This window comes from Capricornis sumatraensis, chromosome 17 (assembly GCF_032405125.1).
Source record: "Capricornis sumatraensis isolate serow.1 chromosome 17, serow.2, whole genome shotgun sequence".
Classification (NCBI taxonomy): Eukaryota; Metazoa; Chordata; class Mammalia; order Artiodactyla; family Bovidae; genus Capricornis; species Capricornis sumatraensis.
The window spans coordinates 36,313,288-36,385,376 of NC_091085.1; the positions used below are offsets into that span (position 1 = coordinate 36,313,288).

Below are 72,089 nucleotides of genomic sequence, written 5' to 3' on the forward strand. Positions count from 1 at the left end.
GCTCTTGGAATAGTGTCTTGGGACTGGCTGTTAGGTCGCAGAGCTTTAGGCTCTGCCTGAAGTGCCACAGCAGCAGGGGACAGGCTGAAAGTTAGCTCACCAGGTTAGAGCTCAGATTACTTCCTCAGGTGACCCAGTTGGCTTTGCTAGCTTTGTGGCACAAATTGGATCTCTAGTCCCAGCCAGCTGTCACAAAGCTGCCAATAGCCAAAGGATGTCTGGGGTCTTATACAGCCTGAGGATCCTGCACAGTTTAGCCCAGAGAACATCATGGCTATAACAGGCAGGATCAGGATTAGAACCCAGTGTCCTAGTTCAAAAAAGCACTTTCACTTCGGAGGTGAGATTTCTGGAGTCTAAGCATGGCTAAGTAAGGCTTACTAGAGAACTTTCATTTGCTGGGATACTACTGTTTGGGCAACTGTTTTTGCTTTCCTTCTTTCCTACCTCTATTAGATGGGTAAGGTTTTCTGGGCTATTTTTCTCCTGGTCCTCTTGTCCTCCCATCACCCTATACTGGTTTGGAAGTTATGATGTTTCATTTCTTTTAGTGATTTCCATTAATTAAAAAAAAAATACTATGGGATTTTCCAAACACATATAAATAGAGTGAATACTATAAATTTCCCAATGTACCTATTGCCTAGCTTCATCAGGTATAAATAAACTGCCAATTTTGCTCCACCTTTGATTATTTTGAAGAAATCCTAGAGAATACATCAATTCATCTACACATATGTTACTATGTATCTCTAAAAGATAGGGACTCTTTTAAAAATATATACATAATCACAATGGTAGTACCACACCTAAAAACATTAAAAATAATCCTTTTATATTCTCAAATATATATATATTGGATTTATATATATCCAGTCAGTGTTCACTCTTTCTCCATGGCCTTCATTTGTCTTCCTTTTTTCCTTTTTTTGGCAGTTCGCAGTACTCTTGCCTGGAAAATCCCATGGACGGAGGAGCCTGGTAGGCTCCAGTCCACGGGGTCTCACAGAGTCGGACACAACTGAAGTGACTTAGCAGCAGCAGCAGCAGTTGTTTGGGTCAGTATCTAAATAAGATACTGCAATTCTTCAGTAAGTGTTTAAGTCTCTCTCTCCTTTCTCTCTGTTGCCCTTCTTTCTCTCTGTTTTTATCTTGTAATTTGCTCTTTGTTTTTCCCAAGTGTGAGTTTATTTCAAAATTATGAAGATTTATATATTATTTTTTATTACATATAATAAAGCAATCTTTAGCTTAAAGCAAAAACTTTCACACTTAAAGTTTTTATTTTAAAAAGGTTTTTAAAATGTAGACACTTAAAAACCACCAAAAAGGCTGAATATATCTTGCAGCATAGGCTTATCCTTAAATATTCACATCCCAAATGCTGTTTAGAAAAGATTTTAAAACTGGCTAAAAATCATTTACAATTGGCAATGATTAAAATCTCCTTGTCTCTGGAAGAGTAGATTAATGACACATAATGAATTTACTGTCACAAGCATTTAACAGTTTAATCAGCATGTAGTTTTTATCAGTATACAAAATGGTCTTAGATGGTCAGTGCAGTTGTTCTGGAGTGAATACTGGGTCAGGAAAAGTGCACTCCACCAAAAGGAAAACATCAAAAAAAAAGCAAAAAAAAAAAAAACCCAGAACATCAACTTTCAAATGGTCTTTTCAAAGTTTCCTTCTTACCAAAGAGCTTTCAGCTCTGGAGAGAAGAACAGCACTTAATTAGTGCAACTCTTGCATATGGGATGTATGGCACACTGTACCAGGTCATCAACAGGAACTGCAATATGCAGAATAATATAGCCAGCCCCTTCTTATGCCACCAAAAACCAGTGCACAGTGTAAGCACCAAACACGAAAGTATAATAATTGTTGAAAGCAGTCTCTTTGTTTCAAAAATTTTCTTCAGTTGTTTCATGGGTCCCATTAAAAAGCATGTACTGGCTAAGGCAGCAGTATATCCAAAGGTATAAAACACTTCAAAAAGCTTTATGCCTCCAGGGAGCCACAGCAATCCAGTTCCAAGGATGGAGAAGATGCCACTGACAACGCATATCTCAAACCACTTCAGCCTGGTGTTGAAACTAAGGGAAAAGGCATCAAGGACCTGCATGGTCAGGCCCTGCTCCTTGTTGTCCTGGACACTCAGGACCCACAGCAGCTTCTCCATGGCCCGCTCTTGGGCCACAGCAGCGGCAGCTGCCCTGCCTGCCCCACCTGCCCCTCTCGCCCACTGAGAATCTTGTAATTTGTTTTTTAAGTGAAGAAACTTTTTCTTTTTACCTACTAAGTTTCCCACAGTCTGTTTTGCTGACTGCATCCTTTTTTTTTTTTAAGAAAACATATTTCACTGTCTCTTATGTTTCCTGTGAAATTATAGTTAGATCTAAAGTCTGGAGCAGATTCAGGGCTTTGTTTATTTATATGTGTGGTGTTTGTTGGCAAGATAGCTTCATGGATGGAGCCACACACGTGTATCAGGAGATATATAATATTTAATTATAACATTACCAGATATTGCTGCTCACTACCCTAGAACCAGTTAATTAGAGGATACATATGATGATATATTTTTCTTTTTCCTTTTTTATTAGCTGGGATTTTTTTTTTTTGTAGAAAAAACATTTCCCCCATCAAATACTGAGTTACACTGAAATTCAGATAATATGGGAAAGATAGGATAAGTTCTTAATTCTGTCTATTAATCACATTTTAAATTAGCTAGCTAGTTCTAGCTTCCTCTAAAGGTGATCAATAAAATTGAGAGTCTGTATTTGTGGGTGGGGAGGGGAAGAATCTCATTGAACAAATGGATTCAAACATAAACTGTAAGCAAATAAATAAAATGGTGTGGTTTAAACCAATAATTTTGGAGTCGTTTGTAACAGGGCAGAACATAACTGCAGCAGACCCCTTTCATTTAAAGAGAAAGTTTTGTGAATAAAGGTGTTCACTAAAGCATCTATCATTATCCTTTTTGCTGCACCCATGAGCTAGCATGCCATCCTTGATGGGCAGGTGGCATTGCCATTAGTTTTAGAAATCACTCCCCATCTGTGCCCATCCAGGTTGCCGGATCAATCCATGTTTCCCTCATGTCTTGTTTGGCATTACTGCCTCATGGATCATGTACTACATTTGCCTCTCAAGAGGTAGCCCCTTGCCCATAGCCAGGTTATCTGGTCTCTGCCATTGCTTCTAATTCACTAGTGACTCATTTATTTCAAATCAGATGTCCAGGAGGCTCTTTTCCTGAAGTTAGAACTTTAAGCAGAACTGGTCAGTCTCTTTCGGTCACAAAAAAAGCCATATTTAATTTGCAGGATACTTTTGACATTACTAGAACTGTATTCCTGTCCAAACGACAATGATTTGTGTGCAATTTCATTTGAGTATGAGGCACTGACATACAGCTTTCTTAATAATCAGTCTCTGTCTGGGAGCCTATGGACTGATGGTAGGGCTAAACAGAATATTCTTACAGTAATCTTTTTTTTACAGTAAAATTTTAATGGCTATGTCTAGAAACTTCTTGAGTATCCAGATCTCCAACATTCTGTAATGAAGACACAACTAGATTTGTTTACTAGCTAAGTGAATCTCACCCACCAGCTTTCAAGCTTGGCCGATTCTTTTCTGCAAAGTACTTTAAAGGCATCTCATCTAACTCTCACAAAATCTCTAGGAAATGGGATTCATAATTATAGATAACAATACACCAGCACTTTTCAGGTCACCTGCAAATAGCAAAGCTGTAAAAGTTAAATCAAAATGTGCTAGGGGTTTGCCCCACTGACTCTGGACTGAGTATAGATCATTCTCATCATCAAGGTATGTTGGAACCCTAACTAGGCACTAGGGGGGCTACTAAAAAGGTATAAAACAGAACCTGTAACTTTGGTGGTCAATGAATGACACATACTTGCTGACTGCTCTGTGGACACTCCCATGGTTTTGTTGTGTATAAATTCCCCACAAGTGAAGGGGGAGAAAAAAAAAAGCTAATCCTAGGCAGAGGAGCTAGGTAAAGAGAAGCAGAAGAAGGAAACCAAAGAAAAAAGAAGGTTTTTTGACATAATAAGACTTATCCGTAGACCACAGTATATACAACTCAGGCCAGAAGGAAATATAGTAGATTTACATTGCTTCTTTCTGTGTGTTTTATTGTAGTACCATAAGACTGTAGCAAGAAAGGAAGAACAACAAGAAAAACACTGAAACACCATAACAACAATGTTCTGATAGGCAGCTCATCCCCCTCATGGTGATGTTTTCTTTGATCAAGTTGCTAATGTTATGATTGAGAGGGAGGGTGGTTGTGGGGTGGGGTAGTGAGTATACCCAGGAATAGTTCTTAGAAATCCTTGATCAGGTTCAGTAGCATCTTGCTAAACACCTCCAGCCTGGTAATTTATATACAGTCTTATGCAAAAACACAGAGACACTCTTCTGCCCTGGTCTGCTAGCAAAGAGAAGGCAGCTTATACCTGCAGAGAAAGCTCACGTTACAAAAGACTTCATTACTTTTACAAAATATGCACCCAAGGACATTTACTAGTGTTTTGAGAGCTATTATCATAAATAATTAAAACTAAACTATTCTTCTCTAAATAAATGTATAAAGTACATTGGGTGATTCCAAGCACTAAGCTTTCTCAATATACTGCTTTGTAGACTTACAATGCAAAAACCCACCCAGGCCATTAAATTCACTTTCCTGATTTTTCCAGAGAGATTTTATAAAGCAAATTTAGATGAGGCACAAGAACTCAGGGCCTAGAACTCATACTTTCTAGTTGGTCCTTTTATCCTATGGTAATTATTTACAAGGAAGTGAAAATGTTTATAGACAGCTTTGCAGAAAGGACTCTCACAGTACTATTTTACACAAATACTCTGATGCACAATTCAAAAAGCCCGTGTGTCAAGCAACATGACATTTCTTAAGCATCACTGCTGTCTTGGAAGCCATTGTAATTTGCATTGAGGAGTTTCCTTCTGCAGTCTTTTCTACTCAAAGAAATAAAATGAACAGATATCACAAATCCACACTATGACTGAAAGGATTTCCTATGCTCATGAAACTAACATGCACTCTGATCTGTTGCTTAAACAGTAAACTGGATATTTAATAACTGCTTGACTTGCTCCTACATTAGTCCTTGAGAAGACTGAGGTTGCCTTGAGAGTGAAAAGCTGTTTTAGGGTTTATTTCTATAGGCAGGATTCTCCATATTTGGTTGGTCAACTTCCAAGCTTATCCTGATTTGAGTCTTCTGAAGATGAGTAGCTTTCTGGGGTTCTGAGATATCCCAGAAACCCTGAGGTCCTCTAGAGTTACTCTAACCCAGTTAAATTCTCAAATCTGAACTTTAATTCAAAAGCAGCTTGCAAAGAATCTAACTGAGGTTTTTATTCCCGGGGTCTCTTTAAGCCAAACTAGAGCTCTTCTTCCTCCATCCCTCTTCAATCTTTACACTTGGCAGAAACCTGCTGAAGAACTCAGGCTCTGTATTTTGCAGCTCTATTACCTAAAGACTGTAAGCACTCATGTTGCCTCCAAATCAAAAAAATTCATGCCAGATTTTAGGAAAACTCATGTCATATAAACATCATTTTCATAAGTTAAATTAATAACTACAGGATAAGCAAAGACATTAGAGAAGATTGATATAGTACAGAAAGTGAAAGAGTTTCTCATTCTTGTTCGACTCTTTGTGACCCCATGGACTGTAGCCCACAAGGGTCCTCTGTCCATGGAATTCTCTAGGTAAGAAAACTGGAGTGGGTTGTCATTTCCTTCTCCAGGGATCTTCCCGACCCAGGGACTGAACCCAGTTCTCCTGCACTGCAGGCAGATTCTTTACCATTTGAGCCATCAGGTGTGGACTTCATTTTATATATCCTGAAGCTCAGTATCAGTAATCAGAGACAGTATAGAAAAATGAAGCACAAGCTTCATTTTGCCCAAACTCTTAAACCCATCCTCTCTCAGTTTTTTCATGAAAGTTGCAGTTATTGTGGTCTTTTGACTTGCCCTGTTTCCTTCCACTTCAACCATGTCACCCACCACCAGCCTGAGCAGGATCATAGTAGTTTAGGATATTCAAACACACATGTTGAGTCCACCCTCTGGTCTTGATTTCTACTTACTCTTTCTCCTTCCCTACAAAATTCGAGTGAAATACATAACCCTGAAGACATATTTGGATTAACTGTATTAAAATGGCTCAATAAAAACATCACATTTCAGACTTCCCTGGTGGTCCAGTGGTTAAGAATCTGCCTGCCGATGCAGGGGACGTGGGTTTGCCACAGGGCTACTAAGCCCATGCACCACAACTACTGACGCTTGCAAGCCCTAGAGCCTGTGCTCCACTGTGAAAACCACACACACTGAATCGAGAGAGCAGCCCCCACTCACCACAACTAGAGAAAGCCCACGTGCAGCAACAAAGATCCAGCACAGCCAAAAATAAGTGAACACAGTTTTTAAAAAGATCAATTTAAGAAGTGTCACATTGGACAGATTTGTATTCCATCGCATGTAAGATGTTCTATTATTCATTCCATCATGGATTGTACATACTAAGAGGAGCATCATCAAAAGGTGACCAACCAGAAGAAGGCAAACTCACCAGGGTACATAATGAGAAGCTGAGGAGTAGGGGTAGTGAGATTTTAGAGGCACTAAAAAGCCTTCTCAATCCAAACTGTCTTCTATTATTGGTTCCTATCACAGACTGTTTCCATCACGGTGTTTGAAAAAAGTCACCTTCCCTTCCCTTTGGGCTAAATAAGGTTAGAAAAATATGTGGCACCCCCCCCCCCACCACCCCGCCATCACTCCCCAGTCCACTCTCAGGGTAGACAGCACTAACCCACTATGATTTTCTGTTCTGCTAAATGCAAAAGTGTCACTCAGAGAGCCACTACCAACTGTTGGTGTTAGCCTTCTAGAAGAAGCTGCTTGCTATTCTGAGATTAAGGCTTTGAAGTCTTAAAAACTAAATGAAATGTCAGACATAATGTCATTCTTGGGCATAAAAACTGTAAATCTCAAGTGTTTGTATTAACAGATTATAAGACCTGCAAAAATGGGAAAGTATTTGGCAGTGAAGAAAGAACGGAAATGTCGGGATATGGTTGGGGGCAAGGAGTAGCTCTCTGTAAAATATTCTGAAAACGGGAAGATTAGTCTGCAATATGAATAATCACTCTCTCCACTGTCTGTCTGCTACAGATGAAGTTTTCATAAAGCAGTAATTTTTCAGAATGAAAACATTAAGATTTTCAATCCATTTGTTACTCAGTTTTACTTAATCAGAGACTAAGATATAATGTGTTTTTATAAATACTTAAAAGACAGAATGGAGAGATCAAGAAATTATTTTCAATAGTAAGTTTCCCATTCTCACCTCTCCTGTCAAGTTTGTAAGTGCAAAAGTGAAGAAAACTGTTGAAGGACAAGTTTAGAAGGCAGAAAAGTGTGACACAAGGTGAACACATAAAGCCTGGTGAAAATAGAAGTCAAAGAATCTTAGTATAATTACAGCAGCAGGAGCCTTTACTATCGGGGGACTGGGGGAGGCTGAATCTTCCAGTGTTTAAAGTTGGAAATCTGCAATTTGGGGGACTGCTTCTGGATTCTGCGTGGGGGCAGGGAACTGGAACTTGTCCTTACGTCAAGTGTTTTAGTAACAAGGTCAGTTAGACCCACCTGGATTAATCCATCTGGGCTGCTGTAACAAAACAGCACAGACATGCTCCTTGACCAAATTTTAGACTCCTTGTTATCTCTTCTGGACTCATTGTCAACTATGGCCTCCAACTTTGCTGTACAGCTTAAATGTATCAAGAATCCTGTTAAGTCAGTGTAGAGAGAATTTCCCACCCGTGATAACAGATCACCATAGCCTGCCTTTGGCAAGAAACCTGTTAAGTCAATTTAACAACAATCCCCCTAACTCTTGATGCCTCCTCATTAATTTTCTACCCAGGGACTCATCCCCTCAACCCCCCGCCCACTCCTTGGCTATAAATCTCTACTCATTCTTACTGCATTTAGAGTTGAGCCCAGTCTCTCTCCCCTACTGCCATAGTCTTGATCACCTATCAAAACAGTCCTGAATAAAGTCTTTCTTACTGTTTTAACAGGTGTAGGACAACTTTTTCTTTAACACTTATGGTGCTACAACTTAGATGTGATCAAATTCATCATCAGACCCTTGGGCTGGAAGTTCTTCCTGGCTCTTCGTTTCAAATGGTGATTTATTCTCTGACTCCTGGGCTGGAAATTTGTTTCCTAGCTCCTTCTGAAGCCTCTTTGTTCTCTCTGTTTGATTCCTGCTTCCCCCACAGAACTTCTCAGTTGACTGAAACTACTTGCTAACTACATGCTCCACCATTACTGGATTAACTGTCCACTTCCTTTCTTGTTGGCATGATATTATGAAGGATAATTTGCAACTAAGGATCTCTCTGAACTGACTCATCTAAGACTTCTCCCTTTCCATTATTTCTCTTCCTTTTACCACTTTCCCTTTCCCTTCATTCTTTGAATCTTTCGATGAATCCACCTTCAAACAATGCCTCCTTCACTCCTCTACCTAGCCCTGTTCAGTTCAGTTCAGTTCAGTTGCTCAGTCGTGTCCGACTCTTTGCGACCCCATGAATCGCAGCACGCCAGGCCTCCCTGTTCATCACGATCTCCCAGAGTTCACTCAGACTCACGTCCATCGAGTCTGTGATGCCATCTAGCCATCTCATTCTTGGTCGTCCCCTTCTCCTCCTGCCCCCAGCATCAGAGTCTTTTCCAATGAGTCAACTCTTTGCATGAGGTGGCCAAAGTACTGGAGTTGCAGCTTTAGCATCATTCCTTCCAAAGAAATCCCAGGGTTGATCTCCTTCAGAATGGACTGGTTGGATCTCCTTGCAGTCCAAGGGACTCTCAAGAGTCTTCTCCAACACCACAGTTCAAAAGCATCCATTCTTCGGCGCTCAGCCTTCTTCACAGTCCAACTCTCACATCCATACATGACCACAGGAAAAACCATAGCCTTGACTAGACGGACCTTAGTCGACAAAGTAATGTCTCTGCTTTTGAATATGCTATCTAGGTTGGTCATAACTTTTCTTCCAAGGAGTAAGAGTCTTTTAATTTCATGGCTGCAATCACCATCTGCAGTGATTTTGGAGCCCCAAAAAATAAAGTCTGACACCGTTTCCACTGTTTCCCCATCTATTTCCCATGAAGTGATGGGGCCGGATGCCATGATCTTCGTTTTCTGAATGTTGAGCTTTAAGTCAACTTTTTCACTCTCCTCTTTCACTTTCATCAAGAGGCTTTTTAGTTCCTCTTCACTTTCTGCCATAATGGTGGTGTCATCTGCATATCTGAGGTTATTGATATTTCTCCCAGCAATCTTGATTCCAGCTTGTGTTTCTTCCAGTCCAGCATTTCTCATGATGTACTCTGCATAGAAGTTAAATAAGCAGGGTGACAATATACAGCCTTGATGTACTCCTTTTCCTATTTGGAACCAGTCTGTTGTTCCATGTCCTGTTCTAACTGTTGCTTCCTGACCTGCATACAGATTTCTCAAGAGGGAGGTTAGGTGGTCTGGTATTCCCATTTCTTTCAGAATTTTCTACAGTTTCTTGTGATCCACACAGTCAAAGGCTTTGGCATAGTCAATAAAGCAGAATTAGAAGTTTTTCTGGAACTCTCTTGCTTTTTTGATGATCCAGCGGATGTTGGCAATTTGATCTCTGGTTCCTCTGCCTTTTCTAAAACCAGCTTGAACATCAGGGAGTTCACGGTTCATGTATTGCTGAAGCCTAGCTTGGAGAATTTTGAGCATTACTTTACTAGCATGTGAAATGAGTGCAATTGAGTGCAATGAGTACCTAGCCCTGTTAGAACTTCTCTTTCCTGTCTAGGCCCTCAACTCCCTATAGTCAGTAGAATTTTAAGCCTCTGGCCCCTATGAGGGCTCTCAAGGGACTCAGGGATCCCCAGAAGCAACTACCTGAGGAAGAAAAGAATAATAATAATTTTAAAAAAGGCTAATTTTAAACAGATTGGATACTATATCCACTCAGATGAGCCTTGGAAACATTTAGACAACTGACTGAATATTCCCTCAGTCTCTCACCTAAAATTCATTCCACAGCTTTTTTTGTTGTTGTTTTTTTTTATTGAAGGATAATTGCTTTACAGAATTTTGTTTTCTGCCAAACCTCAACAAGAATCAGCCATAGGTATACATATATCCCCTCTCTTTTGAACTTTCCTACCATCTCACTCCCCATCCCAACCCTCTAGATTGATACAGAGCCCCTGTATGAGTTTCCTTAGCCATACAGCAAATTCCCATTGGCTCTCTATTTTACATATGGTAATGTAAGTTTCCATGTTACTCTTTGCTTACATCTCTCCCTCTCCTCCCCTCTCCCCATGTCCATAAGTCTGTTCTCTATGTCTGTTTCTCCATTGCTGCCCTGTCAATAAGTTTTTCCGGTACCATTCTTCTAGATTCCGTATGTGTGCATTAGAATATGATATTTATCTTTCTCTTTCTGACTCACTTCACTCTGTATAATAGGTTCTAGGTCCATCCTCCTCATCAGAACTGACTCAAATGTGTTCCTTTTTATGGCTGAGTAATATTCCATTGTGTATATGTACCATCTGTCGATGGACATCTAGGTTACTTCCATGTTCTACCTATTGTAAACAGTGCTACAATGAACAACGGGATACATGTGTCTTTTTCAATTTTGGTTTCCTCAGGGTATAGGCCTAGGAGTGGGATTGCTGGGTCATATGGTGCTTTTATTCCTAGTTTTTAAAGGAATCTCCATACCATCTTCCACAGTGGCTGTATCAATTTAAATTCCCACCAACAGTGCAAAAGTGTGTTCCCTTTTCTCCACACCCTCTCTAGCATTTACTGTTTGTAGACTTCTTGATGATGGCTATTCTGACTAGTGTGAAGTGATATCTCCTTGTGGTTTTGATTTGCATTTCTCTAATAATGAGTGATGTTGAGCATCTTTTCATGTGTTTGTTAGCCATCTGTATGTCTTCTCTGGAGGAATGTCGGTTTAGGTCTTTTTCCCAGGTTTTGATTGGGTTGTTTGTTTTTCTGGCATGGAGTTGTATGAGCTGCTTGTATATTTTGGAAATTAATCCTTTATCAGTTGTTTCATTTGCTATTATTTTCCCCCATTCTGAGGGTTGTCTTTTCACTTTGCTTATAGTTTCCTTTGCTATGCAAAAGGTTTTAAGTTTAATCAGGTCCCACTTGTTTACTTTTGCTTTTATTTCCATTATTCTAGGAGGTGGGTCATAGGGGATCTTGCTTTGATTTATGTCATCGAGCGTTCTGCCTATGTTTTCCCCTAAGAGGTTTATAGTTTCTGGTCTTAATTTAGGTCTTTAATCCATTTTGAGTTTATCTTTGTGTATAGCATAAGGAACGCCTATAATTTCATTCTTTTACATGTAGCTGTCCAGTTTTCCCAGCACCATTTATTGAAGAAGCTATCTTTGCCCCATTGTATATTCTTGCCTCTTTTGTCAAAACTAAGGTACCCATAGGTGCATGGGTTTATTTCTCGGCTTTTTATCTTGCTCCCTTGGTCTATATTTCTGTTTTTGGGCCAGTACCATACTGTCTTGATGACTGTAGTTTTGTAGTGTAATCTGAAGTTAGAAGGTTGATTCCTTCAGCTCCATTCTTCTTTCTCAAGACTGCTTTGGCTTTTCGGGGTCTTCTGTGTTTCCATATGAATTGTGAAATTTTTTGTGCTACTTCAGGACTTTCCCTGTGGCTCAGCTGTATAGAATCTGCCTGCAATGCAGAAGACCTGGGTTCGATCCCTGGGTTGGGAAGATCCCCTGGAGAAGGGCATGGCAACCCACTCCAGTATTCTGGCCTAGACAATTCCATGACTGTACAGTCCATGGGGTTGCAAAGAGTCGGACATGACTTAGCAACTTTCACTTTCACTCTGTGCTAGTTCTGTGGAAAATGCCATTGGTAATTTGATAGGGATCGCATTAAATCTATAGATTGCATTTGGTAGTATAGTCATTTTCACAATGTTGTTTCTTCCCACCCAGAAACATGGAATATCTCTCCATCTGTTTATGTCATCTTTGATTTCTTTCATCAGTGTCTTATGATTTTCTGTGTACAGTTCTTATATCTCCTCAGGTAAGTTTATTCCTAGATATTTTATTCCTTTTGTTGCAATGGTATATGGGATTGATTCCTTAATTTCTCTTTCTGATTTGTCATTGTTAGTATATACAAATACAAGTGATTTCTGTGTATTGATTTTGTATCCTGAGACTTTGCTAAATTCACTGATCAGCTCTGGTAACTTTCTGATAGTATCTTTAGGGTTTTCTATGTACAATATCATGTCATTTGCAAACAGTGAGGGTTTAACTTTTTCTTTTCCAATCTGGATTTCTTTCTTTTTCTTCTCTGACTTCTAGAGCTAGGACTTCTAGAACTATGTTGAATAACAGTGGTGAAGGGGGACACTCTTTGTCTTGTTCCTGATCTTAGGGGGAAAGCTTTCAGTTTGTCACCATTGAGAATATTTGTCATAGGCTTATCATATATGGCCTTTACCATGTTGAGGTAGGATCCTTCTATGCCCATTTTTGGAAGGTTTTTAATCATAAATGAGTGCTGAATTTTGTCAAAGGCTTTATCTGCATCTATAGAGATGATCATATGGTTTTTATCTTTCAATTTGTTAATATGGTGTATCACATTGATATTTGCATATATTGAAGAAGCCTTGCATTCCTGGAATAAACCCAACTTGATCATGGTGTATGAGCTTTTTGATATGTTGCTGAATTCTGTTTGCTAAAATTTTGTTGAGAATTTTTGCATCTATGTTTATCCGTGATATTGGCCTGAGGTTTTCTTTTTTTGTGTTGTCTTTGTCTGGTTTTGGTATCAGGGTGATGGTGACCTCGTAGAATGAGTTTGGAAGTGTTCCTTCCTCTGCAATTTTTTGAAAGAGTTTTAGAAGGATAGGTATTAATGTTTCTCTAAATGTTTGATAGAATTTTCTTGTGAAGTCATCTAGTCCAGGGCTTTTATTTCTTGGGAGATTTTTGATCACAGCTTCAATTTCAGTGCTTGTAATTGGGTTGTTCATAATTTCTATTTCCTCCTGGTTCAGTCTTGGAAGATTGAACTTTTCTAAGAATCTGTCCATTTTTTCCAGGTTGTCCATTTTACTGCCATATAGTTGTTCATAATAGTCTCTTATATTCCTTTGTATTTCTGCATTGTCTCTTGTAACCTCTCCTTTTTCATTTCTAATTTTGTTGATTTGATTCTTTTCTCTTTTTTTCTTGATGAGTCTGGCTAAAGGTTTGTCAATTTTGTTTATCTTCTCAAAGAACCAGCTTTTAGTTTTATTCATCTTTACTATTGTTTTCATTTCTTTTTCATTCATTTCTGCTCAGATCTTTATGATTTCTTTCCTTCTATTAATTTTGGGTTTTTTTGTTCTTATTTTCCAGTTGTTTTAGGTGTAAAGTTAGGTTGTCTGTTTGATGTTTTTCTTGTTTCTTGAGGTAGGATTGTATTGCTCTAAATTCCCTCTTTGGACTGCTTTGGCTGTATCCCAAAGATTTTGAGTTGTCGTGTTTTCATTGTCATTTGTTTCTAGAAATTTTTTAATTTCCCTTTTGATTTCTTCAGTAACCTGTTGGTTATTTAGAAACGTGTTGTTTAATCTCCATGTGTTTGTGTTTCTTACAGTTTTTTTCTTGTAATTGATATCTAGTCTTATAGCATTGTGGTTAGAGAAGATGCCTGATACAATTTCAATTTTCTTAAATTTACTGAGGTTTGATTTGTGACCCAATATATGGTCTATCCTGGAGAATGTTCCATGTGCACTTGAGAAGAAGGTGTATTCTTCTGCATTTGGACAGAATGTCCTGAAGATATCAATGAGATCCATCTCATCAAATGTATCATTTAAGACTTGTTTCCTTATTAATTTTGTTTTGATGATCTGTCCATTAGTGTGAGTGGGGTGTTAAAGTCTCTACTATTATTGTGTTACTGTCAATTTCTCCTTTTATGTCTGTTAGTGTTTGTCATGTACTGAGTACGTGAAGTGAAGTCGCGTCGCTCATTCATGTCCGACTCTTTGCGATCCCATGGACTGTAGCCTATCAGGCTCCATCCATGGGATTTTCCAGGCAAGAATACTGGAGTGGGTTGCCATTTCCTTCTCCAGAGGATCTTCCTGACCCAGGGATTGAACCCGGGTCTTCCGCATTGCAGGCAGACGCTTTATATGGCTTCCTCTTGGATTGATCCCTTGATCATTATGTAATGTCCTTCCTTATCTCTTGTAGTCTTCTTTAGTTTAAGGTCTATTTTGTCTGATATGAGGATTGCTACTCCAGCTTTCTTTTGCTTCCCATGTGCATGGAATATATATTTCCATCCTCTCACTTTCAGTCTATATGTGTCTTTAGGTCTGAGGTGGATTTCTTGTAGACAACATATATATGGATCTTGTTTTTGTATCCATTCAGCCAGTCTGTGTCTTATGGTTGGAGCATTTAATCCATTTACATTTAAAGTAATTATTGATATATATGTCTATTGCCATTTTCTTAATTGTTTGGAGTTGATTTTGTATATCTTTTTTCTTCTCTTGTATTTCTTGACTATATAAGTCCTTTTAACATTTGTTGTAAAGCTGCTTTGGTGGTACTGAATTCTCTTAACTTTTGCTTGTCTGAAAAGCTTTTTATTTCTCCGTCAATTTGGAGTGAGATCCTTGCCGGGTACAGTAATCTTGGTTGTAGATTTTTCACTTTAAATATATCCTGCCATTCCCTTCTGGTCTTCAGAGTTTCTGCTGAAAGATCAGCTGTTAAATGTATTGGGTTTCCCTTTTATGTTATTTTTTGCTTCTCCCTTGCTGCTTTTAATATTCTTTCTTTGTGTTTAATGTTTGTTAGTTGGATTAGTATGTGTCTTAGTGTGTTTCTCCTTGGGTTTATCCTGTATGGGACTCTTTATGCCTCTTGGACTTGATTGACTATTTCCTTTTCCATGTTGGGGAAAATTTCAACTATAATCTCTTCAAAAATCTTCTCATAGCCTTTCTTTTTTTTCTTCTTTTTCTGGACCTCTATAATTCAAATGTTGGTCCATTTGATATTGTCCCAGAGGTCTCTGAGACTATCCTCAGTTCTTTTCATTCTTTTTACTTTATTCTGCTCTTCAGAAGTTATTTTCACCATTTTATCTTCCAGTTCACTGATTCGTTCTTCTGCTTCAGATATTCTGCTACTGATTCCTTCTAGAGTATTTTTAACTTCAGTTAATTGTGTTGTCTGTCTCTGTATGTTTATTCTTTAATTCTTCTAAGTCTTTGTTAATTGATTCTTGCATTTTCTCAATTTTGTTTTCAAGGTTTTTGATCATCTTTACTGTCATTATTCTGAGTTCTTTTTCAGTTTGCCTATTTCTTCTTCTTTTATTTGGACTTCTGTGTTTCTAGTTCGTTCCTTCATTTGTGTAGTATTTCTCTGCCTTTTCATTATCTGTTTTTTTAACTTATTATGTTTGAGGTCTCCTTTTCCCAGGCTTCAAGTTTGAACCCTTTCTTCCTTTTGGTTTCTTCCCTCCTAAGGTTGGTCCAGTGGTTTGTGTAAGCTTTGTATAGGGTGAGATTTGTGCTGAGTTTTTGTTGGTTTCTCCTCTGATGGGCAAGGCTGAGTGAGGTGGTACTCCTGTCTGTTGATGATTGGGTTAGTATTTTTGTTTTGTTTGTTGTTTAGATGAGGCAGCCTGCACAGGGTGCTACTGGTGGTTGGGTGATGGCAGGTCTTGCATTCAAGTGGTGTCCTTTGTGTGAGTTCTCACTGTTTGATACTCCCTAGGGTTAGTTCTAGTCCAGGGTCTTGGAGTCAGTGCTCCCACCCCAAAGACTCAGGGCTTGATCTCTGGTCAGCAATGAAGATTCTACAAGTGGTTTGTCATGGCATTAAGTGAGATTAAAACAAATGTCCAAAAACAAGAAACCAAAGATGGACTTCAAACAAATGGCAGTTACAAAATCAGGCAAATAATAATTAAAATAAAGGAATATACGCATATACATATATACCCATGAGCAAAGTCAAAACAGTCCAAGAAAAATAAAGTACAATAGATTGACTTGGCAAACAAAAGAAATAAAAAATTATATTTACCAGTTAAGAACAAAACCAACTAAAGCACAAAGTGGAAAACAAAACTAAAGCAGGGTGCCAAGTGGGGAATAAAGCAATGAAAACAAAACTAACAAATATCTTGAGAGGAAAGGAAAGAAAGAAAGAAAAGATATGGAAAGTTAAATAGAGGTAGATGAAGATTTACATACGCTAAAGATTAACTGCAAGGGGAAAAGAACAGTAGGAAAGCAAACCAAAGAATAACTGTAGAAAAAATATAATAGGTTACAAAATTAAAAATTAAAATTATAAAAAAGAGAAGGAAAAAAAAAACAAAAAACAAAAATGGAAGAAGGAAAAAAATGGAAAACTCTCCAGAAATGCAAAAGCCCAATGCAGAGGCAGAGATTTATAACAACAATAAAAAACATGACTGAGAAAGAAAAGCTCAAAAGCTTAAATAGATTTCATAGTGCCAATAAAATCAACAACTACAACAGAGAGGGGGGAAAAAAGGGGAAAAAAATTTTTTTTAATCTAAAAGAATCTACGGAACAAGTCAAAACATAAGAATAATAAACGTTTTTCTTGAGTCACTGCTGTTAGAGTCCTTTCCCTCTCTGGGAATCACAGTCCACCTCACCTCCCTAGGATGCCCTCCAACACTGTGCTGATCTCTGTTTCTGCTATGGGGGCAGCTCAGATTCTAATCTGGTCCTACTCCTGTGTTCTTGCCTCCAACGCCCACAGCTATCAGAACTAGTGTGTTTTCTTTTGCGGGAGCTTACCTTTTATATATTTCATAGACACAGAGTTTGCCTAGTTGATTGTGTGGATTTAATCTGTAGCTTGTACAGCTGGTGGGAGGGTTTGGGGTCTTATTCCTTAGCCACACTGCCCCTGGGTTTCAATTGTGGTTTTATTTCCATCTCTGTATGTGGGTCATCCACTGGGGTTTGCTCCCGAGGCTGCCCTGGAGGACTTGGGTTTGTCCCTGTGAGGGCCAGGTGTGGAGGTGGTACAGCTGCTTGGGTTGCAGGGGTTCTGGCAGCACCAGGTACTCAGGGGAGTTGGTGGCTAGGGCAGCAGGAAATACAGTGCTCTAGAAGGGTATGGCAACCAGTATTGGCCAATATGCTCCAGTATTCTTGCCTGGAGAAACCCCCTCCCTGACAGAGAAACATGGCAGGCCACAGTCTACAGGGTCACAAAGAGTCAGACACGACTGAAGTGAGCCTGCGCACATAGATGCGAGATATTTTTTGCCTGTGGCAGCTCTGCCCCAGTGAGAGTTGAGCATGAAGGTGGCACAGCTGCTTGGCTTGCAGGGATCCTGGCCGCACCAAGTGTACAGAGACACAGACTGCCTCTGCCGCAGGAGTTATGGCCCTACAGAGTCTTTTTTCAAGCCTCTGGTAGCTGGCAATCAGAAGGCCTCTTTGGCCAGTCTTTCTCCCTAGCTCTGTCCGTTTGGGCACTTAGAGGGCTGCCTTACGTGGGGTCCTTCTCTGTTGTTCTGTGTGTCAGGCACATAGAGGGGCCCCCCCTGGCTGGGGTTCTCCTCTGTAGATGAGTGTGTCAGGCACTTCAACGGGCACCCTGGATGGGATCCTACTCCGTAGTTCAGTGCATCAGGCATTTGATAGACCAGCCTCTCTATTGTTCATCTGCCAATGCTGGAATGTTGGGGGAGAGAGGCTATGGTGATGGCTCCACCCCCTACACGTGACTCAGCAGTATCACCTTGCTTCCATGACTGCTCGGCTTTTCTCCACAGGCATTTCCCACCACAATCTCCTGCACATCCCCTCAATCCATCTCTCCACAGTCAACAGCAGCCCTCGCCCAGGGATTGCTCCACAATCTCTAAACTCCAGTTCCCAGCCCCTGCGCCTTTCAGGGGAATGTGTCCCTGTCCGGGGTATGTATGGCTGTGGCAAGGACCGTCTGATTCTCATTCCATTCAGGCTGCCACAGATCAGCTGTTTCAGCCTTCAGTGTTTCTCCTCTGACTCAGACAATTGCCCTGCTTCGCGGATCAGATCCCTGCTTCAGTTCCCTCACCTGCCGAGGGCAGGTCCAGCCGTACTCACACTCCTGTTTCTCCCCCACATTCCTTTGTCCTACCAAGTTTTGCATTGGTCTGTATATTCTTTTCCGCTGGTGAGGTACTCCTGTCCTCTCTCAGCTGGTGTTCTGCATGTACTTCTGTGTCTGAAGGTGTATTCTTGATGTATCCATGGAGAGAGATGTTCTCCATGTCCACCTACTCCTCTGCCATCTTGTTCTCTCTCTACAGCCTCCTTAAGATTACACATCAGAGCAAAAGAAAGTCTTAACGCTTCCTCCACAAATATTGGTAAAATCCTTTAGCTCTCTATTGAGTAAGTAATCTCACCTTGTCCTGTTTGCCAGAAACACAATTCAGATAAAAATATAAAGTGGAGCAACTATTTCATGTAAATTGGTGAGTTCACATTACTGTGTTTATCAGACTCATCACTAACATTTCAGAATGGGAGCTATTTGGTCTCATGTCTGTATATTTGTATATGTTTATGTATGTACATATGTCATGAATACATGATATTTTTCTACTTCCAGATGGTATTACCAAATTATTTTACACAATCTCATAAAGTAGCTCTCAAATTGGTTTAAAGACCTTAAATAAAATATTCTTAAAACTCTAAGAAATATAGAAACGAACCCAAATGTTTTTGAAATTCATGTGACCTGCCTGAGTAAATTTTTGACTAGTCTGGTATCATAAAAATGACTATGTCATAGTGTTAGCATTAAGCATACTTTTTTATTTTACTTGGGTTTACTAGTCAAAGAAGGTAATAGTATATCTATTAAATGTTTAAGACTATAAAAATTATAAGAACTAATGGACAAGATGCAATATAAATAAATTTTGTGATATCCATTATCCATTACTTTATGCATATCAAGCACAGCAATAAAACAAAAGAACCCATGTATTTAACCTTTATAGGTTTTGCATTTGTGATACATGCCTAACATGCATATGCTATAAAAATAGTTAAGAAGGAAATAACTTGAGATAATGATTAACTTTGTTTAATAACATATCTGCCTGAAAATATTTTCCAAAGTCTTTCTGGTAACATGTAAACTTTGAGTTATGCTAAGTTAAGTAACAGATATGTGTTAAATATCTAGACCATTTCTAAGTAAGATAAACTACTGAAACATTCATTACTAAGCACAAGGTTACATACTTTTGGCTTTTTATTTTATATGGAACACAGAAGCTAAACATATTTGGATTTGTTAATAAACATGCTTTTTTTGGCCACATCGAAAAGTTGTGCTATGAGGAAGCATATACCTATAAAAACTGTAAGATGGAGTGATGGTTAGTTTTATGTATCAACTTGACTGGGCTAAGGAATATCAGATGGCTGGTAAAACATTATTTCTTTGTGTGTCTGTGAGGGTGTCTCTGGAAGAAACTAGCCATTGCTTCAGTAGACTGAGCAAAGAAGATGACCCTAACTAATGCTGGTGGGCATCATCTAAATCAACACGGGTCTGAATAGAACAAACAGGTACAGCTCTTTTTACCTGAGCTGAGACATCCAATTTCTCCTCCTCCTGGACATCAGAGCTCCTACTTCTTGTACTTTTGGAATCAGATTGGGACTTACACTGTCAGGCCATAGATTCTCAGGCCTTTAGACGCAGACTGAATTATATCAACCTTGCCTGGCTCTCCAACTTGGAGATAGCTGACTGTGGGACTTCTTGGTTTCTGTAATTGTGTGAGCCATTTCCTATAACAAATTTCTCTTATCTCTATATATCCTATTGGTTGTTTCTCTGGAAAGCCCTAACTCATACAGATTACATATTCATTAAATTCACTAGTCTACAGAATGGTGGTATGTGACAGACAATCATAACTGCCTACTTCCTAATTTCCCTATATTGAGAAAAGGTTACAGCCTCTTCAATAAGTGGTGCTGGGAAATCTGGACAGCTACATGTAAAAGAATGAAATTAGAATACTATCTAATACCATACACAAAAATAAACTCAAAGTGAATTAAAGACTTAAATGAAAGATAGGACACTTTAAAACTCTTAGAGGAAAACATAGAAAAAAACGCTCTCTGACATAAATCACCATAAGATCTTTCTTGACGCACTTCCTAAGATAATAAAAGTAATAATAAACAATTGTGACCTAATTAAACTGAAAAGTTTTTGCACAGCAAAGGAAACCATAAACAAGATGAAAAGGCGACCATCAGAATGTGAGAAAATATTTGCAAACAAGCAACAGACAAAGGATTAGTCTCCAAAATATACAGACAGCTTATGAAGTTATATATCAAAAATACAAACAATCAAAACAAAAATGGGCAGAAGACCTAAACAGACATTTCTCCAAAGAAGACATATAGATGGCCAACAAACGCATGAAAAGATGCTCAGTATCACTAATTATTAGAGAAATGCAAATCAAAACCACAATGAGGTGTCACTTTACACCAGCCAGAATGGCCACTGTCAAAAAATCTATAAACAATAAACGCTGGAGAGGATGTGGAGAAAAGGGTTCTTTCTTACACTGCTGGTAGAAATGTAAATTGGTACAGCCACTGCAGAGAACAGAATGGAGATTCACTAAAAAACTAAACAGAGAACTAACATATGACCCCGCAATCCCACCACTGGGCATATACCCTGAGAAAACTGTAACTCAAAAAGACACATGTACCCCATAGTTTATTTCAGCTCTATTTTCAATAGCCAGGACATGGAAGCAGCCTAGATGTCCACTGACAGATGAATGGATAAAGAAGATGTGGTACGTGTATACAATGGAATATTACTCAGCCACAAAAAGGAACGAAACGGAGTCAGCTGAGGTAATGTGGATGAACCCAGAGCCTGTTATACAGAGTGAAGTATGTCAGGAAGAGAAAAACAATACTGTGCACCAGCAAATACATATGGAATCTAGAAAAACGGCACTGATGAACCTATTTGTAGGGAAGGAACAGAGGCCCAGTGTAGGGAATGGACTTGTGGACACAGGTGGGGAAGGCGTGGAGGGGGACGAATTGAGAGGGCAGCACCGACATAAATACACTCCCATGTGTGAAATAGACAGCTAGAGGGAAGCTGCTGTATAGCAGAGGGAGCTCAGCTCCACGCTCTGAAGGCCTAGGGGGTGGGATGGGATCATGGGAGGGAGACTCAAAGTGGGGGGTATGTGCATCATATGGCTGAGTCACAATGTTGGCATATTCTTTTTTTGGCCTGACAGCATGTGGGATCTTAGTTCTCTGACCCAGGGATGGAACCCATACTCCCTGCACGGTAAGTGCAGAGTCTTAACCACTGGACTGCCAGGGAAGTCTGATTCATGATGCTGTACAGGCAGAAACTAACACAACATTGTAAAGCAATTACATTTCGTTTTTAAAAAATCAATTTTAGGGAATTCCCTGGTGGTCCAGTGGTCAGGACTCCATGCTTCCATTGCCAGGGCCTGGTCGGAGAGCTAAGATCCCACATGCTGCACAGCATGGCCAAAAATAAATAAAGAAAGAAATTTTTTTAAATGTCATTAATGGCTAAGAATCATCATATGTAAATAAAACTACTACAAATAATAACGAAGAAGAGAAATAACTTTGCCTGAAAAGAAGGAAATGTAGGAGGTAGTTTTGTTAAGGGAAGAAGAGTAATTTTGTCCTAAATTAAATGACTGGTTGCTCCAATATGAGAAAAGGAAAAGTATAAGACAAAAACTGAATGAATATAAAGTTTTTCTGTGGAAAGTCTGCAGAAAAGGAAATCTTATCTCATGTGGTCAAAGCAGACTCAGATTGGATGTGTTATTTATAAGTTTCTTAATGAACTTTGATATCAAAAGAATACTGATGCAAAAATAGAATTTGACTTTCTGCTAAAAATGGTAAGTTTTTTTTAGATTGTTTTTCTGCTCTTAATAAGAGATCGTAAATCTTTTTCTTTACCTTTTGCATGATATGCTTTGGAAAACAAGATTTTGTGTCATATCAGAATTTTCCTGTGCTTTATATAAATGTTTATCACACCCTTGATTATTTATGAAGAGCAAGTCTTCTCAGTTTTTAAAAGAGCCAATAAGGTTTTTTACAATCATGTGACCTCCTATAGTTATTTTTGAATTATTTTGTCACTTTGTTTAAATAGGTAGCTCAGTTTCATTTCACAGTGATTTATGATCTTATTTAATCAAATGTTCAAACTTTTTGAAATTTTTGACAATTTTGCCTTCCCTAAATCAAATTCTAGATAAAATTTTGATATTGAACTGACTTTGAGATTTCTCAGAGGGCTTCTGGAAATCTTCAAAGCTTTGTTCTTTTACCTTGTAAAAAGAGAGATATTAAAAATTAATTAGATTTATCTGTATGTTGAATGACATGAAAATCATTGTCAAGTAAGAAGAGATGCTTAACCTTCCATAGATTATGTTTGCATGGGTAAATGTCATTGATATAAATATTTTTAAAATTGTGCAAAGTTTACAGAAATTTGTCAGTACCCTTGTTGTCCATATGTCCAGTATAATGTTATCAGTCATAATTTCAGTTATTATTTTTAAATGTTGCATGCCACGGAAATAACCAAATTCCCTCAAATGAACTCCCATCAGATCTTTAACAATGGTCATTTTAAGTCTTTTATCATTCACAAGTAGTTATTCTTTTACTGTGATAACTTTCTTAAAAGTGTTTGCAAGCAACTACAGGCCAGAGTGCTTCATCATCAACAAAAAGAGACGAACTCAGAGACTCAGGGGAAAGAATATAACAGGCACTCTGGGATACAGGCCAAAAGTCACCAAAATGGCATTGCTTAAATAACTTTGAGACCATACCAGTGAAATGAGTAAGAATTTCCAGAACTCTAGTTGAGAAGCTACAGGTTCATAAAACTGCTAACTCAAGATTAAGCAGAAGAAAAATTAATTACATGAGACTGAATGAGCTGATTAACGATAATTATGGCTTTGTCTTTGGAACTTTGCTAGTTCTTTAATATTCTATGTTCTGATAGTACCCTTTTCCTTTTTAACCCACAACAATTTAATAATTATATTTTTATAAACACAAACTGAACACATTTTTTCCTTCCCGGTCTGGCTTCTCCAGAATTAAGAAATTCTCATAGAGTATTAATTATTTGCATAAATTCAGTAAGAATCTGTCCTTTTTGTAACACAGCATAACTGGAAAAATTAGTTATATAACCAAGCTTTGGCTAGAATATCATTTTTAGAATGTTGTACCTAGAATCAGATATGACCAGATAAAACCAGATAGTTTAAAAAAAACTAAGATTGACTTTATGGAGCCAGTGCTTATGAAGCCTTCCTGGAAAAACCAGCCTGGTACTTGCTTACAGGATTCCTAGTCTTACAGGTAAATGAATAAAGTCACTTCCTGGGAGGCCCAGGAAACCTAGGATATTTTTAGGGGCCTCAAGAAGAGAGGAAATCACCCAAATCTACAGGCATTTCATGTGAAGTATGGTAGTATGCTTTTGGCTTGGCTTCCTAGTTTCAAGAGGTTTCTAAGTCTTTTGAGATTCCCTACTAAAAGTTCCAGCAAAATAGACTTTAAAAAAAGCCTATGTGGTCAAATACATTGTTGCTGAACTTATGTAAATTATTGAGCCAAATATAATGAAATCAGATTTATTTTATAAACAAGAATCAAAAAGGAAGGTGACTATATAAAGAAACTTCATGTTTCATAAACTACAGGAAGTAGGTACACTCCACAAATTATAGGAAAACTGTAGCACACCCTTGTGGGTTATCAGATTCTGGTCCAATTCATTGTCTATGAGGTTTTGTTCTCTATCTGTAAATTAAACTAGGTTATGCTCTCCTGCACTTTTTGTTAGTCCTTACTAAATTATCAATTTTTCTCATTTCCTCTAATATCTGGCTACAACTCTTCAAAATAATGTTTTCAACTTTTCTCACACTCTCCTGCCTTAGAGCTACTGAGAATTAGAATCTGACTGTCCAGGTCTTTATCTGAATTCTGGGTCATCTTGTACCTAAAGAAGTCCTGCTCGCTAAAGCTGGACATTGAACACCCTCTGTGCCCAGAGCTGCTGCTGTGTGGGCCACTTCGAAAGTTCACTGGAAGACTTACATCTTCCATGCTCTGCTTCAGAAAATAACCACAATTGTGACAAAGGAACCTGGTGGGCTATCGTCCATAGGGTTGCAAAGAGTCGGACATGATTGAAGTGGCTGAGCATGTGACACTGATGTCTGTCAGAGACATTCAAACTACAAGCCAGGAAATCGATCATTATCACTTCTGTCCTCGTTCCACCATCTTAGGATGTTTCAAGGCCAACATCTAGAAATCTTCTCAATTGGCTGCCAAGTCTCAACAGATGGTTCAGCTAGTCCCTGAACAAAAAGCGACTGACAAGCAATGGACTTAAATTATCTGAGGGAAGAAAAAAATGTGTCTTCTTTCCTTGAATGAGAAGAGGAACTGACAAAACATTCTTTGACCAAACTGTAGACATGCTCGTCTGAGCCCTCTTTACGACTATGCCTTGGCCCCCATCTTTCCTGGGCCTGCAGAGCTCAATTGTAGGAAAAATCCTGCTCAGTCAGTTTAGAGAGAATCACCTACTCTTGATGTCTGATCAGAATCCCCAAACCCTACTCTTAACACCTAAACACTCTGTCTTCAGTAAGAATGCTGGTAAGTCAGTTCAACAAGAATCCCCCACCTTTGATGGTAATTTTCCTATCTTTCTGTGATTTTCCATCCATTGACCCCTCTCACTCTTGCTACTTGGCTATAAATCTGCACTTCTCTTTGCTGTATTCAGAGTTGAGCCTTATCTGTTTTCATTATCACCAGTCTTGACAACCTACTGCAACAGTCTTCTTTGTTGTTTTAATAGATGTCTGAATAATTTTCCTGGTAACAGTACTTCAGGTTCCCACCCTGAGACTCCGAACATGGACACACGGTCCCTTTCTGCCACCCATAGGACCACATGCTGTGTCCGCCTGGGGAACAGGGGATTGAAAACAGGTATCTGTGCCAGGAAGTTCAAGGTACCTGCATCAGGGATGAGGGGAAAGCAAAAATTCCTCATTTCTCTGATCAGAGGGCAAGTTAGAGACCTCACTGGCAGATACACTTGGAAGACAATTGTGTCCAGCAGAATGAACATCTCACAAGGGTCACCAGCAGCACAGGCAAAAGAAAGGCATTTGAACAGAAAACAAAATTGAGCAATTATTCTGGAGTACATGAGAGAATTCCCTGAGAAATCTCCAGAAAGAGCAGAGGGAAGACTTAAAAGGACTACATTTCAGCAAACAGATAACAACAATTTAGTTATAAAAAGGAAATGTAACTTCATTTTGAAGTTACACATTGCTGAGACAAAAACGTATGGATTGTGCGTTTCAGAAATCATAAACAACTATGATTATCATTCCTATTCCAACGTGCAAGGAAAAAAATTTATGCTATTCACCACTTTAAGAAGCAGAATGGAAATGATTTCTTGGATGTAATATCAAACACACAGGTAATAAAAGGAAAAAGAGACAAATTGGAGTTCATCAAAATTGAAAACCTTTGTGCATCAAAAAGTTTAAAAGAAGAACCCACAGAATGGGGAAAAAAATTGCAAATCACTATTTGGTAAGGGATTAATACCCAGAGTATATAAAGGTATATAAGGTAAATAAAGGTGTGAATAGTAGTTATTGTTTGATGGGTTTATCAGTATGGGATGATGAAAAAGTTCTGGAGATGGATAATGATGATGTGAATATTCTTTAAATGGGTAAAATCGTAAACTTTGTGTATATTTTATTAAAATAAAAAAAGAATAGCCTAACTACCAAAAAACCTGAATTTATTAAACCAATAAATTAGGAGATAATTATTGGACTATAAAAGGATTTGTCAATTTTCAAATTATTTCCTTTAAGGAAGACTCTTTCCTAGAGTTTTACTGTCTTTTCACAAACCATTAAACACTTGTTAAAGCAGCCAAAAGTGGGTAAAGGAAAAGGTGAAGAAAAAATGACCTTTGAAAAACTGTTTGTCCTTTTACAAGGCTACTGAGTATTCTGTTCACATGGGTTTTCGGAATGTCTTCTTTTGAAAAAAATGAAGAACTTATAGATCCAGTCCAATGAGCTTCTGTATATCTATCATCTGTGTTCACCAATTTATAATACTGTCTTCCTCTCTCTCTCAATACATATATAATTGTTATAATTTTATTATTTTTGAGGAGTTATGAAAGATTAGAGTGTAAACTCCAGATATCATGATTCTTTACTCCTAAATAATCTTAGCATGTATTTCATAAGAACAATGACTTCTATTTCATAGATATGGTACAATGATCATATTCAGAAAATTTAACATTGGTGCAGTTCTATACAATGCATATCCAGTTTTTTCTAGCTGTCTCCTTATCGTCATTTATAGAAAAGAATAATTATCTTTTCTATCTAGAATCTAACCTAGGATATGCGTTTAAAGATGCTGTGTTCTTTAGTCTCTTTTAACCTGGAGCAGTTCAACCTTTCATGATACAAACAATTTTGAAGAGTACAGGCCAGTTACAGTATGTCCCTGAACTGGAGTTAGTCTGATTCGCTTTTACGATTTGTTTTATGATTCAGCAATGCATTTTTGGCAGGAATACCACACAGGGATGTTGGGTCCTTCTCAGTGTATCACATTAGGAGACATCTGACATCAGTTGGACTATTCTGTGTTCCCTTAATTAAGGTACTGTCCCCAGGTTTCTCCGCTAAGAGGTTACCAAAGATTTTCCCTTTGTTATTGTAATTTGTAGGGAAGTACTGTGAGATTAAGTAAATATCCTGTCCAAGTTGAATTCAATGGTTTTAGCACCCACTGACGATTCTGGACCAAATCAATTACTTCTATAATGCTTGCAAAATGATAATTTTTAAACTCTACCATTTCTTTACTATATGTTGTTTTAAAATGTAATGTTCCATAGCAAAATAAATGCAATCTTTTATATGGCAGATATATCAGAAATAAATTTGTATTATGGTTATTAAGGTGAAAAAAGTACATCACATTTTTAACTTGCAGAAGACATAAAAAAGGAAACTAAAGAGGTATGGGAAAATGGACAAGTTATTTCAGTATTCTTTCCAAAATGTAGAAAGTTCTTTTGGATGAAAGCTGCTGCTGCTGCTAAGTCGCTTCAGTCGTGTCCAACTCTGTGCAACCCCATAGACGGCAGCCCACCAGGCTCCGCTGATGAAAGCAGTCACCCAAAACTCACTAGTGTTTCAAATAAGGTGGTCTATTTCTAAGATAAAGATTCAGAGAGTGGAGGAAACATTTTAAAGTCTGATTATAAACAACCAAGCTTAGGATAAACATCAATTGGTTGCAATTAGGGCTTCCCTGGTGGCGCTAGTGGTAAAGAACCTACCTGCCAATGCAGGACACAAAAGAGATGTGTGTTCGATCCCTGGGTCAAGAAGATCCACTGGAGGAGGGCCCAGCAACCCAATCCAGTATTCTTGTCTGGAGAATCCCATGGACAGAGAAGCTTGGGTGGGCTACAGCCCACAGTGTCACAGACTCAGACATGACTGAAGCAACTTAGCATGCATGCAAGCAGGCGTTAGTTTGGTTCTGGGTATTTATTTCTTTAAAGATTATTTAAGATATTATCTTAAAATAAGGTATAGTAGTTCTTATTGTATTTAACTGTGTTTCAAAAGTACACTTAACTTTTTCTTTAAAAAGTAGGAGTGTGCTTAATGTTTTTTCTTAAGTTTCTTCTACTTGAAGCCATGACCCACAGAACTAATGGATCATTACTCATGTAACAGCAGGATACAGTAATAGCACATAATAAACTAGAAAAAAAATCTTCAGATGCCAAACTTGCAAAATAAATATATTAAGTGAGAAAGACCTCAGCTCAGTTGTTCTAAACCCTGATAGCATGCAAGAAACACCTGGGAGCATTTAAAATGCCAGGCCCCACCTCAACCTACTTATTCCCACCTAGCACTGGTATTTGAAAGAACTCCCCAGGTGGTTCTAATGTGCAGCTAGCATTGAGGACCTCTACCTAAATCTATCACCTATTGAGGAAACAATTAGACCTCAAGCTGGTTGAAGCTTCCTACCAACTTCACTGCTTTTTTCATCTCAGGCTAAGATCTTTGGCTCTTCCCAAAGCACTTTGGGATTTGGCTAGAGGACCTCTTTCTGCAGCTCTAACCACTTTTCCTTCCTCTTTGAGTCCCTCCTTTGAGGCAGGACAGGACACACAGTAAATATTTCCATTTCTCCTGATTCCTCTCCTGCAAAGAGTTCCTTTCATTTAAGAGTTTTTCAAATGCAACAAAGGAAATAATAAAACATATATTGCAGAAATCATGAATATTGTGAAAATTTTGTTAATTTTTAAAACAGCTATTGTTTATTGAAACATAAACAAATTTTGCCCTGTTTTTTATGTTTCCACACCTCTGATGTTGGAGTATTTCTTCCCACAGTGGTCTTAAGGATCTGCAGTTTCAGTAAAGAAGCTATAATGTTTCTCTAATACTCATTTATTTGCCTTTAAATGTTCATAATTGCATGCAAAAGGCCATCCTGTTTTCATTTGCAAAGCTGCACCCACTACAGCAGAACAAAGCAGGGCTCAGGCAGGTAATCTTCCCTCGGCCCTTCAGCAACACAGTCACACCCCTGTGCCCTCCCCGATCTAGAACAACACTGACTTCATACTTTATGTCTTTGAACATAAAGTGCAGCTTTTGATAACAGATAGGCTTCCACAGAGGCAAAGCTAAAATCACAATCTCTGACTTCCATTGAAATAAATAGCACCAAATGCAGTGGCTTTCAGAAAAATCCCAAGCTTGTTTTTAGTGATCAAGTCAAAAGACAGCTTCTAAAATCTCTGAGTCACTGTGACAAATGACCTGGCTGAATGTTTCACTCTCTACTGGACACTTGATTTAGGCGTGATGAGAAGAGAAAAAATAATAATTTTCCAGTTTCATTATTTTATTTCAAAAGAGAGATTGTTATAGTGAACCTGAGTACTTATTTTCTGACTTCAGCAATTATCAACATTTTGCCAGCTTTGAGGAAAAGAAGAAATTTAATACTAGGGAGAGCTCCAATAATTAAGACAGTCCCAATGAAAATATGACAATCTGATCTGGAAATTTTTACAGGAGGAAAAAGAGAAGGACGGTAGTCAATTAGTAGAAACTTGCTTTCCTCTGGCCCAGCATTCAGTTTTAATACTGTAAAAGAAATTGCTGAATGGCAAAGAAAATTTTCAACTGAAAAAACAACGTAAACATTGTTTTTTCACTGTGGATTTTGTGAGACCCTGACTGGGAAGAATGGCACTGCCCTTCTTCCAAGACTGCTGCAGGGTTCTAGTTTCAGAAGATCATGGCAGATGTGAGAAATGGGGAAAGAGAGCTCTTCTTCTAGAGGCATTCTCTGAGGGAAAGAGCCAGGATGAAACCTGCAAAGATTTAGGTTCTGTCCTCAGTTCTGCAGACAGGTGGCTGGGTGACTATTAATAGAATAAAGCACCATAAAAAATCGGGGTTAGAAACAAACAAAAATATGTAGAAATGTAGAGTCCAAGATTGTACTAAATAAACTATAGCAGACTGGGCAGATTAAGGTTTAAAACGGGTGCCTTGCTGAAGAAAAAAAAAATGATCTTGAATCTAATCAACCTCTAGGCTTAACCATCAGTTATAAGGAGTACAGGAACAAGTTAAATAACCACAAGGAAACAGTCAAAAGCAGAATTGGGGACATGCTTCAGGAAAACAAAGAGCCAGTTTCTATAACAAATTGAGGCATAAGAGAAGCGTTAGGGAAACGGGAAGGGGGAGGACCTTACAGAATAAAACAGAATTAAGAACCATAACAAACAAATGCATTGAATGGACCATTTGGGGATCCTAACTCAACCAACCAACTGGAAAATACATCTTTAAGAGAGCTGGGGAAGTGCTCTGTGGCAACCTAGAGGGGTGGGATGGGGAGGGAGAAGCAGGGGCTTTCAAGAGGGAGGGGACACCTGTATACCTGTGGCCGATTCATGTTGATATATGGCAGAAAGCAACCTAATGTTGGGAAGTGATTATCCTCCAATAAAAAAGAAAATTTTTTTAAAAAGAGCTGGGGAAATCTAAAGACGACCTAAGCATTAGATATTAAGAAATTATTCATAATTTTGTTAGGTATGATAACGGAATGGTGGATTTTTTTTAACATCTTATTAGAGATATTTCCCTGGAGAAGGAAATGGCACCCCACTCCAGTACTCTTGCCTGGAAAATCCCATGGACGGAGGAGCCTGGTAGGCTACAGTCCATGGAGTCGCTAAGAGCTGGACACGACTGAGCAACTTCATTTTCACTTTCTTTCACTTAGAGATATTTACTAAAGTATTTACAAGGGAAATGACATGTTATCTGAGACTATTTAAAACTTTTCAACAGAAAGGAGGAAGGGGAAAAAAGGAAGGAAAGAAATAGAGGAGGGAAAGCAGAGTATGTAGGGAGGGGATAGATGAAATGAGACTGATAAAATGTTCATCTTTATTGAAACTTTGTAATTAATACATGAGGTTACATTGTGCTCTACTTTTGTGTATATTTGAAAATTTATATGATTAGACATATTTTTAATGGATGTTATGGGGGCATTTAGGGAGATGCTGCTGCTGTCAAGTCCACCTGCTCCTTGGGATTTACAGCTGAGAATTTTTCATTCTGTTTTAAAGCAAACAATATCGTAGCACTTAAAGGACTTGAATGTGAACGTGAACGTGAAGTCGCTCAGTCGTGTCCTACTCTTTGCAACCCCATGGACTGTAGCCTACCAGGCTCCTCTGTTCATGGGATTTTCCAGGCAATAGTACTGGAGTGGATTGCCATTTCCTTCTCCAGGGAATCTTCCTGACCCAGGGATCGAACCCGAGTCTCCCACATCGTAGACAGACGCTTTACCATCTGCGATCTCAGCCAAAAGGCCGAGACTGGGCAGCCACAATTTTGGTTAGTCTTATTTCAGCATTGTCTCTGTGTCATAATTCACCACTGTTGAAGGGCTATTTATTTCCTGCTTGTTTGCTATTTCTGTACATTTCCTAGCTCTTGAATTCTGTGCTTTATGAAATACCATTTATAAATTAAACACTATGTGAGTCCCCAAGTTGGGCCATTTAGATGAAACTGAAGGTGTTCTTATACCTCCAGAATGCCCAGGAAAGTACTTTTCATTCTGAGAACACACTCATGGTCTTAGGTGAAAATGCACTGTGGAAATTCTGAGCTTTGCTAGTTGAACTGAACAAAACTTGTCAACTCAAGGTCCTAGCCCTGAGCAAATATGAATTATGGTGCTCTCCCCAACACTACAAGAGAATTTAATCTTGTTCAATGACAAATTCTGGTTTTACCTAGGGCCTCTGCCCCATATAAGCAAAAGCTACTAGCCAGGAGTTGGCAGTGGTGTGACTTTCTCACCTTCAAAATAGGTAACTCTCAGAACAGGAAATCCTGACAAAGGCCTCTATGAAGAAGGCAGGACTTCCCTGGTGGTTCAGAGGTTAAGAATTCACCTGCCAATGCAGGGGACATTGATCCCTGATCGGGGAAGATCCCACATGCTGTGGAGCAACTAAGCCCATGTTCCAGGACTACTGAGCCCCCACTGTAGAACCTGGGAGCTGCAATTAGTGAAGCCCAGGTGTCCCTAGAGCCATGCTCCACAACAAGAGAAGTCACCACATTGAGAAGCCTGTGCACCACAACCAGAGAGGAGTCCCCACTTACAGAACCTAGACTAAGCCACAGACAGTAATAAAGACCCAGTGCAGGCAAAAACCACATAAAAAGAAAAAAAAAAAGAAGAAGAAGAAGAAGAAGAAGGCACACAGCAAATAACTATTTGAGATCTGAAATTAAAGAAATATTAGCCAAGTTTTTGTATACTAATTTGCTTTTAAGGTAAATTTCCGGCAGAATTCTAAATATTCTAGAGCAGCTGTTAAATTATAAAAGTAAAAGTGTTAGTCGCTCAGTCACGTCAGACTCTTTTTGACCCCATGGGTGTAGCCCACCAGGCTCCTCTGTCCATGGGATTCTCCAGGCAAGAATACTGGAGTGGGCTGCCATTTTCTTCTCTAGCGGATCTTCCTAACCCAGGGATTGAACCTGAGTCTCCTGCATTGCAGGTGGATTCTTTACTGCCTGAGCCGCCAGGGGAGCCCATGAGTGAACCAAAATGTGGTTAATTTTTTTTCAAAACTGGAAGAAAAGCAGGAATTTTTAAAAGATCTTTAACGATATCTCTAAATGCTCATTCTCTTTTGAACAGAGGCCCAGCACGGGAAAACTGAGGCAAGTTTTAGAGATGCCAAGAATAGATTCTAGAATTAAAACACTACCAACAATTGACATATACTGAAATATAGCCCTTAAAACATCTAGCATATATTTTTCACTCTATTTTTAATAAAAATGTGCAAATATGCACGTAAGTGTATAAAGAATATTCCCACAGTGATCACAACTATGTATCCACCACTCAGATCAGAAAACAAAAACATTACCCAGCAGCCCACATTGTTCACCACCAGTTTCAACTGCCACAAACCCACTGTAAGCCCTAATTGGTGTTTGTTCACCACATTTTATTTTTTGTCTGTTTTACACTTTACATAAATGGAATCATGTAGGATGACTCTTTTTATCTACCTCTTTTGCTCAACATTGCTTGTAAATTCATCCATATTGTCACAAGAGCTGTTACTTTCACTACCCAGTAGTATTTCACTGTGTAAATATCCCATAGTTTACCCGTTCTCTGTTGAAGGGCATCTGGGTTATTTCCAGTTTGGAGAACTACAAATGGAGCTGTTATGAAATTCTCGTGCTACCTTTCATGGCACCATATCCATAAGAATGCATAGCTATTGGGGATATGTAGATGGCATTTGTTTTAATAAACACTGAGACTTACAGTGCAGAGACCATATTTTCTTTATCTTTGTGGTCCCAGGACATACTAGTGCTTGCTACTTAGATATTCAATAAATCTTTGCTAAATGAATGAGTGGATGCATGCTATCTGTGGCCCATTTTCTTTCCTTCAAGACCTAATGCCATACCACCCAAATCAGTATATTTTGGGGTGTCTTTGAAATCTTACTGTTTATCTCAGTTTTCCTTCTGTTAGGTGCTAACACAGAGGTTTTCTATGGAAGGTGTCTGTGTGTTGTAACTGAAATGATTGATGCCCTGCAGGCCTTTCAGACAACAACATGCATATTAAGACTGCCCTCTGCCTGGTGCTGTTTATAGCTTGCTTTATGCTTTGTGAACTGCCTGACGCTTCTGCTCACAGAGTCATTTGTCACTGAGGCTGCATTCTACATTTATCAGTCTGCTACTCTTTTTTTTTTCCAGTATACCATAATATAATAAGACTTTTTTACTTGAATTATCTCTGGTTATAATATTAGCTCTCACAAGTTGGTTACATAAACTTAGAAAAAAGTGAACTTTAAACTAAAATTTTGACTTTTATCTTTTTGCAATGTAGGCGTGGGACAAAAAAGAGCATTTTTTGAGATGTATTTATATGAAATGGGAAATGCTATGGCATATGTTGCAGGTGCTGATATGTTGCCAAGAGAAATGGCTAGCAATATTAGAATCTTACCTTATCTTTCTTTCTCTAGTGCAGTAAATGTTACTTTTTCCATTGTGGGTGGCATTCATTAATATAATAAGATGATAGGACAAGACAGAAAAATATCACAAGCCCTTCATGAAACTACAGACACTGATGAAATGCCCACCCAGGTAGAATTCCAGAGGGTGGCAGGGCTTAGGGTTATGTGACTCTTAACATTAGCATTATTTAGAACAGGAGATCCAGCATCACTGGTGGCTCAAAAGAATTAGCTCTAAAAACATAAAAAATTAGAAATAGCACATGACTTGCTACATATTTTTGCTGAAGATGAAATATCTTCATGAAGGAACTGGTTTAGAGACATCAACCCACAGGTCTTTCAAAGGAAGAAGTTATCTTAAAAGAACAGTCACTTCTGCTTGTCCAATTAACTTAGAAATATCCTTGACATTTTTCCTCTGGGAAGAAAGACTTCAGGTGACAGTATTTTATACTGCTGTTGTTTGGGGTTGTGGAATCTTCTCCTTCATTGTTGTCAAGCCCTTAAGCAATGGGAAATGGCCTTGAACCTAAGCTCTGGAGTTGGGTATCTCCTTGCATGCATGTAGCTACTTTCTGGGTCACTGTACTTGTGGTTACCTTTTCTTTTTTTTTCTCCTAAAGTCACTTTGATATCTCATCATCATTTAAAAACTACTGTTCCCAAAGGCCTCCCCTAGTGGTCTTATAGATGACTGATTACCATCCAAAGAGGAGAAAAAAGTAAAATAAACTTTAAAATAAACCTAAAGAGAAAATGGGAAAAATCCAAACCATTTAAATCAGTGCCATAAAACTATTTTAGAAAACCAGCTTTCTATATTTTAATGCTTTCCATGTCTGAGGCATTTCTCCAGACTTTGGTGCTATAATTGTAACACCATCTTGACACTTCTACTTTTAAGCCACAAAGTTTTTGCCTTTTCCTTTTTCAAAGAAAAAAAGTTGGAGCCAAGTGACCACTATGCATACTCATGACTCATAGGTAATGGAAGCAGCAGGGAAAGGTCCACACAGACAAGCAGACAGAAGCCTATGCTTTTTGATGGTGCATGTATTAGGGAAGGTGGCAAGGGCACTGAGGAAGGAGAATGGCTGAAGTTTACACCTGCTCTAGTGGGGACTGGGGGTGGGGGAGTGGCTAGGAGACAATCTCTGCAAGGATGATTCCCCTGTGAGATTCAGCAAATAGGATTCTCTGAATTGCTCCTTCAGAGTAGACCCTTTAGAAAAGAGCCTCCTTTTCCCAGCTGATGCAAGAGAGTATCAGGCCAGATGTCAGACCCTCTCAGAGCCCTGGGCCAAGTGCTTTGTGCTTCATACAACCTATACAATCAAGGTTGTGACCACCACTGCATGGCAGCCTTGCGATTCACCTTCAAATGGCTGTCCCATCCTGAAGGAGCATTCGTCCATGTCATGTCTAAGTCACTCAGCAATGGCCTTTCAGCCTGCCCCATTGGTGTGTGAATTTTGAGGCATAAACAGCTACCTGAGCACAGTTTAGGGTTGGTGGAGAAGGAGACAGGGACAGATTGTGATTAACAGACTCATCTCAAGACCTTCTTAAAAAAAAAAAATCTGTCACCTTATGGATCCATACTTCTTTTCTCTCTCCTATTTCAAAACTCTCTAGTTCCACCTTTTTACCACTCAAACCAAAGTTACGCCAGTTATGCTATTGCTTTTATCTGACACCAAGTCTTAGGACACTCTAGTCCATATTAATGGGTTTCTTGATTTTAATTTTAGTTAAGAGAGGTCAGCTCCTTCCCTAGGAAAATTCTCTAAAGATGATTTCCTTATTCTTTTCAGCAAAGAGCTCTGCTTATCAAGGGTCAAAACCTGCCTGCCTTTGACAGGTCCTCCAAATTTTCATCACATCCTTCCCCAGAAAATGAATACTTATGCGTCCTAACTTACAAAACTAAGGGGCATCAGTCACCAAATGCTCCATAAGGAAAGTCTGTCTGTTCCTAAATGACTTGTTCTTCCACCCACCGAGAGAAATGGGGGTCACCTTCTGGTTCCCAGATACACCATCTTCATGAGCAGGAATGTCATGTACATTTGTGTAGGTTGCACACTGCATAAGGACATTTGGCTGAGAAGAGGGCAGTGTCTTCTAATAAGTACAAAGGAGCTGTGTGATGGCCAAGCCACTACCTGCAAGACTATACCTGCCCAGGCAGTGTATGAGATAGCTATGCACCACCTGTTTGTGACTATAAGACCTTAACTAACTTCTATTGATCTTAGTTTTCTCATCCATATATGTAGGTAAATATCCAGGATCTATGCTTTCTCTTCAGTAAGATAAGGAAAATACCTTACTTGGAGGATAAGGAAGAATAGATAGGTTTTAAAGTTCTCCACAAAGTCTAAGAAATTCTGCCCTATTTTCTCTTTACAGAGACTCTGCAACCTGTGTGATCCAATCTAAAATAGTCACAGTCCAGAGCCATTCTCTATTACATCATATTATATCACCTTGCTTATTGTCTATATTATCGGAAAATATTCTGTTTATTTATTATTTACTTGATGATTGTCTGTCTCTTCCCCATCCCCCATTGTTTTAGAATATGAGCTACACAAGATCAGAAGCCTTGCCTCTCTTGTACACGGCTCTATCATCCAAAAGTTCCTGGCACAGAATAGGTTGACAAATGGTTAATTTTGATAGTACTGTGAAATTTTAAAAAATTTCCACAAGGAATTATTACTAGTAGTAATTCAGGGCTTTGATACTTTATATAGTTCTCTCATCGAGAGCTTGGCTTTTCTTTAAGCCGACTTATCACTTTTACTATTGAGACTTTTATGAAGTTTAGAACGTAGGACACAGGAGTGAAAGACAAAAGACAGGCTGAAGTGCCAGCTTGTAGATGAAGAAACCAGGAGTTATTTCTTTGCTTTTACGCTATGCCTGAGTTGAAGACAGCACTTATATTGTTTTACCCATTCAGGAATACCATTTTAAATACATGTCATAAAGGTCATCAGTTCAGGCTTTTTGCCACAGTAGAAGAAATCTGCCAAAGAATAACCAAGAGACTGCTGCCTTGCTCTGAACGGAAAATGGAAGCTCACAGGTGATTGGAGAGCCTTTATTTGTTGTGTGTGCAGAATCCTCCAAAAGCATTCCTCATTTCAAGAAAGGTCGGGTTTTCCACACTCCTTATAACCTCCCTCAAATAGTCAGGCCAATCAGAAACTCTTCTTCTCCAACAAAGCTGGGTCCTTTTCACTGGCTTCATGTTCCAGGATTCCTGCCAGCTTTCTACTTGTGGAGCAGTTAGGGTATGTATTAATATTTGTTTTTGTCTTCAAAGTGATAGCCACTCCTTATTTTTAAAAATCAGAATTTTTTCAATTTCATATAGGTGTTCTATTATTTAGGCCTTAAGTAAAATAAAGAGCAAGAAGTAGAAAGGAAAAGGGAAAAATAAGGAGGGGAAGGTCTGCTCTTGATTGATGCCGTGAAATATTAAAATGCCATTGACATTACCCTAGTCATAAACAGAACAGAGATGCGCAAGCAGCATTTTCAGGGTGTGATATGTGTCCTTAAAAGTAAGAAGGCGTAAAAATGAAATGGGATAGAAAACAGACCAAGAGTAAAAAAGCATAAGACAAAAATAAGCGGCAGAAGAGAATCCCTTCTGATCACTAGGAGAACTTGTTAAATAACATTTAAAAAAGAGAAATAGTCCAATGCGACTTTATCTCTTTAGTATCTTGAATCTTTAGTTTAAAAAAAAGCAGATGTACTGAATTTAATAGTAAAGGTGTTTCTTCTTTTAAGATGCTACAGGTTTCCTATTATATGAATTGTTGTTAATCAAGAAGATAAAAAATAATGCTTTGCCATTTGATCATTTTACAAAATGTAATAGAATTTTAAGATTAGAAAAGTAACTTTTGATAAGATAACGAACAGATATAGTATGTCCATAGATGAACTATTTACAATACATTAAGATCGATATGTAATTATCACAGAGAATAATGTTTTCAAATAGAGAAGACAAACTAGCAAATTCACAAAAGGAGTTTGGTTCAGTTTCATCTCACGATAACAATTTGTTAGCTTAAGTAAAAGTCTGGACCTTGATTAGCATGTCAGTATATAAACATGTGAGCTTTGGTCCCAGCTTTTAAAAACCCCTTATACGTTCTTTGAAAATTATATCATTCACTAGTACTTATTAATGTTAGAACTGGAAGACAAAGGGTTTCCCTGGTGGCTAAGTGGTAAAGAATCCACCTGCCAATGTAGGAGACACGGGTTTGATCCCTGATTCAGGAAGACCCACATGCTATGGAGTAGCTAAGCCCATGTGCCACAACCACGGAATCTGTGCTCTAGAGCCCGGGATCCACAACTACTGAGCCCACACGCCCTGGAGCCCACGCTCTGCAGTAAGAAAAGCCACTGCGAGGAGAAGCCTGAGCAACTAGAGAGGAGTCCCCACTAGACTCAACTAGAGAAAGCCCACGCAGCGATGAAAATCCACTGTAGCCACAAATAAGTGAGTAACATATATATATAAAAGTCACATATATATATATATATCTTTTATATATAAAAGAATTGGAAGACAAAGACAACTCAAAAATGGTTGAGACAATGTCTATGATACTGTGGTAAGGTATCACAATGAGATATTAAACAAGATTAGGCTTTGAAATCAGTCTTCCTCTACCACTCACTCCCAAGATCTTTAATAAACTTCTTAAATTCTGAACTTTGGCTTGACCAGTGTTAAAACAGGGAGATTGTTACTCAACTCACAGGGGTTTTGTCAAAATCAGTGTCATGTATTTGAAAGCATCTTGGTCTCTACTGGGTGCACAAGTACTCAAGGAACGTTCGTTTTCTCAGTTTACCTGCTTACAAAATGAGGGTATTTTAAATTTCTATATGCAAGAAAATCCCATGGATGGAGGAGCCTGGTAGGCTGCAGTCCATGGGGTCGCTGAGAGTTGGACACGACTCAGTGACTTCAGTTTCACTTTTCACTTTCATGCATTGGAGAAGGAAATGGCAATCCACTCCAGTGTTCTTGCCTGGAGAATCCCAGGGATGGGGGAACCTGGTGGGCTGCCGTCTATGGGGTCGCACAGAGTCGGACACAACTGAAGCGACGCAGCAGCAGCAGTAGTAGCAGATACTCTAAAGTATTACAACATTTAGATTTTCTGAAATAATTCTAAATAAAAACTATCCATAAGGGGAAAAAAATAAGACTGAATTTACCATGGGATACATACTTATAAGGAGGATTATAAGTCTTTTGAAGTCAACAAAAGGCAGTATCGAATTTAAATATTTCCTTTTGAAACCTAAAATGTTTTAAAAATATATAGAGGGATTTCCCTAGTGGTCCAGTGGTTAAGACTCTGTGTTTCTACTGCAGGAGACACATGTTCAATCCCTGGTTGGGGAACTAAGATTCTGCATGCTGCAACGTGTGGCCAAAAAACAAAAACAACATATTATCATCATATCAGGCTCCATGACATCATGGATCATGGTAACTATCATGATTGCTTTATTGGTTTCAACTTTTTCAGTTTATAAACTCAGAATAGGCTACGTCTGGCAGGGACCAAACTGAGCTGTAAGACTGGCTTCTGACTCACCAAACTCCTCTTTCTAAGTGACTGCTATTTCATGAATTTAAACAAGTGCTCGTTTCCATGTGTGACATTTTTGATATGCTTCCAGGTCTCAAACTGGATAAGAGAGCCAGATTACAAGCCATTTCGCTTAGTGTGAACAATGAACTGGCTCTCATATAACCCCTCTAAAGATTTTTCAGTTAAGGTCCTCAAATACTAGTCCGTTACTTTGGCATGAACACAAGGAGCTAATCACTTTCTAACATGCAGTGGAAATACAATGGATAGGATAGAGAGTGTTTTGCGACAGAAAGATTTTTAGAGGTATCCAAGACTGGCTGCTGCTGCTGCTGCTAAGTCGCTTCAGTCGTGTCCGACTCTGTGCGACCCCATAGACGGCAGCCCACCAGGCTCCGCCGTCCCTGGGATTCTCCAGGCAAGAACACTGGAGTAGGTTGCCATTGCCTTCTCCAATGCATGAAAGTGAAAAGTGAAAGTGAAGTCGCTCAGTCATGTCTGACTCTTCGCGACCCCATGGATTGCAGCCTACCAGGCTCCTCCGTCCATGGGATTTTCCAGGCAAGAGTACTGGAGTGGGTTGCCATTGCCTTCTCCAATCCAAGACTGGCTAGAACACTCTAGAAGTCCCAAGCAAGAAAACAATTATGTATACTATCTCATGGGTAATTTAAGATAAAAGCTACTCCAAATCATATAATAAGAATAAGAAGTGCCAATGAAATTCTGAGTTTTAACATGATGATGACTATAGAAGTCTTTTTAAAAGACACAGCAAGATATAAGATGAAAACACTTTTCACCTCTGTTTCTCTTGCTTTGCTGATTGATACACAAAGTTGTCAACTACAAACTCCCTAAGAAGTCACTAATAATCTGTTGGTTAAGCATGACTAATTTTGTTAAGCCTACTGCAAGGAGGGAAATTACCTCCTGGACAGAATCTTAGGAATACCTCAGAAGGAGAGGTCAGAGGCAGAATGTACAGGGTTTGTGGTGTGGGTCTTTTAAAGTGAGAATCAGGTTAACACTAGGAAAAGTTTATGATACAGTAGTTTGGAATTGATAGATATAGCTAAAAGAAGCTCTTGAAACACAGCTTAGTAAATAAATAGTTATTTGGTAAGAGAGCCATTTGCTCAAGTAATTATTGTCCTGAGAATAATCATTTGCTCTAATGAGCAATTTACTGTTCAAAAAAATTGGTCTGGGAGAATTTCCTAATGCAAACAGTGAAATTATTTGTTGCTCTACAAGTTTATCTTCTTGAGCAAGAATTTCCTAGAACAAATAATAAGTCATGTTGCCACAAGTGGTCTTAGGTCTTGGTCCTGGTAGTCAAGCTATATGGATATACAAGTGGGATCAGTTCTTGCCTAATATGGAATCTCACACAGGGCAGAACCTCAGCATTGAGTTAGGTACTGAATTAGGAATAAGACCGCAGGATACAGCATGCTTGGGGCTGGTGCACGGTGATGACCCAGAGAGATGTTATGGGGAGGGAGGTGGGAGGGGGGTTCATGTTTGGGAACGCATGTACACCCATGGTGGATTCATGTCAATGTATGGCAAAACCAATACAGTATTGTAAAGTAAAATAAAGTAAAAAAAAAAAAGAATTAGGAATAAGAGATATGTGGTCAGTCAACAAAGGGATATGCAAAATAATTTCAAGAAGACTTGAATAAAGTTACCTGTTTTCTCTAAAAGAAAAAGTCTGTTGCTCCTACTGCTGTTTAGTGGCTAAGTCATGTGTGACTCTTTGTGACCCCATGGACTCTATGTAGCCCACCAGGCTCCTCTGTCCATGGAATTTTTCAGGCAAGAATACTGGAGTGGGCTGCCATTTCCTTCTCCAGGGGATCTTCCTGACCCAGGGATGAAATCCATGGGTCCTGCTTGGCAGGAGGATTCACTATCACTGAGCCACTTGGGAAGCCCCAAAGGAAAAGGTATGAAGGACTTCAAAGTTCAAATTTTGGCCAGATAGATCAAAGTTCAAATGGTCCAGATAGATCTGAACTTCAAGGAGTAGAGGCCAGAAAGAAAAGATCTGCTGAAGTTTATATATAGACCTGACTGATCTGTTTGACTGATCTGAGATGCCTGGATCTGATGATGTGTTCCTTGAGGGCTGGACCTGCCCATTCAACTTTGTATCACTGACGTGGGACAGCAAGTCATTAAGTGCTCCATACCTGACTTCTCTAATGAATGAGGTTCTACTAAAGGTTGTAGATTTGTCTCTGAATAGGGAGCTAGATAGACCTGTAGATGCAGGTTTGCCTGGCTGGTAACAAGCCCATCCATGTTTAAGAAGCTGAGCATTAACAACAATGAGAATCTCAGACTAAGAAAAAACTATGACAATGCTTAAAGGACACAGAAACAGACGAGATTAAAAAAAAAAAAAAAAGCAGAGGAAGAAGAGACACCTGATAATTAAAAAATAGCTTGCGTTTACATAGCATCTTCTAAAGTACAAAGTGTTTTCATTTATGTTATTTTATTTGATCTTCACAACATTCTTGGAAGTAAAGTAGAACAGGCATTATTATCACTATTTTATGGATGAGAAAGTTGCAGCTCAGAGATGGTTAGTGTCTTGGCCAAGGTCACAACACTGCAAAGCTGCAGATGGGGCTCTCAGGCCTAAATCTTCTGAAGCATTTTGCAACTGCTCAGAATTGGAAGCAGAACTAAAACTGTGAGAAGAGTGAGAGGAGTGTTTCTCTTTACCCTCCATCCATAAGGACCATCGTTTGCCGAGTTGTAAGTTCTGTAAATAGATAAGCGTGTGTTGTGAACTGTAACTGAAGGGGAACTGTCGATGGGAGTTGTTGGACCCCATATACTCTGCCTGGGTTCCCTTAATGTAGCCTCTGAACACCAGAAGTCTACTCTGCCATCATTTAAACACAGATTACTGTTTTTTTATGCCAAAGTCTCGCCTGGCCACGTGCTTCCACAGGCAGCAAAATTTCAGTATCCCTGTCTGGCTGGGCTTAAGTTTTTGGCAAGAATTTCCCCTTCTCTTGTGAACATCTTGGAAAGCTTTTTAACTGAGCACAAAGATGTTTATTTTGAGAGGCAAAAGGGACTAACTAAATAAATCCAAAAACAATCTTTACCTCTCCTACCAGATGAGTCTTGCTTTTAATGTGGTGGTATTTTGCTACCCCACATCTAATCTAGGCAGCACCCCCAGGGGATACCACCTGGGATGATTCTGAAGATAGTGGCAATTCTCTCCTGACTTCGAGCCCTGGAGAGGTATTAAGAATCTGGGGGTGGGCGGGGGTTGGGGGGGGGCACTGAGGGAAGTAGAAAGGGAAAGAAGTGATGGGTCTGGGAGGGGAAGAGTGGTTGTGACCACAGGGGACTGGTTCCAGGACTACCCCCTGACTCACCCCACCCAGATACCAAAATCCAAGAATGCGTTAGTCTCTTATACAAAATGGTGCAAGACAGCTGGCCCTCCTTAGGCAGGTGAGGAACCTGTGTATGTCGAGAGTCAACTGTATTGTGAAGCTAGGCAACTAGCCACCATGCAGCTGCCCCTCAACTGTCTGCTTACTTCCCAAGTTACTTGTGGAGCAGTTTTCACCCTGATTTTAGAAGGTGTCATGTCCAGACATAGAACATACTTTGTTAGGCCCTAAGGATAGTGGCAAATATCACATGGTCAATGATCATTGAGGGATGTTGATATACTATCATGTCACTGTAGAATTATACTTTACAGTAATTGGTCTAGGTTTCTCATTTGAGAGATAAGGAAACTAAGGCACAGAAAATTAAGTGATTTTTGCAAAGTCATACATGATTCAGCAGTAAATCTAGGTAACGTGATTTTTGTGAAACAGTGATTCTGAAAGTTAACTTTGCTTTTTTTTTTTTCTTTTGAATAAAGTTTCTCTTCTTTTGACACTGAATTTCTCACTCTTTTACAATACTGTCAAACTTCTCTTCCAGTGTAAAGGGCTCTGACAAAGGAAAGGCTTTTTTAACTGAAATTAGAGGTAAAAGGATCTTTTCTAAAAGTTGTGTTTAGAGGCCCAGACTTTAAATTTTCTCTTGAATTATCCAGTAGAAATATGGTAGTAGGGGCAGAGATTCAATGAAAAAGGGAGAGAACTGAACTTCCTACAAGTGAGAAGGCAGATCCTTGAGGGCTTGGGGACAAGTAGAGGACACTGGTCTAAATTAAGATGAAATCTTAATTTACTCATAGTGGAAACTGGCAAAAATTCACAACTAGGTCCTTGAAGCTCTTTTTGAGCCATTAATTAGTATAGGAGAGAATCACACCACTAACACCAACAGATGGTGTAAAGTTACAAATCGGTTTGGTTTGGGGAGGCAGAAGATTAACTTGGCAGATCAATATTCTTTATCTCCTAGAATAAACTCAAGTGTAGGGACCAAGTGGGAGAGGAAGTCTCAATGATCCCCTAATATTCACAAGCTCTTAAACTCTTAGTATTCAGTTTCTAGGGCTTCCTAGGTGGAGCTAGGGTTAAAGAACCTGCCTGCCAATGCAGGTAGATGTTAAGAGACATCAGTTTGATCCCTGGGTCAGAAAGATCCCCTGGAAGAGGGCATGGCAACCTACTCCAGTATTCTTGCCTGGAGAATCCCAAGGACAGAATCCTGAGGAGCCTGGTGGCTATACAGTCTATGGGCTGCAAAGAGGTGGACACGACTGAAGCACCTTAGCACACACACACGCATTCAGTTTCCACATTGTGTGCTTCTCTCCTACAATTCTACACCAAACACCATAGTGCTTTTGCCAGCATGTCCCATGGTTTACAAGTAGACATCCAGTTTTCTGCCAATGCTAGGTGATCTTGATTGCTTTTAAGTTTCTGTAAGTTCATTTCATTCTTCTTTTTATGGTCCCAAAGACTCCGAATCCCCCCTCTCTCCCAACACCATAATCACAGGGCACATCTCTTCTTTTAAGAAAGCAATAGCCACTGAATTTTATGTTTCCCCTCGCCCCTGAGGGAAGGAAGCAATACCAGTTTGAAAAGGTCCTTGTTAATATTGCTGCTCTAGGCAAAGTATTATTTTTCTTTTTAGCTAGACTCGCCTTACTTCCTGGGATTTGTTTTCTGAAGTTAACTCATGATTTCAGCTCAGGTGCAAAGAAATTCTAACAAGCCAAGAATCAAACCAAGAAGCAAAAGATAAAGGTTAGGGGCACTTCCCTGGTCGTCCAGTGGCTAAGACTGTGCTCCCTGCGCACAGGGCCTGGATTCAATCTCTGGTCAGGGAATTAGATCCCACACGCCGCAACTAAGAGTTCACATGACACAGCTAAAGATCCCATGTGCTGTAACTGAGAACCAGTGCAGCCAATTAAAAAATATATATACACATATTTATATATAAAGAAGATAAAGGTTCTGGTGGCTCAGACGGTAAAGCGTCTGCCTACAACGCAGGAGACCCTCCAGTAGTCTTGCCTGGAAAATTCCATGGATGGAGAAACCTGGGGGGCTACAGTCCATGGGGTAACAAAGTCAGACACGACTGAGTGACTTCACTTTCACACTACAGCCCAGTGCAGCCAAATATATATATATATATATATATATATATATATATATATATATATATATATGAATGATAAAGGTTACCTATCTTTCAGGTCTAACAGCTACAGTTGCAGACCTTCCAGAAGGAGAAGCAGTAGCAAAGGAAGTCAAGGCTCCAAGTTTAACTGCCATATCAATGAAGATAAGAAGCAATCAAATCACTAGTTTCAAGAGGGAGGGGATATATGTACACATACATATAGCTGATTCATTCATTGTACAACAGAAACTAACACGGCATTGTAAAGCAAGTATATTCCAATAAAATCAATAAAATATGGACTATATCTAAAATTTTTTTAGAAAAAGAATTTTAACAGAACAAGAGCTGAGCTAATTGTAACAGGAATTCTGAATGTTATCACCTTCCCCACCCACCCCCCTGCCCAAAAAAACCCCAAAGTTATTAGAGTGTTGATCTTTGATTCTTCTCCCAGATGGCATTCTCAAAATCTTGAGGGTTTTTCTTTTCCAGTTAGTTAAATTGCCATGGACTAAATGTTTATATCCTCCCCCCAAAGTCATATGTTGAAATCCTAACTTCCAAGGTGATAGTATTTGGAGGTGGAGCCTTTAAGAGGTGATTAGGTCATGAGGGTGCCACCTCCATGAATGAGATTATTGTCCTTATAAAAGAGATATCTCACCCTTTTCACCTTTTGAGGTCACAGTGAAAGGATAGCTGTCTAGGATGCCTAGCCTCTCAGAGCAAACAGTTCTGCCAACTCTTTGATCTTAGATTCCCCAGCCTCCAGGACTATGAGAAATAAGTGTTGGTTGTCTATAAGCTACTCAACCTATGCTATTTTGTTATAGCAGTCCAAATGGATGAAGACATAAGTGCAGAAATGTTTCTTGTTTGGCTGTAATGATGTTTTAGTTTTCCTGGTGGGAACATTCTTCCTAACTCCTAATAAGTATTGTGGTGGTTTAGTCACTCTATAATGGACAGTACTCTATAATACATAAGTGCTGTCCATGGGGTTGCAAGAGTCAGACACAACTTAGCAACTAAACCACCACAATAAGTATCAAATTATTGGAATTCCATCACTTACATATTATACTCCTAGGAACCAGTTAGAGCTTTTCCATTTTTTCTGACATTGAAGCTTGAATTTAAGAAACTGTCTTTTCAATGGAAATTCAAGCAAAATAATTCAGATGATGAAGCCACAGTGGTTTGGTCTTTTAGGGTTTTTCCCCTCTTTGGATTACAAAGTTCACACTTTACGCATCTATGACTGCACAACTCTTAGACATCTCAGAGCAAACTGGCAAGCTATTGTTGACCAAAGATGTGACATATCAACTCCCAGCAAGGTCACTTGGTTTTGTGAAGCTGTTCAATGAGCTGGGAATTTTATTTGGTGCACAAAATGCCAAAACCTGTTTTAAGTTAAAGTGTGTTTTTTTAAAACATGCTCACAAAATCTTTATCATACCTACCATCAAAAGGTTGAACCTAATTCCCCTCCCTTTGAATGTGGGCAAGACTTAGTGAAGAGCTTCTGATGAATAGAACGTGGTAGAAGTGATGCTAAGTGATGCTATGTCCAATGCTAGCTCATTAAGAGTGATTGCGTCTGCCTGGTTCTCACTCTCTTGGGTCGCTTGCTTGAGGGGAAGAAAGCTGCCATGTCCTGTGAACCCTGGAGAATCCCTAGGAAAAGTTTATGAAGAGAAGTCCTCCACCTCAAAGACAAGTCACATGTATGAGCAATCTTAAAAGGGGATCCTCCAGCCCCATCAAGCCTTCAGACAATTGCAGTCTCAGCTAATGTCTCGACTCTAGGCTCTTGAGAGACCCTGAGCCAGAATCACCCGCCTAAGCTGCTCCAGAATTCCTGACCCACAGAAACTGCCAGAGATCATAGATGTTTGTTGTCTTTTTAAGTTACTAAGTTTGGGGAAAATCTGTTATGCAATAATAGATAACTAATATAGGAAGCAATTACCAGAAGATACTGTTCTATTTTTGAAACCCTTGAAATGAAAATAACAATTATGGTACAATCAGATAATTCTTTTTTTCCAGCTATTTACATTTAACTCTCATTCATTTGAATCACAGAAATCCCACCCAAAATGCTCCTACTTTTCTTTCCATCTGTTAACATTTGAAAGGTTGATGGGAATTATTTGCAAGTGAATGCATGGATGTGAATGGAGCAGAAATGCCACCAAAAAAAAAGGTTTAAAAAACTAAAAGTTAGATACAATTCCCCTAGTACTCATTAAATATTTTATTTTTTTAAAATCTCCTTTAAAATCCTGTTTCATCTTGGAGAAAATGCTCCAGTTTGGATTAGTGTAAGCTCTAAAGTACTAGTTTACTTTAGGGCATCATTATATCTTGAATGAATTACTGATAAATCCTTATCTTTTGCCCTCTGGTAAGATTCTCTTCTAAGGTACTGCTGCTGCTGCTAAGTCGCTTTTGTGTGACTCTGTGCGACCCCATAGACAGCAGCCCACCAGGCTCCCCCGTCCCTGGGATTCTCCAGGCAAGAACACTGGAGTGGGTTGTCATTTCCTTCTCCAATGCATGAAAGTGAAAGTGAAGTTGCTCAGTCATGTTCGACTCTTAGCAACCCCCATGGACTGCAGCCCACCAGGCTCCTCCGTCCATGGGATTTTCCAGGCAAGAGTACTGGACTGGCGTGCCACAGACACGACTATATCACCTTTTCACTTAAAAACTTCCAAGATTATTCATTATATTCTGAATTGAGGTCAGTCATCAGCTCCCCTACCCCATGTGTGGAAATACACAGGGCTCAAAACAAGACAATGTCTGGGAGAACCATGAGGCATATTCAAGTATGACATATCCTCTTCCTCAGTGTTATATAATTCCTCATAAGGTCTTCCATGTTCTAAGAGATTAGCATCCACTGGCAACCTGGAGATACTAATACCTGTTTTCCTTGGTGATTAGGTTTACTGGAGTCTTTCGGATTTGTGGCTATTTTTTATGTAACACAAGACTGCGTATCCTCTCCTATCTCTCTGCCAATCTTCATTATGGACTTGAGGTCCTACCCTAGTTAGGACCTCTCTTGTTTTCTCAAGAAGAGAATTTCTAAAGGAAAGGCAAGTCTCTCTCTAGTCATGTTGGCTGTTCATGTAATCTGCCTGAAATGGGGAATGGAAATTGGTGACCAGCATCTTTCTGTTAAACAACACAGAGGAAGAAAAATATCTTTTTTCTTGGCTGGGACTTGGTAACAATAGACAGATTAATAAGAAAAAAGCATACAAATGTATTAAATGTAAGTTTTACACAAGGGAGGAGCCTTCATAAGGAAATGGAGACCTGAAGAACAGGTTAAACTTGAAGTTTTTTTTGGCCTCACAGCACAGCATGTGGGAACTTAGTTCCCCAACGAGGGGTTGAACCCACACTCCCTGCATTGGAAACAGAATTTTAACCACTGGACCACCAGGGAAGTCCCTTAAACCTGAATATTTTTATATTAGGTTTGAGCAATAAGTAGTGGAAAAATGAGATAGGACAAAGGATTCAAGTTGTGAGTGGTAAACTGGGAGACACTTAGATAAGCCTGTTTGCTCAGCTTCCTCCCAGTGTCTCTCCATCTTTGGAGATAAGGATGATAAGGAGATTAGGAGATAAGGATGCTCTTTTCCTCTGGGTATGGAGAGGGCACCTCTCACATGAGGGTCTTATGACCTGCTTCAAGGATGTCAGAGACTCCCAACACCTGCTGTTTCTCAAATTCCTTCAAGCTTAAAATATTCAATATGCCAAGGGGCCCTTCTTTGGGATAGCATATCCCGAAGCTCATCACCATTAAACCATGGAATTTGTAAGCTGGGAGTCATGCTGCAATCATGTAGGGCAATAGCCAGCATTTCTTTAACTGGGTGTGATCTGTGGTAATCTGCATTTGCGCCAGTTACTAAATTTTTACTTTAAATCCCAAACCCAGTCTTTGATATTCTGCTCTGCATTTCTGCCTTGCCAGTGGCTCCGTGCGAGACTCTGCTAGTAGCAGGTGCTAAGGGAAGACTACAAGGCTGGAGACGGGAGAAGGGGTTTGCTTCTTCCTGCTTTCCCTTTGCTTCCAGTTGGCTTCCAGTTGACTTGGGGTCCTGTCCAGCAACACTTCTTCATCCCCAGAGCGAGCGGTTCCTTCCCAGGGCGGCAGCTGAATCCACTTTGTAGTTTTCCAATAGCTGTAAAACCGGTTTTATCCTCACTCAGATGCTGGGGACCCTTTCCTTAGATGTCTGAGTTTCATCTTCTCAAGATCCTCTTTTAAGATTTGAAGTTTTAATAATTGCAACCTCTTACCTTTCTTCTCCTAAGCCCAAGAGTGTGTGGTAACCATGAGAATGCACCTCACAGACCTTCAGCCGTATGAAGTACAATTAGGATTAAGAGACCTCACAAATAAAACTGTCAGGTGGATGCCAATTAAATATGAATGACAAATAACTTTTTAATATAAGTGTCTCACATGCAATACTTGGGATATACTTATACTAAAATTTTATTCATTGTTTATCTGAAATTCAAATGTAACTGGATGTCCTATATTTTATCTGACAGACCTAATTTTAATTGACCGTACTAACTGAGCCTGCCAGAACAATGGCGCATCTGATTCCTGGGAGACTGGGACTCCTCTGACCAGCCTCTTTGGCCCAATAACTTTTCTATGGCTTGGCAAAACGTCCTCTGATTTTACGGCCATTTCTTTCTCACTCAGGTTATACCTGCATCTCAGCCTTCCCTGCTCCCTCTGGGTTTCCTTTACACAGGCATTTTCCCTAATAAAATCTTTGCAGGTTCAATCCTGTCTTAGTATCTACCCTGAGGTAGGTGAACATAGGGTAATAACAGCTTCTCACAGTTACTACTCTGTAATGCTTTAGAATTCCTCTTTACCCTTTCAATTACCTACTAAACAACTTACTACCTTGCTAACACTGCTTTACATTAAATCTTCTCTCTTCAAATAATTGATGTGGTTTCTGTCTCTTGACTAGACCCTGAGCTTAGTGAGAACTCTAAATTGCTCCAGGAAGTTTAACATGCTAAGCCACTCCATTAAAAGGAAGTGAGATGTTTCTTTTCCTTCACTTTCCCTTGTTATTTAACACATAGTTGGCAAAGCAGGTTGAGCAAGATGACGGCCTGATGTCAATGTGGCATCAGACATGTGTTATGTTGTGTTTTGGACACACTGAAAACTAAAAAGCTCCTGCAGGAAGGTAATCATGAAAATCAGCAATCCTGAAGCCATTCCTAAGGAGGTGCATACTTGTTTAATCTGAAGAAGACAGACAGCAGGAGAATGGGGTAACTGTTCTCAAGAATCTGAAGGTCAGATGGAAGCTGGATTAAACTTACTTGGCATGGCTCCAGATGTTAGAACTGGAACTAATCAGCAGTGCAAGAATGAGATGAGGGCTCATAATCTGGTAGCAATGCAACCCTGCATTTCTTTAATATTTGTTAAACATGCATCTGGCAAAAGCGGGAGAAACTTTTTTTTCTGCCAATAAAATGTGTAGTTCTTTATGCTCAAAACAAAGTATTTATTAATGTGGTAACATAACAGTATGCTTTTAACTTAAAAAATTTTTTTTCCAGCTTTTATGTCACTCACAACTGGATAGCCTAAGTCACTTATGCTTTCTTAAGTAAGAAGAGAGGTGATTTACATGGGTGTCTTTAAATATCCTATCCAAATACATTTGAGTTTCTTTATCTGACTTTCATGTCGGTGCACATTTCCTTCTTTTATCCGATATATACTATGTTGTAATCTTAGGCTATTTTATTATCTCAGTGGGAAAATTATGGCCTAATAAAGTGGTTATAATTTGTAATAATAAAATAAACCAACCATTCCTAGTAAATATCATGGCATTATTGGGTTTTGGAATTTTAGGTGATCAAATTGTTAGATGCCAGTGAGAAAGTTCTGGAGTTGGGGGACCAGCCCTTATCTGCCTTATATTAAACATTCATTTGCCTCTCAAAAATACTCAAGAGAGATCACTTAGTGTAGATAAGGAATATACATTTTTCAATTTCCCCTTGAAAGCACTGTCTAATTCTAGCAGAACCAGTTTACAGTGATGTGTGTTAACTGTCAACATTTTACAACTGAGCTTAGGGATACTTTCAGTTCAGTTCAGTTGCTCAGTTGTGTCTGACTCTTTGCAACCCCATGAACTGCAGCACACCAGGCCTCCCTGTCCATCACCAGCTCCTGGAGTTCACCCAAACCCATGTCCATTGATACTTTAGCACTCCTTTTAAAATTAATACTCAGTAGCCGCCTGGTTTTTCTACTTCTTAATTCAAATATTCAGTGAGTAAAAATTACAGGGGCGCATATTTCTGCCGGTACAAGCAAGACCTCTCTAAGAACTAGAGTTTCTAACAAAAATTGAGCTACCTGGCAATACACAGAGCTCCTCAACATTGACCATCCCTTATCATGGACGTAACAGAAAAGAACCCTGCACTGGGAAGGAAGACAAACTGGAATAATAGAAATAACTTCATATAAATAAATGTAAACTGTCTTGTTACACTTTATCAGGCTGTAGGAGAAGACAAAATAATACTCATAAAATATGTTAAGACATATTCTATGATACTTGAAGGTAAAGCAAAAGAGTAGGCTATATGTTCTTTTAATGTCATACTGGGAGATTGTTTAAGAGGGCAGTTAAGGATGTTTCCATTTTCTAGGAGTGACCTCATTTGGCTTTGTTATTTACTTATCAATTAAAGCCTAGAAACTATGAAAGTAATACCACCTTAGAGGTTTTTACCTGATAGAGATGCAAATGATTTCTCTTTGGTGGAAAAGATAACTTCAGAAGTTATGATTTATTGACTAATAAGGTATTAAACATATTTTTTCTAACTTAAAAAACTTATTGCAATGTGCACTTCTTGATGGACTATATATTTCTTAGCTTCTCAAATAGTTTTAAAACTAGCTTTATTATTAATATCTTATGTTTCCTTTATTAATGAGTTGAATAAATTTTTGACCTATGTTTATTTTATATTTATATGAAAGCCATGCTTTAAACTTTTGAAAATGTTACTTGACAAGGAGTTAAAAATTAAAGTGACAGGCCAAATTATTTAGAAAATATTAACTCCAGAATTCAGAATACACTGTTCCTTGAACTAATCAGCTGACGCCTGTGGCATCTGATTAGATTCTGGATATCTCCTTGGACCTCCAGGAGATCAAACTTGTTAATCCTAATAGAAATTAACCCTGAATATTCATCGAAGGACTGATGCTGAAGCTCCAATACTTTGGCCACCTGATGTAAAGAGCTGACTCATTGGAAAAGACGCTGATGCTGGGAAAGGTTGAGGGCAAGAGGAGAAGGGGGCAACAGAGGATAAGACAGTTGGATGGCATCACCAGCTCAATAGGCATGAGTTTCAGCAAGCTCCTGTAGATAGCGAAGGACAGGGAAGCCTAGCACGCTAGCGCGTCCATGGGTCGCAAAGAGTTGGACATAACTTAGCAACCAAAGAACAACAAAACCTCACTTTCAGAGTGACATTGTTTATATGAGAAGAGGGCAGCTAAGATGATGAGAGGTCTTACAGACACATTAGTTAAAGTATTAACATAACTATGGTACAAAGACTTAAGAGGATGCGTTGTGACAGTTTTTAAGTTTCCTCTCTGATTGCATCAAATGTGACAAATCACAGTACTATATGAGTGGAGGCAAGTCATTAACCTTTCTAGGTCTCAGTTTCCTATTTGTAAAGTTGGACTAGCACTAAAATCCTAAGATAACTGTAATCTTTATTGAAAGTTTACTGAACAAAAGATTAGATTTATTCTGTGTATTTCTCAAGAGCATAACTAAGCCCTCTGGTTAGAAGTTACAAGAAAATAGAATTTTTGGCTAAGTACACATAAAAACTTAGAACTATGAGAATCGTTCACAAATAAAACAAGTTATCTTGTGACATGGGCTTCCCTGGTGGCTCAGTGGTAAAGAATCTGCCTGCCAATGCAGGAGATGACTGTTCAATCCCTGGGTCAGGAAGATCCTCTGGAGAAGGAAATGGCGACCCACACCAGTATTCTTGCCTGGAGAATTCCATGGACAGAAGAGCCTGATGGGCTATGGTCCATGGGGTCACAAAGAATTGGACACAACTGAGCAACTAAAACAACAACAAATCTCGTGAAATACTGTGTACTAGGGCCATTTTGGGAGATCTGTTGAGATACTCCTGTGGACTTTACTTGCTAGTATAAGTAAACTGCATGGCCCAAGAAGCGATTAAACTCAGGCATATTTTTTCTTGTCTCAGATTGAATGCCAAATGACTGTATTTCTAAAGATGTTCTTCCTTTTTCCTGATTTTGTGCTTTAGTTTCTGTTCTTAGATAAGTTTGCTTGTCTGTTTTGATTAACTTATGGTCAAGCAGTTTGTCCCACAGCAGGTTATACTGGTTTGTGGGAACTAAATATATGAATTCCTTCCCAATTCTGCATTCATGATGTTGTGTTGGTAACACAATCAAAAAGAGCAATTATAGGAAAATTTACACCATAGAAATAAGCACACATTATGGCTTGTTTTGGGGGAGAGCTGGTAGATATGAACCTATGCATGTCTTTCCACAGCTAGGTCCAGGCACTAAGTCCATGTCTTGTCTCTAACCATTAGATAGGTCTCAACTGTATAATCTAGAGCATCTCTATAAACTTACAAGCTGGGCCAAGTCTTTTTCTAGAATCAAGACTTCTAGGCAGGTCTCAACTCAAAAGTTAAGACTTGACCCCATGGGTGTACATAATTCTGATGTGCACATGGCTGATTATAATGGGAAATTTGGTTTTACCATCTGACCATTTGATGATCTCTGTCAGGTGGATAATGATCATCTATTTTCCATCAGGTAAGAGTTTAAAGCTAATCCAACTTGTTAGTCTTTTTCTTCGGCTATTTATCTACTGTGAGATTGAATCAATTAAGAAACAATTTTGTGTCCACTAGAAAGAAAACAGCCCATTGAGAACTAGAGTGGTGAGGTTTCATTTCCAAGTTTACTGGGAACTGAAGCTGAAGTTCAGCTGTAGCTGAAGTTATAGAGCTGAAGTCAGGTCATTATAGCTAAGAAAAGCTTTTCTCTCTCATTGTGTGTGTGAAACATTTTCTTACCTCTGGAGGGTACTAATAGGGTGTTTTAAATCAAAGGAACTCTGCTCTGATTGACTTATAGAATAAGTCTATTATTTATACTTACAGTATGGATATATAAATCTAGTATCTCCAGAACTTCTAGAAAATAAATACTACAACAGAATTCTCTATAAATGTTCTAGCCTTTCAGCACAAATAATCTTTTAGAAAGTGCTAAGAAGTATTCTATATGATAATTTAAATATATATGCATAACATATAATTCATAATAATTTAAAGTCACACAATTAAGGTGACTCTTTGGATAAATCACACTAGCTTATAATTGTGTTTTAAGAAAAAAATATGTATCTTTTCCCCTCATATTAGTGTAATCAGAGTATATTTGTACATTTTATTTTTTAGAAGATCTAAGTTTGTTTTCTGAGCATCCTCAACTTTTTCTACTGGTTATTGATGAAATAAGTTAGTATTACTATTTAATAATGTTAAAGATTATGAAAAATGTAAAATTATGTGTCTAACCAAATTGAATTAAAATTGTGACAATCTTTTTGGTATCAACAATTATTATGTTCTATAGTATATGAACTAAAATGTAACTTTTAACATTCTTTAAAATATTGGACTAATATTACATCAACTTAATGAAAAATCTTTGGATGCCTAGATAATCTCTAAGACTTCTAAAACAATGATTACTAAACATAGTTTAATATTATTGTTTATTACCATGGTATAGAGTAGCATACATTTATATCATGTTAATGAACAAGTTCATTTGTACTTGTTTGTAAGTACTCAATTCTCAATCACCCATCTCCCAGGTCTCTCTGTGAAATGGAAGTTAGTTTGTTTAAAAGTTATAGTTAATATGAGTAGTGTGTGTGCTCAGTCACTAAGTTGTGTCTGACTCTTTGTGACCTCATGGACTGTAGCCCATCAGGCTCCTATGTCCATGGAATTTTCTAGAAAGGAGTACTGGAGTGGGTTGCCACTCCCTTCTCCAAGGGATCTCGACCTAGGGACTGAACACATCTCCTGCATCGGCAAGTGGCTTCTTTACCACTGAGCCGCCTGGGAAGCCCTGCTGTAGGTAGTAAGATCATACTAAGAACAATAGTGACAATATAGTGCAAACTATAGTGAAGAAGACAACATTTGTAAAGAAATTCATTTGGTTTTTCAATGAAAAAGTGAGTAGCTTTGTTCTTAATGAAAATACCTGTTCCAAAACATGAAAACATGATAGGGAAAGACAACACTTGAATGGAGACAGAAAATTGTAGGAGGTTTACTGAAAGTAAAGCATATTTGTCATTTTTTTCCTAAAAAGAAGCAATGAAATATGTTCAAATTTTGGCAGAGATATCTTTGTTTTGATGGGTTTATTCAAAAGATAATTTTTTGAAAAGGAACTTGGAATTCTTTATTGCCAAATATTGAATTAATGCAAAAATAGACTGGCTTTCTCTCTATTAAAATGTTAAATTCATATTAGAGGTCTTAACAAGGGGTAACAAACAGTTACTATTTACACCTTTTGTGTAATCCATTCAGATAGCAGAGATTTATATTACATGAGAATATGCTTCTTTATGTTGATTATATCATGTCTGTGATTAAGAACAAAGAAGAAAGTCTCTTCACATATGAAAGAGCCAATATTGCTTAAATTTGTTTGGCCTACTTCTCTATTTTAAGTACTGTTTCAATGATTAGGTTAATTTTTTTCTCAAGCGTCCATGACCCTATTTTAATCATGGACCAAGTCTACTCTATTAAATCTGTTGCTTTTGCCTTCCCAACATTGGACCCCAAGTTCAGAAAAAAATAAAATGATCAGAAAACTATCTTGGAGATACTCAACCTCTAGAAAATCCAAAGATTTGTTCTCTTACTTTATAAAAAAAGAATATTTAGACATAATTAGATTTGTTGGGCAGCATAGTACATTCTTAAAATAAATCTAATACTATTGTTAAGTAGCATAGGAAGAGTTGTCCAATCAGAAGAGATGCTCAGCATTCACCAAGTTAAGTTTATAGAGGTAAAATGTTTTTATAAGTAGTTCAGAAATAGTACAGTTTACAGAGAGGTCTTAAGACTGCCACTGCCCTTGATATCCATAATATGTTCTTATCCTCAGGGGAAACATTGATCAGACCCTTATGCAATGTGCACACATTAGACAATTTTGTTCTCCATTCTGATATTGCTGGTTACTGTAATAAATTAACCAAAGCCATTCAGTCTTACAGATAATTTCTACTTTTCTCTCATACTTGCCTGAAGGCTCTGCTTTAAGTTACAAATCAGAGATCGGGTTGGATCTTTACGAAAAAATAACTTAGAGCCTCAAGAAAACAAGTGTCCTGGGGCTTTCTAATTATCGATACTTCAAAGAATGGACTCAGAATACAGGCTTCTGAACTGACAGCCCTTAGACAACTTTCAGACTGTACCAAGACTCTGAGTCAGGATTTCCAGGACTTACTTTTTGGTCCTGAAGCTGATAACTTTGTGAACTCAGATTGCTAAACCAAGACCCAGTAGAATAAGAACAGGATCAAAGGAGCTGATGAAAAGGATGTAATAATTGTGGTTATTTGTTTGGAATGTTGGATTTTGAATGTTTTATTTTCTGATGGGTATATTATTAATTTTTTAGATGGCATGTATGATTTTTAAGGGATTCTTTTCTCTTAGAGGTACATGCTGAAACATTTTCATATGAAATGATATCATCTCAAATTGGCTTCAAATAATCTGGGAAGTTAAGTGAATACAGTAGATGAAATGAATTTGCTTTGCATTAATAATTGTATAACAAACTGTTCAATGTAAGGGTTCATCATGTAAGTTTCTCTACTTTTTTTGTCTGTCTGATATTTTTCCATAGTAAAAACTTTAAAAAATTCAATTATCATACATTTTCCTGTGTTTTTTTAAGCTCTTCATAATCATTATTTAAATACCTATGTCTTATTTAAAAATAGAGACAAATGTCTATTATCAATCTTTATTGCTAAATTCAGGCTGCTTTTATTATTGTTACAAATAATATTAAAATATAGCTTTTTGTGCATTAACTTTTCACTGTATTTTGAATTGTCCCCAGAAGGGGACATGGTAGCCTGAGAGGTATGATGTTCTAGGGCTCTTGGTCATAGAGCCATTCTTTACTAAGATACACACCCTCATTGGCACTGGGTATTTTACTTAAGTGTTTTCCAGTTTTGTGAGGAGGATAGTATCTTCCACTTTCTCTTGAGAATTATTTCCAGCAGGCTGTTCCATGCTGCTGTTAGAAGTTTCAATATCTTGCACTCACTTTTGTTTGGATAATCAGCCATACTGGGCCTTTGGTTTTGGACTGCTGTGGTCATGATCCCTTTTCTCTAAGCCAAATGAACTTCCTGAAGGTTCTAATACTTGTGGTCTTGAAAATTTCTGGCTCCAGTTATGAAAAGAAGATCCAGATGAGTGGGAAAGAACAGGTAATAACTGGCACAATCTGAGGTCCAAGCCAGCAGGGCAGAACAATGCCCCGAGCATGTTTGGAGACTACAGCCTGGGAAGAGCTAACATGTGAAACTTACATCAGGGTTATGCTTTACATTCCAGTTATGGCCTCTGCCACTAAAACAGGAAGGAGGAGAATTGTGAGCTTTCTAGACCAATAAACCGTCCACTGGTCAGTCTTAAAGCTGGATATTGAAAATGTCAGTACAATTTAATGAACATAAAGTATGTTGAGAAATTGCACTTCATCTGAGACTACATTGACGTAGTAGGTGGGTAACTAATCAACTTTCTGTAGATGGTTCAAAAGTGCTAGGAGTAAACAACCTGCCAACAAGGATGTGACAGTTCCTCATTTTTCTTGAGTCAAACTTTTTGGATACAATGTTAAAGTTTTCTACCTTACCCCAGTACCAAATCTTCCATGATGACAACTTAAAAGAAACAGACAATTTAATGGAAAAGGGAGATACAGCAGGAGAGTGATAACTGGCTGACAGAGCCTCTCTGTGAACATCATCTTTTTTAAGGAATCTTTTTAAGAAATCACCTTGCCTGGTTACTCTACTTGATAAATATGTCTTTATTTATGGGTCTGTTAGGAAAATTTGTGAAAGACATTTTTAAAATTTTTATTTACTTATTATTTTAATTTGTCTGTGCCAGGACTTGGTTGGGGAATGTGGGATCTAGTTTCCCTACCAGGGACTGAACCTGGGCCCCCTGCTTTGGGAGTATGGAGTCTTTTGGCCCCTGGACCACCAGGGCAGTCCCTGTGAAAGACTTTGAAATTGGCAAAAGATTTCTGGATATCCTTTCAGTGGGAAGCTAGGGCATTGTTTAGATGACCAATGGGGCTTATCTGATTTTATAGGAATCTGTTCCTTTTACTGCCTTTGACTAGGCTACTTTACAACTCTGTAAATAGTAGAAGGCTGATAGTAATGCAAGTGATTCTTGTCCACAGATATGCAAATGAATTTTGTTTTGTAGAGATACATTTGATTTTCCCTTGCAGAAAAGAAGATTCCAACAATTACATTTTATTAGTCCATGAAGTTTTCACATCTATTAGCAGCTTAATTTTCTCATTTCCCATTGCCTGTATATAAGTGTTTGCTCTTCAGATTTTCTCCTTTAAACTGGTTGTAACATCTTACTGGTTTAATCACTAATGAAAGCACCCAATAAAATCTTTGGCATTGGTTCACTTCATACTTGCATGAGAATCTTGACTTTAATTTAAAATAATTATCTTTTAACAACTTCAACCTCAATTAAATATGTATTATTTTTTTCCAGCAGCCATTAATAATGTTTTTTCCCTAAGAGGCCCTAGATTTTTTCCAGCATCTGTCAAGAGAGACCCACTCCCATTCTGTTAAAAGAACTGCACCAAATATTATCTCTAAAGTGGCTAGGTTTCTCTCTCAATTACTGTCTGTAGTGTAAATCAATGTCTGAGGTCAGCTTGGACTCTACCTGAATTTGCAGAACTTCTAAGTACCTAAGTGCAGCCACTATCTGTCCACAGAAATCTTCACAAGTACAGAATACACAAGAGAGAAGTGGAGAGAAAAGATGGAAGGTAGGAAGGTGCAGTGTATGCAATGGGTCTTTTGAGGTGCACTCTGTGAAGTAGTGTTGTTCTCTGTAGACCCCTAGAGCTGGGAGGTAACTGGCCTGCAGGGCTGAAGAGTGTAAAGTCATTTCTAAGTGTTTTGGACTCATATTTAGAATAGACTTAAGAGAATATTATTGAGAATGATGACGTGGATTCTAAAGTTTCCCTTAAGTGTCTGAATGGTGTAGTGTCTGCAGAAGGAAAAGACCAAGTACAATAGTGAACTGAGAGGATAAGCAAAGGATGTAACATACTCGTCAGCCTCCTTCATTTCCCTTTAAAGATCTCTTCCTTTAGCATTTTAGGGCAACGGCGAGTAGTCCCTTGCGTCTGCTGAGTTATCCATCTGGGAGCCACATTTTTAAAAACGCTTCTCATATCTAAACTCTTGTGTCTTGACTTACCCATCTATGAAATGAGGATCATGACTGTGTTGCCTTCATGGGGACTTTGTGAAGTTTAAATGAGTTAACTCAAGTAAAGCACTTAGACAAGTGCCTGACACTAAGCCTTGTGTGTGTTAATTGCTCAGTCATCCGCTTATTTGCAACCCCATGGATAGACTGTAGCCCACCAGACTCCTCTGTCCATGGTATTCTCCAGGCAAGAGTACTGGAGTGCATTGCCATTCCCTTGTCCAGAGAATCTTCCTGCCTAGGAATAGGACCCAGGTCTCTCACATAGCAGTCAGATTCTCTACGTCTGAGCCACCTGACACTAGTAAGCGCTACATAATTGTTAGCTGTTAAGAAGCAGCATGTGATTACAAACTGGATTCAAATCCTGACTCCACCTCTTTCAAGGTATATGTCCAGTGGCGAGTTACTGAACTTCTCTGTGCTCCAGTTTCTCGACTGCAAAACTGGGAAATAGCAGTTCCTAACCCACTGAGTTGCTGCAAGGATTAAATGCTAAGTACTTCATCTAGCATAGACACAAAGTACATGCTGTGTCAAGTAATTACTATTACTACTGCTGCTGCTGCTGCTAAGTCACTTCAGTTGTGTTCGACTCTGTGCGACCCCATAGATGGCAGCCCACCAGGCTCCCCTGTCCCTGGGATTCTCCAGGCAAGAACACTGGAGTGTGTTGCCATTTCCTTCTCCAATGCATGTAAGTGAAAAGTGAAAGTGAAGTTGCTCAGTCGTGTCCGACTCTTTGCGACCCCATGGACTGCAGCCTACCAGGCTCCTCCGTCCATGGGATTTTCCAGGCAAGAGTACTGGAGTGGGGTGCCATTGCCTTCTCTGAATTATTATTACTACATCCATAATTATTAGATATCATTATTTGTATGTATACTTCCTCAATGCAAACCTCTACCTTCCTTTAAGAAAACTCCACCTCAGTGAAGAAGAAAAGATGAAAACAGAAAATAAGAAAAATCAACTGTTCACATTATAGAAACTGATTCAAACAAATGTAAAACATAAAAAAGACAGTCATGAGTCAACTGAAAATGTGAGCACTGAGTAGATATTTGATGCTCTGAGGAATTGCTAGTTTTTAAAGGTAAGATACAAGTATTATGGCCATGTAAAGAAGGGAATCTTTAACTTGAGAATGAAATCATATGTACCTGAGATTCGCTTTAAAGTTGTATGTGTCAGGTAGCAGGATGGGGTAAGATTAGCAAAAGTGGTGAATGAGTGATGGGAACATGGAAGTCCGTTAATCCATTCCATCTTTCTTGGTGTACATTAATTTTAAAAAATAAGCAGCAGCAGGAGGAAGAGCACTAGGAGGAGAAAGAAGATAATCACACCCCTAGGATCTGGTTTTACCATAGGATTCACCTCTCTTCTGGCCTGTAGGAGCTAGCAATCTCCAGCAGTGTGCTTTCTAAAGTGAGTTACTCTGTCAAGAGCAGTATCAAAGCGCCTTCAGCAGGACAGTTGCAGGCGGGCTGTCACACTCACTCCACTCGAACCACCTCAGATTTTCCCAGTACGGTGTGTGAGGTGAATATACACTTTCACATGCCCGCTAGTAGTCGAGAGGCAGTGGGTGGGGTGGGGTTGGGGGAGGCTTCTGTTGAGGCATCTGCTGCATAGCACACACACACTACATTTTCCAAGGACAAAAACTAATTTTCCGAAACAACAGAGTCAAAATCCCACATGCATCATAATTTCAGAACTGCTGCTTCCCAGGAAGAAGATAGTAGCCTTCACTGCCATTTTTATGCAGAGAAATGTCAGTTCCCTTTGTTTTTCCCCATTCTGTATCATCAGACCCACCACTGCATAAGAAATGGGACCCATCCCAGAGCACTCAACCTCTCCATGGACACCCTTAGGTTCACAAAGACCCGGAAAACACTTTACTATTTATGGGTTTTCCCCCTAATTACTTAGCCCATGTCTTACATCTTTCTGCTGTGGAGATTATAGAAATGCAGAAAGATGTGCAAGTTTAATCTTTTCTTCAAGCAGACCCCTGAGGATTAGGGGTAAGGAGGAGAACTGTGGGAGATGAAAGGGTGGGGGTAGGGGTAATAGTTTGTTCTTTCATTCACAAGAAACAAAATAGATATCACAGACTGTCAGCCTTGAAAGGGCCGGAAAGATAATTCTAGACCAGTCCCTTTAACTCACACTGAGAAGGATGTTTATGAAAGTAAAAGCACTTGCTGCAACCCTACAAAGGGTGTTTATAATACATATTTAAGTGACTCTTCTCACAAAAACCTAGCTAATAACTAAAATCAGAAAAATCAAGAAAACAATATTATTCTGACTTTTAAAATCATTAAATTACTACCTCAACTCCAACCTTTAAACAAAATTTTATACTCTTGCCTGGAAAATCCCATGGATGGAGGAACCTGGGTGGCTGCAGTCCATGGGGTCGCAGAGAGTCAGACACGACTGAAGCGACTTAGCAGTAGCAAATATTTATTACAGTTGTTAATTTCAAAATTATCTGCACTTTGCTCATTGTATCTCCTCCTTGCTGAAAACATTCAGGCAGGCATACTTATCAAGGGCAGAGACGTGGAGCAAACCTCTCTAGGCAGGCAGTCAGGGCCAGCCTTGTCTAGAGAATGTAAAAACTATAATAAAACCATGGAGAAGGAAATGGCAATCCATTCCAGTATCCTTGCCTGGATAATCCCACGGACAGAGGAGCCTGGCACCTGCAGTCCACGGGGTCGCAAAGAGTCAGACACAACTGAATGACTGAACAATAATAAAACCAACTAACAGTCTGGTTTTTATTAGCATCATTCTCTGTAATTCTAAACAATGTCAGTGATGAAACTGCCCTCCCTGAAAAAAAAAATTTTTTTGGCCTAAATTTAAATTCTAAACAATTGCTGCAGTTACTGTTAACTTTGAATATAAAGTAAGCTTCAGATTTGCACATTTCTTACATTTTCTTTGATAAACATTGTAGTCTATATATAAATGGATTCAGAGGTCTTCCAATTACCCAGTTAACCTTAGACTTGAGGGAGGACAAGACACATGGACTTGAGGGAGGAGGTATATGCCACCCACCCCACCCTCAGGAGACAGTGAAGGACAGGGAAGCCTGGCGTGCTGCAGTCCACTGGGTCGCAAAGAGTCAGGCATGACTAAGCTACTGATCAACAGGATAAAGCAATGGGAGAGTCATCCCTGTGAACGAAAACTCCAAGAGAAGAGCAGGACAATTAAGGCAAGGAGTCTGGTCCCTGCCCACACCACGTATCTCTCGTTCTCGAAGTCAGGAGACCTCCCTGACCGCACACACGCAGATAGGTTCTTTGGAGGCCAAATGGGAGTTATGTCAATGGATGTTCTACCAAGACGCTTTTTCGTTAAAATCCATCTTGGCCAAGAGATGCCTGTGCACACAGTGAAGGATCCTGAGATATATCAAATAGGGACTGTGAAGGAGGCAAGTTCACAATGATTGGCCAAAGGAAACCTGGAAGAAATGCCCCATAAAAGTAATTCAATCTGCCACAAAGGCGCAAACTCAGTGATTCTCTCTCTCCCTGAGTCCGCCCATGAGTCTGTCAACAAGCACTGTACGTTTTCCCCTCTTGATACTTCACTTGCTTTACTACTTTCCATCTCTGGTAATTGTTTTGAGCAAAGCAAAGGGCCAGGGCCCTTGGCACAGACCACTGATCCAGTGGCTAGGATACGGAGCTTTCACCACCGCTACCCAGCCCCAACCTGCTTGGGAACCCAAGCCCTGTTCTAAACTGTTGCAGGCTGAGGCCTTCCGAGATCAGACTCGGCTCCACATATTCTGTGGTACTTCATATCCCTGTATTTAAAACTGTGATGTGTAATAAATGATAGTCCAACACCTTTAAAGATTAAGAAACAGAACTTCTTACTTCAGTTGTCAATCTATGTGACCATTTGCTTTTATTTGTGCAGTGATTTTGTTAAATGCAGGTTTTAGTTCATACATGAAATGTTTTTAATTTGAATGCTATTTAAAAAATAGAAATGCATTCTTTTTAAATTGCTAATAATTTCTGAGCTAGCAGTAAATCAAGAGAATAAAATATTATATTGGTGATATAATTTAGTACTAATAGTTATAAGTAATTTTGGCAAAGTTGTAGTTTTATTAAGAATTACTCATTAGTTATTAAATATTTTTAATATAAAATACTATTAGATTATAACCAACAGATGAAAGTTCAAACTGTTGGAGAGAGATAAGCTATCAACACAATCAAATGTGCTTCTCTGATAATCGCTGCAGATAGGTGACTGGAGCCATGAAATTAAAAGACACTTACTCCTTGCAAGAAAAGCTATGACAAACCTAGACAGCATGTTACAAAGCAGAGACATTACTTCACTGACAAATGTCCATCTTGTCAAAGCTATGGTTTTTCCAGTTGTTATGTATGGATGTGAGAGTTGGACCATAAAGAAGGCTGAGAGCCAAATAACTGATGCTGAATTGACGATGAATTGCGGTGTTGGAGAAGACTGTTGAGAGTCCCTTGGACTGCAAGGAGATCAAGCCAGTCACTCGTAAAGGAAATCAGTCCTGAACATTCATTGGAAGGACTGATTTGAAGCTGAAGTTATAATACTTTGGCCGCCTGATGTGAAGTTACTCATTGGAAAAGACCCTGATGCTGGGGAAGATTGAAGGCAGGAGGAGAAGGGAACAACAGAGGATGAGATGGTTGTATGGCCTCACCGACTCAATGGACATGAGTTTCAGCAAGCGAGGAGCTGGGGATGGACAGGGAAGCCTGGTGTGCTGCAGTCTATGGGGTTGCAAAGAGTTGGACATGACTGAGCGACAGAACTGTTTTGATGATATTTGCTAAGAAGAAAAATTCCAATTTTTATGAAATATAAATGAAATCTATGATGAATTTTTCAAAAGAGAAGATATTTTAGTGTGAAATATGTGACTGGGGGTTTCCCAGGTGGCTCCATGGTAAAGAATCCACCTGCCAATGCAGAAGACATGGATTTGATTCCTGGGTTGGGAAGAATCCCTAGAGGAGGAAATGGCAACCCACTCTAGTATTCTTGCCCGGTAAATCCCATGGACAGAAGAGTCTGGCAGGCTAGAGTCCATGGAGGTCACGAAGAGTCGGACACAACTGAGTGACGGAGCACACGCACACATGTAACTGGGGAAACATTTGAAAACAATTAGAAATGATCCCAAAGAAACTAAGACTTGAAAGTTATTGCAATTTTTGCAATTTGTTGCAGAATGAGATTTTTACAAAACTCTGCAAAACTTTAACACTTTCCTTATTTATCTGCTGTTTCATGTGAAATTAAAATAAACCAAAGTTTTCTCTGATTAACTATGAACAAAGAGAGACCAAGAAATCTGTTAAAATGCTTGTTAAACCTATGTGTGCGAAGAAGATCAATTTTCATAAAATCTTTGACCGATTGGTGACTTTTGTGATAAAAACTACCACAGAGTGCCAGAGCTGGAGAGAAGTAAAATGATGGAAGCTAAGAAGGATTTGTTGAAGACAAGGGAAGCCAAATGTGATGGTGATTTACACTTGGCAGTTGAAGACTACCAGGAAGGAAGATTTTGTTTTTTCCATTTTGGTGTGCTGCAACTTATTCTCATTAATATTTTTTGAAAATGGGGGAGGAAGGGTGAAGAATAAGACTACTGTTGATAGAGGGCCAGTTTCCTAATTGACTCTACACATCATCCTCAGAGGTGAAACGTGGCCTGGTGAAAGAACACAGACTTAGGAGCTAGATACTAAAACCTGAATCCCAACTCAGTCACTTTCTGACTGAGTATAACTTATGTGACAGTTATCAGAAAAGCAAGCGAAAGAAAGGGAAGTGTTGTCTTCTGTAAATGCAGGTAACAGCTGCTTTGTAAGAATATTATAAGGACTAAATGAAATAATGTTTGTAAAATGCTTAGTACAATACTTACTATATTATATAATAGATACTGAATCATAGTAATCCATATTAATAATAATAAAGGCATTTTTTATGCTGGATTTGGAGGGTCATGACTGAAGGGACTTAGCAGCAGCAGCAGCTGCCTAAACTTTTGTTTCTAATGTTCTAAAGTCAGTCCTGTGTGTTCTTTGCAAGGAATGATGCTAAAGCTGAAACTCCAGTACTTTGGCTACCTCATGCGAAGAGCTGACTCATTGGAAAAGACTCTGATGCTTGGAGGGATTGGGGCCAGGAGGAAAAGGGGACGACAGAGGATGAGGTGGCTGGATGGCATCACCAACGCGATGGACGTGAGTTTGAGTGAACTCTGGGAGTTGGTGATGGACAGGGAGGCCTGGTGTGCTGCAATTCATGTGCAAAGAGTCGGACATGACTGAGCGACTGAACTGAACTGAAAGTTAGTACTGTTTTGTGATAGTTTTGCTTAAAATATACATATATGTATATATTGGAGAAGGAAGTGGTAATCCTCTCCAGTATTCTTGCCTGGGAAATCCCATGGACAGAGGAGCCTGGTGGGCTACAGTCCATGGGGTCACATAAGAGTCTGACACAACTTAGTGACTAAAACAACAATGTGCGTGAGTGTGTGTGTTTAGAGAGAGAATTAAAAAAGTAATCAATAAATAGTGGTCTGCAAATACCTGAGGAACCAAACTTCTCATATCCCAATGACTGATGGCAAAACCAAGAACTTAGAAAATCTCTTGTAGGTAACTGGAAGTCACCTCCACTTCACCTGTAATTCGTATATTTTCACCAGCTCCTCTCCTAGTCTCCTCTTCATGACCACCAAGGAGAGCTAGAGGACCTCAGAGGAGGCTCAGAATAGCACTGCCTTGATTTTGGCAACATGCATATTGTTGCTTCAGCTAACTCAGCATGCTTGAGATCATTTTAACAGCATAGAGTTATCATGTGGTTTCGGTAGAAAAAGCCCCTATGTAAAAATAGCACCTTCTTCCTCAGCATGTCTGCTCCTTTAATGAAAATAAGACTTAGCTTAGATTGAGCCAATGCAGCTATCAAGGAGTGAGCTAAAATCTCATCTGCTTCAAACACTGTTAGCCAAATTCACTAACCACGGTACTTACCGCCATTGACAGTAAGAAAGACAATGCAGGAAGATACACGAACAATACAGGATAATTCATACCCAATGCACAATACTTAAGTAGCATTTTCCTAGAATGAGCCCTCAGAGAATGGAGTCAATGAGAAGAGTCACAACTGTTCTGCAAGAATATTTACAGCAATATAAACAAACCAAAAATGAGGGGAAAAAATAAGTAACACTCTCAAATTCTTATAAAATCCAATTTTTTAAAAAAGGGAGGGATATACTAATATAATTCAGGCCATATGGCAACCTAGTAGGTTGCTTCTTCTTGGAGAATGATGTTTCATTCACTCTACCAGCCTGCCGGCATTCTATCACATCATGTTCTGTTTTGGCATTGGAAAACTATGTGCATTATTGATATGAAAATGAAAGAACAAAGGAAGTTTTATTTTATACTTTTAAGGAAAGACAACTATACTTAAAATGTAGGTTCAGAACCTATTATTAAGTCATCAGCGTCATCTTATATCATCTTCAGAATCTGTTCCATATCAAGCCATGACTTGATTAATTATATTTAGTATTCCCTCAGCATACCCAGTAGTATGGCTACAGACACATACTTCTACAATAGACCTATCCACAGGAGCACCATCAAGGAATAGAGAACAGGAAATAACTGGAACTATGTCCATCTTATGACCTTCAGAAATTTCATTTTCAGGGCTTCCCTGGTGGCTCAGTGGTAAAGAATCTGCCTGTCAATGCAGGAAACATGGTTCGATCCCTGATCTGGGAAGATCCCACATGCCTCGGAGCAATTAAGCTGGTGCGCCACAACTACTGAGCCTGTGCTCTAGAGCTGGGGAGGCGCAGCTAGGGAGCCCACGCTGCCTAGAGCCTGTGCTTCACGACAAGAGAAGCCGCCGCACTGAGCAGCCCACAACCACGGCTAGAGAGTAGCCGCTTTTGCCACAACTGGAGAAAAATCCATGTAGCAACCAAGACACAGCACAGCCAAGAATAAATCAATTAATTAAAAAAAGAAATTTTACTTTAATCGAATGAAATTTACTCAGACAGAAGAAATGTTACCAGGAGCTTAATTTGGGCCCTACAAGTCTCTAAGCACTTCTATTAGGGGAAAAAAAGGAGAATTGCAATTTTATTTTACAATCCATTTCCCCAGAAAACAGATCTTTAAGAGAAAAATGTTTCTTTGTGACAAACCCTAAGATACCTTTAGCAGAAACTCTTTGAAAGCAGTTTGTGGCTGTCAGATACCTCTTGTTTGTTACAACAGACAGAGATCTCCAGAGTCTAGTTTCCTTCGGTGTTACTGCAGCCTTTACCTGGGTATCAGTAGCTGTCTGGGATGCTACCTGTGCAGATTCCACATCTGCCTCTTTTTCTCCTATTTGAAAGTGATCCGAGAAGATGTTCACCTGGCCAGTTAAGAGGGACCACAGCACCTTGCGCAAAGTAGGCATTCAGCAAATGTTAGTCACACACTGCCTACCTCCTCGCTCCCAGGCCCTTTTATCTGAAGGAAAATTCAGAATCAACTGACTTACAGGCTGTAAGGACATTTTACAGCTCCCAGAACTATCTCCTTAGTTTGCAGCCAAAATAGATTTCAGGGGAAATATAGGTCAAACATTTGGGTGAAACTAGTCAGTGGGCCATGTGGTGGAAGATGGAGTCAAATTTAATAAAGGTTCAGGAACTGATGAAATCAAGTACCTAGAGGTTTGTAATGAAGCTGTGAATGTGAGTGAGTTTACTGAGAGGATGTAAGAAAGAGAAGGTGGATGAGGACAGAACCACATATATGGTCACGGGAGGAGGAACACAGCTCTGAAAAGATATTAGAAAAAGCAGCCAGTGAGCCAGGAAGAAAATTAATATTTACTTGTAACAGAAACCATAAGAAGTGAATTCCAAAAAAGGAGATTAACTGTGTTAAAAACTACAAAACAGTCAAGGAAGATAGGGTCTGTGAAGACGTCACTGATGACTGGGCAGTAACTAGTTAACCTAGTTATAACCTCTGTAGCTACTTAGCTGCTACAGAAATCGGCTTTCAAGAATTAAGAAGTGAATCCAGGAGAAGGAAGTGAAGGAGATAAGAAAAGTTACTCTTGTAGGAGATTTCATGGTAATAGGAAGAAGAGCACTAGCTTAGTATGTCAGAGGGGTAGCAGAGCTGAAGTCTCCAAGAGGTGCACATGCTGCTGAGTCACGGCGTGAGCACCATGAACACGGTAGACTGCAAAGTGAGTGTGAAATCCATCCTTGTACGCCTGATGCCTCTCACTGTGACTTTGTAGTCTCTCCCATCAAGATAGAGCGTATTTCTCCCTGAAATTTGGATTTGACTGTAACTTGCTTCGGCCTCCAGATCACTAGCAAACATGACACAGTAAAGACTTAAAAAGTGCTTGCATAATGAGGTTCACTTTCTCTTGTCCACCATGTAAACAAGCCTAGCTTGTCTGCTGGATGACAAGAGATGACATGGAGAAAGGTCCCAGCTGCTCCAGCCCTCACTGAACTGTCCCAGATTAGAAAAATTATCTAGTGAGCCACAGAATGGAGAGAGATAAGAAATGTTTCATTTGCAAGCTACTACGCTTTGGGGTGGTTTTTCACACAGCAGAAGCTATCTGATAGAATGAGATGTCCCCCCACCTCACACACACCATGCAGCTTGTGGGATATTAGTTATATGGGATTGAACTGGGGCCCTCAGTAGTGAAAGGACAGAGTCTTAACACTGGACCACCAGGAAATTCCTGAGATATTTTCCTTTTGTTCCTATTCTCTGGACTAACTTAATCTGAACTAACAGTATGAGACCCAAGTGTTGAGTAATGTCATCTTAGAAAACAAAGGAAAATCAAACTTATAACAATAATATTCTATCTGGTGATAAGACTGCAAAAAATCAAAAGCATACAGAATATAGCTATGGATTTAGGTAGCATTGGTGTAAAAGATGTCCAAGTATCAAGGAAACTTCCTGCCACCAAGTCTATGCGATTTATTTATGGCAGAAGCCCAGGTCATTTCTAAGTCTTTATATCATAACTTGCTGATAGAGGATTCTGTAAAAATATGGTACAGTTTTTAAAAGATCACTGATATGATTTCTATAATAGCTATGAGTACACAAAAAGGTTACAGATAAGGTATTAGAGCACCACTGGTTAAAGCAGAAAGAATAGAAACCAGAACATATGTGGGACCTGGGCTTAAGAGTGGAAGCCAGCATAGTGGTCATAGGCAGGAAAGACAGGCATCATTTCTGGGCCCAGGAAAGACTGCAGTGGAACCCTGCACATTTCACCAACCCCTGAGGAGGTCCTGTACTACTGCTCAGTAGTAAAGCTGATGTTCACAGTACCGACTCAGAACTGTCAAGAAAACATTAAATGATGTTCAATATACTTGGTCTGGGCTTCCCAGGTGGCTCAGTGGGTAAAGAACCTGTCTGCAGTGCAGGAGACACACGAGATATGGGTTTAATTTCTGCGTTGGGAAGACCCTTGGAGGAGGGTATGGCAACCCACTCAAGTATTCTTCCCTGGCAATCTCATGGACAGAGGAGCCTGGCAGCCCACAGGGTCAAAAAGAGTTGGACATGACTGAGCAACTAAGCACACACGCAGGCACATACTTGGTTTAATGAGGCCAAGAAGAATGGAATCTATTTTAATACAATTTCCATCAAAATAGCTAAATTTTTTAAAGTTTGCTACTTAAAGGGTCTAAGCTTCAGTTCAATGAAGCACTCACTTCTTTGCAACATTTTATTTTCTAACAATACAGATCAGTGATGTATTTATTTAGACATAGTCAGTTGGCATTTATTATAGAATTCTAAGACTGCAACACAATAATTATTTGCAAAGACAGAAAGGAAGCATTGTCCAGCAAGTGGAGAGCAGAGCAGTACCTTGTTAAGATTAGGAAATAAATATTGATTTTTTTTCATGGTTTCTTTTTCAAAAATATCTGTCAGCATTCTGTGGCCACCATTGTTTTTAATTCACATTTCTCTGTGGATAGATACTATTTAATATCATTATTCGCTTTGCCTCTTCACTCGGCAGGTACTACAGTGACCCCTGGTTCTTGTTCACAGTTTCAGGTTTTTAGATCAGCCTCCATAAAGAGTCTCTCTTTAGCAAGCCTACATTTTTGACTCCCAGTCCTTCTCTATCTTTACTGTTGTTTTGTGAGTATGACATAACTATTGTCATCACAGTTCTCATGACTAAAAATATTCATTGAGGACCAACATACCAGTTTTCATGTAGGAAACAATTAGTGGTTCTGCAGTCCTTTGTCCCGCCTTGTCTGTTACATCATTCAGCAGGTCTAATTCTGGAGCCAAATTCCCACTCTCCCGGCTACATGCACTCATCACTTTAATCAGTGGGTCTTTGACCTAAGCCATAGGCTTTATAATGTTCTATCAGCGCTTTTACTATGTTCTCAAACTTCTCAATTATCCCAGTTCAGTTCAGTTCAGTCACTTAGTCATATCTGACTCTTTGTGACCCCATGGACTGCAGCACGCCAGGCCTCCCTGTCCATCACCAACTCCCGGAGTTTACTCAAACTCCTGTCCACTGAGTCAGTGATGCCATCCAACTATCTCATCCTCTGTTGTCCCCTTCTGCCACCTTCAATCTTTCCCAGCATCAGGGTCTTTTCAAATGAGTCAGTTCTTTGCATCAGGTGGCCAACGTTCTGAGAGTTTCAGCTTCAGCATCAGTCCTTTCAATGAATATTCAGGACTGATTTCCTTTAGGAAATCAATTATATAACATGGTCTAATACTCCACAAAACCAGTTCTACTGGTTTTTGACTTGGATGAAAGTGTTTCTAAATTCAACGTTAAGTATTTTTAAAGTACAGACTTGGGTGTAAGAT

General features: G+C 39.1%; 1 pseudogene; it reads right to left on the reverse strand.

Annotated features, from left to right (window-relative positions):
* Nucleotides 1-1,705: 1,705 nt before the first annotated feature.
* Nucleotides 1,706-2,182, reverse strand: LOC138094141 (vesicle transport protein SFT2A pseudogene; annotated as a pseudogene).
* Between the last annotated feature and the right edge of the window lie 69,907 nt (nt 2,183-72,089).